At 45.1% G+C, this 71,822-nt stretch overlaps 1 protein-coding gene and 1 long non-coding RNA gene across 5 annotated transcripts in view; both read right to left on the bottom strand.

Moving 5' to 3' along the window:
- Positions 1-466, bottom strand: part of LOC108495123 — a 24,857-nt gene extending 24,391 nt beyond the window's left edge. Inside the window, exon 1 of the long non-coding RNA XR_001874011.1 lies at positions 419-466. This is a non-coding gene — a long non-coding RNA (uncharacterized LOC108495123). The remainder of the gene's footprint in view (positions 1-418) is intronic.
- A 34,645-nt stretch (positions 467-35,111) lies between these two features.
- On the bottom strand, positions 35,112-63,962 carry SENP5 (SUMO1/sentrin specific peptidase 5). Of its 4 annotated transcripts, XM_017810473.1 has the most exons (11): positions 55,747-55,808; positions 49,631-49,885; positions 48,312-49,518; positions 44,814-44,919; positions 44,524-44,671; positions 43,857-43,904; positions 41,930-42,007; positions 38,549-38,686; positions 36,783-36,866; positions 35,355-35,405; positions 35,112-35,265 (listed from the first exon to the last, which is right to left on the bottom strand). In XM_017810473.1, exons 3-11 carry the CDS (start codon positions 49,261-49,263, stop codon positions 35,155-35,157), a joined length of 1,716 nt encoding a protein of 571 aa, XP_017665962.1. In that variant the 5' UTR covers positions 49,264-49,518; positions 49,631-49,885; positions 55,747-55,808; the 3' UTR covers positions 35,112-35,154. The 4 variants fall into 4 exon arrangements, with proteins under 4 accessions (XP_017665962.1, XP_017665959.1, XP_017665958.1 ...); XM_017810470.1 differs by lacking the exon at positions 55,747-55,808 and adding an exon at positions 63,845-63,962 and having other exon boundaries at positions 48,312-49,885; XM_017810469.1 differs by having other exon boundaries at positions 48,312-49,885; positions 55,747-55,816.
- Between the last annotated feature and the right edge of the window lie 7,860 nt (positions 63,963-71,822).

Here is a 71,822-nt window from a genome sequence, read left to right as displayed (position 1 = left end):
ATTTTACTTAATTTATGACTAAATGCCCCCAGAAGAGTTTAGCCCTTATTACTGAGATATAATGGCCTATTAAGGGAGCAGCATTCCCTGGAAAGCAGCCCAGTGTCAGTGACTCCTTATTGCGATAAGAACTTAATAATCACACGTGGGGTGAGGACAGGAGGAAGCCCACAGCCTGCCCATGGCGCAGCACAGGGGCTCCTGCCTGTGTGGGGAAGGGAGGTGATGGGAAGCCCCTCTGGGGGCTCTGCTGATGGAGAAGGAAATCCCCGTTCTTGTAAATCTGTAATTCCTCACTAAATGCTTCGTAATGACAACAAATGTAAAGTAGTGTCAGAAACCCCTCATTTTCTTTTACGGTAAAGTCATGTCCTGAAGCCAAAGAAAGGAACTAAAGAAAAGCTAATTGCTCACTCACTGTTTAAAACGTGCTGGTCTTCAACATCTTTGCAGCTCCTTCGATCTGTTTTCCATGTTGTCCTATGAGCAGGATGGAGAGCTTGAGCCCTGAGTGTCTCCCACCCTTGCAATCAATTAATTTCAAATTTAACTTTCAGAAGGAGGGACCCCCCTCCTCTACCCTCATTTCTCAGCACATCGTTTGCTAAGTGCGATGGTCTCATTTGCTTCTGGGTTTGTTATTGAACAGGGAACATTTTCTCAGCAAAATGTAAGGCTGAGTGATAAGGACTGGGAAGGAACTGATAGAGACTTTGCAGATCGAATATGATGTTGTTTATTTGACTATGATGTATATTTAAAGGTCTCAGTTACAATTGGCCCCAGGCACTCTCTAATGAGCTGCAGCTGCCTGGACTCTCATTAGCTTTAATGACATCTTCTCAGTACATTTTTCTTGGGGTAAGACCTTGTCCTCTCTATGGTTGTGCACACACTAAAACCAAGAGACATCTCACCCTAAAAGGGCAGCCAACTCAAAACAGTGGAGCAGTGATAAATGATGCAAGTGCCCAGAAGAGACAAACCTTTCCTGGAAGAGTCATTGTTTATTTAAGGCAAACTAAATGTAATTTACTTTGGCACGCCTTAGAATTAGACCAGGAGGTATTTGCGCCGAGGCTCAAAAAGTGGGTAACAAAGTCACTGTGTGTGTTCGGCAAAGATCAATTTGCAATTTCCCTGATTTTTGCCATTTGCCTTACTCAATGGGCAACCATCTGCCTTCCCAAGAGCCACTTTCCAAGGTAGAAAAGCGGCGAGAAAAAAGCCTGGATTAGGAAAGGAGGTGAGAGGAGCAAACACAAGCCCCAGTGTTAGGCAGCACCTCCCTGCTCCTGCTCCTTGCCGGCGAGCACTCTGGCAGGCTGCTGCCTATTGATCCTGCCTCTCCATGCGGAGCCCTGTCCTTTTTTTTTTTGCTCTGGGTATGTCTTCTGGTGCTCTGCCCCTACCGCCAGCGGAGGCCTTATCCGACTTCCATCTCTTCTTCGGAGAATTGAGGGAGCAGTCATTAATCATCCGAGCTGTCCCCTCCGTGGGAGCACAATGGCCTTCTTTATCCTGCACTTCAACAGCCCTGACATGTACAATAACAATCAGCCTTGACGTATCTGTATTGCACCAAAGAGACTTACTCAAAGGGTTCTTTTGCAACATTTAGGGTTGTAGTTAAAATATATTGGTGTATTGTAAGGGGAGAGGTACAGATCATATCGGAGATGTATACGGGTTTCTAGGAAGCAGGGCAGCATCGCACAAACATTTTTCTGGCTGTGTTGCTAACCCTGGCAGCAGAGGTAGAGCTGACTGGTGCAGGGAAGGTGATACGTGCTTTCATGGGGTGGTTTTCCATCCTTACTGTTTTCTCAGGGAATCTTTCTAGCGGAGAAATTCGGCTGCTTCTTACTGAGACGTGAAGAGCTTAGGAAATTCCTCTCCCAAAATGAGCTCTGCTCCCATGATGGGCAGTAAGGCACCATCTCAGCAACCCTGGGGAAAATCAGATGAAACCAGGATCTCCTAGCTAATGTCTTCAGACCAGTCCTACATTCATGGATTTCTCCCCTACAGTGTAGCATAGTGGAATTTTGTCCCCAGTACTCCCAGCAGAGACACAGAAGTCTGCAGGAGCTGCTCATAGGATTTATCTGAGGGAGTGTTTGGACCTCACCATCACCACCACACATGTGCACCAAATATCCATAGACACAGGGCAGGAGAAGACAAGCTGAGCATCACAACTCCTGGGCATGAGGGGGACAAGAGAGTGGGGAAGAGAGAAGGGAAGGGAACCACAAAGGACAGCAGAAATGCTGGTTGAAAAAGCAGTGAGCTACCTTCACCCATGTTTAATCAGTTGAAAGTTGTGTTAGGAATTTCTAAGCCCTCCTTAAATTCCTGGGCTCCAAAATGCCACTGAACTAGCAGAGGTATTTCTGGACAAGTTGCAGGAGCTCCCAAATAACCAGGGAACACTAAAAAAATACAGAAAGGTGGGGGTGGGGGAAATAAAAACAGGAAACAGGTGGGATTTACTTTTCCCTTTCCCCCCCTCGTCGTTTCACTGCTTTCTGCAGGGGCAAGCTGCACCTCTGAAGCTCAGATTAAATAGTTTGCTACAAAATAAAAATGCAAGTGAGTTAACAAGCTCTGAGATTTAGGGAGACACCACTCCGGGAGATACGCGCGTAGGTTACCGGGGCATTTCTCAGCTGTCCAGACCCCGTGGGTAACTGCTTTGCCCCTTCCACCGCCGGTGAAATCTAAGCCTGTCGTTTCCTCACAGCCAGGCAAGCTGCTGTCACTCAGCTGTCCCAGCAGCCAGGCCTCCATTTGGGTTTGCCGCTGAGTATCCAACGCCCTGCTCCGCCTGGGAGCAGCCAGGCCTAAAAAAGCAGCAGTAGCAGAGCAAATACGGAGATTATTTCAGTTTGATGGCCTTTCTTGAAATAACAAATTGGTTTCAGTCCCCTGTACTGGATAAATGGTTGGCAAAGCAGAGCTGGGGGAGCTGCAGGGGGGTGAAGTTGTCCTGGGACCCCCATGCTCTCCCTGCAAAACTACAGGGAAGCTTCCTTGGCACCAAGCGAGCCGTGCCAAGCAGAGCTGTGCATGCTGCCCTTTTGCTCTTACCCAGGAACCTATATTTTTTAAACACATATTTTCTGCTAGCTGCCTCCATGGACTTTTTTTTTTTAATATATATATTTATTTATTTCCTTCTTTCTTCCTGAAGAAATGCAGGAATTAAAAAGCACACCTCTCACAGCACACAATGACCTGGCAAGTGCCAGCGCTGGTGCTGGCAGTGCTGCTGGATCTGGTACAGCCAGAGCCATGCTGGGCATGTGCTCTCAGCAGAACCCCCCTTGGCAGCAAAAGTAGCTTTTCCCTCTGACATAAACCACACTCAGATCCAACCTCTCATTCTCTCTCCTCGGTTCTCCCCCAGCCTCTCCACAGAGGATTGCTGGGCGCCCGTGGAACTCTTGCTGCAAAGTGCCATGGGTGGACGTGGGTGATCCACTGGCTGAGATGGAGGCCCAACAGATGCTTCCTATTTTATCATGTTTTGGTGCAGTGGTCTGATGCATAATTAGAATTATAAATTTATCCCATCCTTCCTCCCATAGCCATGAATTACCCTGATCTCCTCACCAGTCTTTCATCATTTGCAAGTGTTGTAGAGGTGGCCGAATTTGGGGTGGGAAGGTCTGTGCACCCCTGACCATGTGGCATCATCCCACCATCCTGACAAGGGAAGGGCATTCCAAACCAAGGATGGCACTCTGTGAGCAGCTGGTGGAGGTGAGGGAGATCGTTTTGGCAAAGCATCCCAGGAGCACTGGGTGAGGTTGAAAGGACTGACGAGCTCTGTCCTTCTCCTGCTGCGAGCTGCAGACCCAAGCACAGACATTTCAGCTGATCGGGACTTGCACATCAACATATCTGTTCCTCCAGGTTTTGTTTTCCAGCCTTTCCCCGAGTAAAGTCTCGTGCTGCTCTGCAGCATGCTCAGGCCCCAGGCTTTTTATTATTTCCAAGGTCATTTGCTCTGCAGTGGGGCTGGAAAGCAGAATTGCCTTCCTTGCGCTGTTTATGTCTACCAGATACACACTACTTGCTTTTTCATTTGGATTCATTTTCTGTGCTGTCCTGAGAGAAAGGAGCAAAGCAATTTTCTATTTACTGCAAAATTCCAACTGAGCAATTTTGTGGATCTGGAGATTGTCAGGAAGAGGTTACTGGACTGTGTACACAGTGGAGGAGGAGAGCAGAAGTGATAGGAGAAGTGCACAGAGCAGGAGAGGCGATAGCTAAAGCTTTTGCAATCCCATCCCTGTCTCAAAAAACCTTTGCCTAAACACCCAAGACTGGTAACTATTACTGGATGTGTGAGTAATTCCTAGATAATTTTTTAAGTATTTCGAAAAAAACAATGCATAATGAAAACATTACGTTATTGTCGTGCTGCTGACACTGTTGGCCAGATTCTCATCTGCTGTGAATCATGCTCTCGCCTTTGACTTGAGCAGAATTATGTCTTATTTATCCCAGCTGAGGATCAAATCCATCAGCCAGCACTTTGCATCGCAGGTCAGAGTGAAGTTCTGCCTAAAAAGCTGGTGAATTCCGTGGTGCCTGCCCGTGGCAGCCAAGGCCACAGACTCCCAGCTACAGCTGGCTGCTGTTGTCTCCAGCCCAAACCGGATGGAAATGAGCTTTGCGCACATCTCCTGGTACTGGTGAGGGCAGGCAGAAGCTTTGCTGGATCCTTGGGATGGGAGTTCAGCAAGGGCAGGGCTGCAGCCAGGGAGCTGAGGAGCGCCTGGCTGGCAGGAGGAAAGGATAAACAAGGACTGGTTAGTAGTTTGCAGATATAGATTAATTCCTATATGTTTTTTAGAACTTAGAATAATTTATTGTAATTACTGTTGACTGAGTTGTGTTTGAAGAAGGCAGCACTGTTTAAAAGGATTTTTGAAAGGTATTGAATTGGGAGGCAATTATTTTTTAAAAAAAAATATGTTTAAGGATTATAAAAGTAATTACTGCCCTCAAGACAGGATGTCTAATTATGTTAAACTGTGGTTTAAGACAGCACAACTTTCAGTCTCTTCCTTGGGTGGCTCATGCAAGAGCAGAGTGCATGTGGCACAGCCAGGGCAGGGCTCAGCACGAGCAGGGATGTCCCCGTGGCACCACAGCAGTGATGCAGCCCTTGCAGGGACACAAGACAGACACACAGGGATGAGCATGGGGCCAAAGGAAGCAGGGAAAAAGTGGGGGAAAAGGGAGAAAGGGGAAAATCGTGAGAGCAGTGGAAGTGAGGGACTGTGAGCACCAGCCTTTAGGCACAAGCCAGACTGATGCCTGTGGGGAAGAGCTCACTCTTGCTTTGGGGAACAGGCACACTGACCCCTCTGGGGCCTCTTCCTGCCCTGTTTTTCTCTGTTTTCCTCTGGGAGCCCTTCACAAGCAGCAAGAGAGAAGTATGCGTTTATTTTTCAAGCTTGCCTTTTGACTCCAACTCCCCTCTGTTCTTCTGCCAACGTGTGAGAAACAAGTTCAGGTTTAAAAGGCAACCTGAAATGTGCATGCACGCACAAAACAGTTTTATTTTTATAATGCCGTGATTTATGAGCCAACTTAGGGCAGGGGGGGAATTTTGCTGGTGATTTCTGAGCGTTTGAAGGCTGCCCATAGCAGGAGAGACAGCCAACATCCTACGTGCCAGGGAAGCAGCTGCCACAGGCAGGGGCAAAGGGCAACAGGGGCAGCACTGGGAATGGCACAGAGGGTCTCTTCGATGGCACTGCAGCTGCAGCAGTAGCAGGGCTGGGTGGAAGGTGGGGAGGCAGGAGTGGGGAGGACGATATTTCAGTAACAGGAATGAGAGGTGGAGCTGCAGGAGTGATAGGCAAAGCTATGCTTTTGGGGATGTCTAAAGAACTGAGATCTGGGCTCAGATGAGAGGTGGGGGAATGGAGGGGAGGTGATCTCTCTTGTTGTTTGAGCGGGATGGAGGCTGGAGTGCAGAAATTGGGAGTCCTCCTTCACCATCCCGCCCAGCATTCGGTGTTGGAGGTAGGCTCACATGGTTGATCACACACATCAATTCTGAGTATGTATCACCTGGCTGATCCCTCTGAACCCACACCCCTCTTCTCCTCCAGGCAGCAGCAAGCCAGGAGGCCATGGGCTGGTGGGGGGACACACACCCTCCTCTTCCAGCATCTCTCAAAACAAATTCACCCCATTTAACCCAAACTGTCAAGTGGCATTGACCCAGAAAAGGCCGTTCCCGGGGGGCAGCAGCACAGCAGGCTGGAGCAGGAGGGAGGGCTGTGTCCCACACAGAGCGGGAAGGTGCTCAGCCCCAGGCTTGGGTGCAGGAGGTGAGTGGTGGCAGCATCCTTGGCTGCTGTTTCACAGTCACTGGGGAGATACTGCAGGAGCGGGAGATGCAGCAAGAGGCGACGGATAATATCTGCTTTCTGGGAAGAGGAAGTGCTGTGCTGCCACCGAGAGCAGCAGCTAGAAAGCAAACCAGGAGCTGCCAGCACTGGGAGAAAAACAGCAGGGCAGCTTCCAGCATCCCACGAGTCTGTCAAGTGTCAGGGCTGAGTTTATCTCTGGCTCAGCTGCACTAGATAGACTGGAGAAAATGCAGTCCCTACACAAGTTTTTTTTTCAAATATAGAAAATTGTTTAGCATTATTATTGTTGTTGCTGTTGTTATTATTAGTAACACTATTATTATTTTCCAGTCTGGCTCCCCAGTGTCTTTGGGTGATTTTCACCCTTGGAGGCTGCCAGCAGAAATACTCAGTGTGTTTTTTTTTCCAGAGCCACACGTGGAAGCAGTTCTTGGTGGTTTGGGTCCTTTGTATTCTATGGATTATAAAAGGTCTCTCCTGAAGTAGCCTGGAAAAAGAGAAGTACTAATTACTATTAACTCTGCCAAAGCCAATAATATCCTTGGGTAATTATCAGTTTACCCAATTTTCCTGTGAGCCTACTGTGTAAATACACCATTGTAAGAGGCAATTATTTCCTCTGTACTCCACCTCGCCATAGCATTGATGGTTTTGGGCTTAGTCACGTGCCCGTTGTGTTCAGACTGTTAATTTTGGTGGACGATCACCACCAATAATCAAATATAAGATAGGGAATGGCACGAGTTTATGCGCTCCCAGCACTGTCCCAGTCCAGCCCCTTCTCTCTGCTGCAGCCTCACCAAATGCTTCTGAGCCCTCTTGCCCCAGCTGGGGCCATTTGACTCCTATTCAAAATCCAGCAGGATGTTCCCCAGTGAGCACAGCCACCCCTCCAACCCCTGGGCAAGTGGCATGGCACGGCAGGGACCGGCTGCCACCATGCCCGATCCCGAGCATGACTTTCCCTGCCACGCTGAGGTGAAGCGGCGGCAGGGAGCGGCGGGGAGGAAGCGTGTCTCACGGCAGGAGACCCGAGCCGCTTTCGTTTCATCGCCGCTCATTTATTTGGATTAGAGTCAGGTCTCTCCTGAATCCTTTGTTCGCTGTTTGTTATTCCACATGCGCCCAGTGCTGCGTGTTCATTTTTATTAGCTTTAATTGCTTCCCCATTCTAATGGGATCTCGCTATTCGCATACAATTGAAAGGAAATGTATTCATTAAAATAATTCTCCTCCTAACTGTTGTTTAGAGCTGGTGCTGTCAGTGCCGCTCACCGTGATTTTCTCCCTGCCCACTGCCGAGCATCGGGTGGAACCAGGACAGAAGCAAAGCTTCGTTAGTAATCTTCTGTTAATGTGAACTGTAGGCTTCAGGCTCAGGTCAGTTTGGGTGATGTTTGCTGACACAAGAGAGGTCACAAAGCCACCTGGCTGCTCTTCCTGCAAAGCCTGAGGCACATGTGAAGGGGCAGCACATGTGTGCTCCCATCCCCGGGCACCAGACGGCTCTCCCAGCTGCATCAGTGCTGCGCTCGACCCCACTCACAGTCCCACACACCAGAACTCCCAGACTTCACCTCCAAGGGGAAAGAATTAAATGGGAAAGTGGCAGAGAGAGAATAAAGCCAGAGATGCTTGAGAGCTGGAGACACTGTGCTATGGAAAAGTCTCCAGCTGAAATTAGTGACAACAGGTGGCTTCAAACAGCAGACAAGGCATCTTCCCAACAGCTTGGCTTCTTCTCTGGCACTCAGACCAACCTTTCCTCCTTATTTACTTCCTCCCACCACCACTAGTTAAGCATCTTCAGGGAACAGTTTAATGACCCTTCTTCCTCCTGGCTGTTTATGCTGGGCTCTCCTGTCCCTGCCTGGGGCTGCTGAGGTACCATTGCCACTGCAGCTAAGCAACCTGGCCATTAGCACACGGGTAGCTCAGACCAAGGCACCTCCTCACCAGCTTTATACAATTAGCCCTTCGGTTTTTGTCTGTGGTGCCCCTCTGCTCTCCTCCCAACACCTCTGAACGTTTTGTTTCTGCAGCAGTGTCCGTTCAAATGAGTAGATCTCCCTTTCAATGAAAAAAACATCCCCTGCTTTATGACATTCCCAATCCTCTGTGAAAGCTGCCTTCCCTCGCCTGGCATATTTATGCCATAGTTCGTTAAGACCATCATGTAAAGCCAGGGAGGGGAAACTGGCAGTTTCAGGGCTTGCAGAGCTGTTTCAGCTGAGATGGGCAACATGTTCTGCTTGTAAGTGATGCAGATGTGTAGGAGTTGTCCCTGCAAATGGGGCTGCATGGTCCTTCCCTGCTAGGCCACCCCATGGGCTACATTTAAATCACTGACTGGCCATGAGGGAACATCAACCTGGACCAACACCACCATCCTGGGAAAGACCCTGACAGAGATGAGCCCTGCCAGCATCTCCCATGCTCTTGTTCACCTCTGTGGGGTGGCTTTGCAATTGGCAAAAAAGCTGAGCCCACGCAATGTTTGTTTTCACTAGCAAGGTATTCCTGAACACCCCAAGGCTCTCCTAGTACAGACACAGCCTTGCAGTTTTCCTGGAGCTAATCCTGGACTGGAGCTGCTCTGGAAGCTTCATTTAAAATGCAAATGACTCGGTGTTTCCTAACAGCAGTGGCATTAATGGGATGCAAGTTTGCGCCCGCTAACAGCATCCTGCAGGACTTCTGAAGTCAGCATCTGCTTTGTCTCTGCATTTGTCTGTCACAGAAGAACATTGCCCAGGCCCTGGCTCATATTCTATTAATATATTTGCTTAATTATGCTGTACAGAGTGAGTGCCAGGCTGGTAGACAGACTGCAGAAGCTCTGCTATCACTGGAAGTGCTCCTCTGAAGAAGACAGTGGTGACATCATGGGTGGGTGACATCAACCCTGTGTCACGCTTCTGCTCTTTCCTCCTGCTTTGCAAACCCTTCTGACCTTGCCCTGCCAACCTTGGGCTTGCACATGGATGGGGGCTACTGAGTTGCCCCCCAATAGACAACACATGCTGTGCTCCCCAACAGCTCACCTTGCACATCCTAATGCTGGCATTCAGCTGCCCAGTGCTGCCTCCTTCTCCCAGCGAGGGCTCACCATCTATCTGCATTTTAGAAGTGCCTATCAAGCCCCCAAAGACAGTGTTAGACAGACAGTAACCATCTGCCTGCAGGTCAAGTGGCTGTGACAGGCGTCCTCTGGCCACTAAGACAGCGAGACAGTTTTGAGACCGTCTTCGCAGATACTCCAGCTGACTGCAGAAATCGCTACCTGTTCTGTCACTTTTTATTCATCCTTGGGATGTACTTGAGAGCTGTCAGCTCCCTGAGTCGCAGTGAGGCTGAATGTCTTGCCAAAATGTGCGCTCAGGTAGCAAGAGCATGATGAACTCTTTCAGCAGCACCAGGAGCCCTGCCCTGAGCTGGGGCATTCTCCCTGGCATAGGTAGCTCAGTTGTGCACGTGGCAAGGGGGGACCCCAGCCACAATGGCCAGAGTCCCCAGGCAGCAGTGAACTGCTGTGGCCACCAGATCCTTGCAGGTAATGGGGTACTTGCCAGGGTACTTGCTCCTGCACAGTGTCACTGTGAGCTGCGTGAGAAGGTTGGTGAAGCACTGAGATGTGAACAAGGTGGGTGGTGCTGACAGCACCTGGTCCCAGGCTGGGCATCCAGCTCTGCTGATGCTTTTTTGGAAGCATTGCTGTTTATCTGGCCAAGTGGAAGGACAGAATGTGTCCAGCGTCCGAGCTTTCATCTCTAACAGGCTTACTGAGCTGAAGCCCAGGTCTCCATTCCTTCCCTCCCTGCCTTCTTCCTCCCCACTGAGGTATTTTCCTGATGCCTTCTCTGCCTTCCTGCTTCACTTTGGAACCCTATCCTCCTCCTTCTTCTCCTCCATCCCTTCTTCAGTAGAACCCACCTTCCCAACAGGTGCTGGTGGTTGACACAGAACACCCTGATGGGTGGGAATTAGTAACAGGTCAAAAAAATAAAGTAATCACCCCTTCCCCAAAAAACCCATAAAGGAACAATTATGGTATCACAGAGCAGCAAAGACAGTGGCTTATAGGAGGGACCTCCTGGTAAAGCCACCTGAACAGCCAAAGAGGTTGAGCCAGGGTTACTAGGGGAGGTGTGAGGGGTCCTCAGGCACAACCCACTGATGAGGGAAGCCAAGCAGGGGTCAGGACAGCCCCACTGTGGGGTGAGAACCTCTCCTGGGCACTAGTAGATCTTCCAGTGACTCATTAGAACCAGTTCCTGAAAGATCCTGGGGCATCTGCAGGTCTGGGGATGTGCCACACTTACAGGGAATAACACCCTCAGGCTCTGGAAATGCATAGTGGGAGCAACAGGAGCTTTTTCTCTCTTGCCTGCCATGAGGAAGGAGGGGAGCCAAGGGGAGAGAGGACAATTCTTGCTCCAAAGAAAGTAAAATGAGATTATTATTTTTTGCCTCATTCTGCACATAAACCTAACACTTCCTTTGAGGCTGTCCTCCAGGACTTCCCAGACCCTGACTTCATCAAAAAGGAGAATATTTAAAAAAACTAAGCTGTTCCACCAGAGTTGGTCTCCTGAAGCTTATAAACATGAGTGAGATTAGAGAGGCACAGGAGAGATGGGGAAACACGTGCCTGATCCTGCAAAGGGCAGCGGGTAGAGAAAGCAAGGAGTGCTGCTGGGGGGGAGATGGGGCTTAGCAGGGAAAAAGCTGGGAGAAGAGGGGCCATCCTTTGGGGAGGGAGACCTTGGCCCTGCATGCAGGGGGGGCATATCTCTGCAGGCATCGTGCAAACCCCTCCCTGCCTCTGGTGCCTTTGAAATATCTCCTGAGGAAGGCACCAGTGCCACAGCAGGAGAGGCGGCAGCTGTGCCTTATCCTGCACAGCACTGGAAACCTTGGCTGCCCCAAAGCCTTGGGGTTTTGGTGTTTTTGGCTCCTAATGAATCTTCTTTCTAAGCTTTACTCCAGTTACAAACATGCGTGGGTTGTCGCTTGTGTTGCTTTACTATTTTTTTAGTTTGCCTGTTTTTGTTTCCCTTCCTTGTCTGACAGCCCTGTTCCCTTGCTGGGGTGTACCCCAGTCTCTGCTGCTGCTCCCTGTGAGCCCATGTCCCTGCCTGTGCTCCTCACCCCTGGCACAGGCACTGGCTGCTGCCTTGGACAGACATCTCCCACCAACCCGATGGTTCCGTGGCATCTCACTGCATTCCCAAGCTGAAATAAACCCCCCACACCTTGTCAGGTTTCCGCACCAGCAGCCCCACTGCAGTTTAATTAAGGCAAAATCCCTCCTTGTTGTAGAGATTTTTGCTCACCAGCAGATTTCCCTAAGGCCTCATCAACCGAAACACTTCTCTCTGCCCGCACGTCCTCTACCAGCAGCGCAGCAATCCCTGGCTGCCCAGGGGAAATGGGCGAAGTCTGGATTTAAGATTCCACTGAGGGTACCTGTGTGGAATGCCCTGACACCTGGGGATGCACTTGGGTGCATCTACTCATTGAACTGAGACTGGTCTTGTCCTGGGAAATGATGCTTTTAGTCCTAAGCATGGCTTTGCTTTAGGCTCAGTGCATTGTGATTTAGCTCTTGTATCTGCAAACGGCTTTATGGCCACATAGCCACTGCACAGGCTGGAGTCTGTGTTTGTTCTCCAAAAATATGTAGAGCTGGTGATGGCTCTGCAGCTGGAACAGCAGCCAGGAATACCCAATTACCAGGGTTTTTTCTCCCTTGAGCTTGACGAAAACATTTGTGAAAAATTAAGAGAGGGCAATGCTCTTCCCTGCTTAGAAAAATGAGATCCTATCAGCCATAGGCTTCCAGATGCCATTTGATATTTTATATAAAATTTATAGGGAACCCAGCTGGCCCTAGAGACACAGTGTGAGGCACAAACAGCGAACTGCCACTTGGCAGAGGCGACCATGCAGCACGTGCCAGCAGTGCTGCTGCCTTCCCCAGCCGGGGGTTTATGGCTAAAGTGATGCTGGTACCAGCTGAAGCCTCTGTCCTGTGCCAGGCTGATGGGACTCAGCCCGCTCTCGAGAGGGCAGTGGGAGGGCAGTGTGTCAGGAGCAAGGTGGGCTCCTCCTGTGATTGGTGGGAAGGTGGATGAGGCCCCCAGGCTGCTCCTGCTCACCAGCTTTCTGCACTCCTCGCTGCTGCTGGACCTGGTGTTTCTCTGGCAATCCCCAGCATTGCAAACTGTGTTGGAGCAGAGAGGGGAGCAGGATTGGCCCCTTCTCTGACTTTGTTTCACATTTTCGGGAACATGAATTGCCATGGTTACCGAAGCCTGGGCTCCTCATTAGCAACATTTGCTCTCGATGTCAGATTAACGAAGTTGTTCCCTCACAGCACTGGCGGGTGCTGCAGCTGTTCCAGCGCCTTTCGCCAGCGGGGGCCATCGCTTCACCTACAGCCTGATGCCCAGCTGTGGGAAGGGAAACCAGTCATGGGAACCTGGCACCCCTGTGGGAAGGCAGCACCGTGACCAGGGCACAGGGTGCTTTCCAGAACCCGTTCTGTTGCATTTCCACAGATCCAAATTATTTCCCCTGTGGCATGTAGATGCCTTGCACCACCTTACGAGTTGCAGGAACAGATCAGCTTTAATTTTCCCTAACACATGCCGCTGGCAGAACTGTCTTTGAAAGCCGTTCGTATCATCACTCGGTGATGGCTACGCAGCCTCAATGCCACGGCCACCGTGCCTTCCTGACCCGCTCTCTCTCTCCGAAGAGGAGCTATTTAAAGCATCATATTGAACCATATCATGTGTCCATAGAGAAATTTCGAGTGCTCACACTATTCTACAGCTCTTGCTGGTGCCAGCTATGAAAACGCCGTGCAGGTGCTATTGCCAGCAAGGAGGGAGCAACTGCTGGGATCACCCAGCCCCTGCCAGGGAGAGGAGAGAATCAGTGGACACAATGGAGTGCTGGGGATGTGCCGCTCGGCTGCGCAGCCCTGGGATGTTAATGGGGGGAAGAAACTTGATGCCAGGAACTCTGGACCTGACCAAATGCCTTCAATGACATCAGCACCTACATAGTTACCCTGGCGATGTCATGCCATCAGGCTAATCCCCAGCGGCGCGTAATCCCCTGTCACTAGGACAACACCGACAGAAAGCAAACCTGGACCAATACCTCTCATTTACCCAGACCTACCTAATCTCAGAGAAGCAAGTTAATAACATGCGTCAGCTCAGTATCTGCTGGTTTTTTATTAAACTTCTCGCATAAGTTCTATATTATTTTGATCCTTGCTAACTCAAGCTGCCCGGCTTCAGAGCCAGCAAGGACGTGCTCGCAGGAGATGTTTCATGGGCAGACTTCAGGCTAAAACTTATTTCCTCTCACTGTCTGATGAATTCTTATTAATAATGAAAACATTTGTTTAAAAAATTTAAAAAAAGTAGGTCAGATCCCAAGCATTTCATGCACAGACCAGGCTGAGAACAATTGACCAATCGATGTCACAACAGGTCATTGGAGCAGCTCCTTTGGCAAGGATGTCCTCCTGGCATCCAGTGACTTCCTGGTGCTCACAGGGCCCTTCCCATCAGCGCCTGGTGTGGCATCCACGTGAGCCCTTACCCATAGCTTTATCGTCCCAGTGTGGATAAACAGGCTTTTCCTTACCCAACTGTGGCTTAATAAGCTTCTCCAGCGAGCACAGATCTGTAAACAGCAGTATCAGTTATTCTGTCTGACCTGCAGTACAAAATTGTTTTTCTGCTTGTGAAGGAAATCTTCAGAGCAGAGCTGGGGATACACAAAGGCAGTCCCATGTAGACCATAAATAAATATATTTCAGTGCACGTGCTTTTTTACTTTGCACGCCTGAAAGCTAGAAATAATGTCTGATGCTTAGAAGAAAGGAAATATTTAGTTAAGAGAAAAAGAGAGAGCTGTAAGAAAGCAAGAAAAACACTATATATTTATTTTTATGGTGTAAGTGAAAAGCCCGCGCTTTCAGCTTTGCTGAATTATTTTACAGCATATTTCTGGCAGAAATCGAAAAAAGACCTGCTCGCATCCAGCCCCTCAATTATTGCATCTCGCTTTTCAGTGTGCCAAAATGACATCTGAAGAACTGGCAGGAAGATTTGCCTCCGCACTCTCCCTTGCATGCAGGTAAGCAGCTCCGCCGCGCTCAAAGGTGTCGGGAGATTTTGCAGCTTAGGTCAAAGGATGTTAATAAAGCACTTGAGCCTCCATATGGTATTTTGGCACTAAAATGTCAGCTGCTTTTCAGACACTGTACTTTAATCATTTCAGACAGGCCCCTTTTAAATGGTTTGTTTAGTTTGGTTAGAGAATAATATTTGTTATTTGGTTTTCAGAATGACTAATAAATGAACTGTCTTTGCTCGGGGAGAATAATGCCACTTAAGCAAAACCTAGTACTGCAGTTCAGAGCTATTTAATAAGAAATACCTGTCAGTGTCAGAATATATTTACTGTGCATTAGCTTTGAAGAATTGCAGAATAGGTTTTCCCCTCGCTAAGTTTACTTTATGTAAAATGTAACACATGAACTGTGAATATGTGGACAGCAAACAGACTGTATCAATGAATTCAGCCTCCCCCGGAAAACGCTGACAGTGGCAAGAGAAACACCTCCTCACAGACACAACTGACACCATCAAAAGCGGAACGTGTGACAGCTGCCAAAGAGCCGCAGCCTCCCGCCTCCCTCCCCTTGTTTAAAAAACAAAATCAAATCCAAAATAACACGCTGTAGTCTATTTATCCACTTGTTTAATCTGCTGGGAAAGCATCAGCATAATTAAACGCTTTTAACCTTTCGGTTTTAACTCGCGATCAGACAGCGGTGTAAAGAGAAACGTGCTGTAGGGAGCTCCAGGAGCTCGGCACCGCTGCCGAGCCCGGCACTGCAGCACCCCCGCTCTGCCCCCGCCACAGGGCACCCCCACCCTTAGTGCCACCAAAGCACCAGTCCTCTGTGGTCGACCCCCACACAGGAAGAGGTACTGCCACTTTCCAGCAGTTCCCTACTCCAGATCCGGGGCTGCAAGCAGAGAATTTGCTGTACCACGCCACAGCCACACCGTATCTATTATTCATGCGACTCAGCACTTCCTTTCACAGCCCAGGTACCGTCTTAGATGCTCCAGCCATCTGGGGCAGCTAGCTGGGAGGCTGGCAGTAGGTTGCGTGAAGAAGCAAGTTATTTACTTAGAAACTGTCTCTGTGGCATCTTGACCATCTGGAAAGAATATGGAAATGAGACTTCTAGCGAGATGGAGCTTCTCAGTTGATAAATTAACCAGGCATCTCCAGAAGCGGGCAGAGCTGATAAAAGTGAGCATTTCTGAGCACATCCCAGCTCGCACACGTGTATATATATATAGGTGTGAGCATTTGCAATTTCCCATCTCACCCACACATCTGGGGACCTAAGTCACACTCCTGCAAACTGCCCGGGTTTCTGGGTAAACAAAGCCCAACTTTCAGCTGTAAAACTCACGTGCAGAGAAAGGAGGGGCCAGGCAGGGCTGGGTTACACAGCTTTGCCACCAAAGCCCTACTTGCATCACCAAATCTGCCCCAAGGGGACCAAGCCCCGTCCTGCAGGGAGAGCAGGTCTGTGAGTGTCCTGCTGCGGTGGCTGGTCAGCAGGAGCTCCTCACCCTATGGCATGGAAAGTGAGGTGCAAGTGTGCACCCCAACACGGTACTTGCCCACTTCCCAAAGCTACAGCAGCCAGCAGGAGCCTGGTGCAGAGGGGGAATAACGTGCACAGCCTGGCATACACACAGGAACCTCTCAGCTCTTATGCCAGCTTCTTACTAATCAAAATATCATGCTAGGCTGGAGTGGATCTGGCTTCTTTGAGCCTGAGTCACATCATTTACTGATTGCCAGGAGAGTTCCCAGGAACTAGGGACAGCAGGACAGAAATTGCAGCCGTCCTCCAAGCACTGTAATTTGTGCCGGAGCTGGATGGCTCTCCCAACCACCCTTCGACAGGACAATTAAGGCTGGCTTCAAGCCAGATGCAGGTCGCTGGGATCAGAGCATGGAGCCCCAAATTAAGCGCTGTGAGAACGGAGCCAGGAGACTGTATAGAAGAAGTTAGTGAAGTAGTGAAGTCCCTGGAACAGCCATCCTGCTTTTCAAATGCAAATGCCATCTCAAGGAAAGTGTTTTGTTCTGCAGCCTCAGAGTGCTGACTTCTAATCACTGTGCAGAGAAAGTACACCCAGGAATGCCAACACGGAGAAAAGCCTCTGGGAGTGGCTCAGAGCAGGTCAGTGGTACAGGGAAACACGCTCCCACCACCCGAGTCAATCCAAGGGCACACACGCTCGAGTAAAGCCCTGCTCTGTGTGCACAGAGGGTTTGGTGTTCATTTGTGTGCCCTGTCATGCTGCATAAAATTACTACCTCCTGGTAATGCAGTCCTAACAAACCATACAACTCCCCAAAAGCAGTTGAGGTATTTGGTACATCTTCTCCTTTTAGCATCATGTACAAAAAGCAATGTACAACAGCAGGCAGCTCCTCCATTGTCCACTTTCCAAGTGTCCCAACTGGACAAAGTTGAATGGATACCCAGCAATCAAATTATAAACTGAAGTTAATAGATGTGCAACACCAACAAGATCTCTAGAAAAAGCAACAGCCTGGCTTGCCAGCCCTGTGATAACTTCCACTTGGGGTCAGAGTGTTGCTAAACTCCCAAATAATTTTTTAGTTTCACAAAGTCTCCATCTCATCAGCTCAGCATCAGCCAGGGGTCCTTCTGCCCTAGGATGGCACCTTTGTCCCATCACCTGCAGGTTTTTAAATGGGAGTTATGGGTACAGTGGAGTTAGAGGTTGTATCTGGCTGCACCTGTGAGAGCCTGTTCTCCCTATGTGGGCATCAGGCAGGTGGATGCCACCAGTCTCTGGAGCCCAGGGAGATGAGACCCACCACAAGCTTCGGGAGCACCTGGAAGGGGCTGGAGCTGCCTCGGCAGAGCACCAAGCAGGGAGCAATGTTCCAGGGTGACAAACTCAGACTTACCTGTACAGGGCAGGGGACACTTTAGGAGAAGTCCTGCTGTGCCCAAGCTCTGATGTTGGTCAGCAGACAAGCAGGTTCCTCATTTAAGGCTCAGTGTGGTCTCAAGATCTCCTTCAGACTAGCATTAGTGACTCTTGTGTGCCAAGGGACAAGGTGAGAGCAGCAGCTGAGCATCTGTCCCCTGAGGCTGTGCTGCAGCTACAGCCATCCATTGACACTTTTAACACTTTTTTTTTCTTCTACACATAGGAATGCATCAAGCTCACATGTGCCCAGATGGCTCCAGGAAACCCATGGGACCTCAGAGTGGGATTTACTGGCCATAATACTATGTAAACACGTATGTATTTTGCAGTCTGTGATTCTGTTTTGCTAATTGACTGAAAAAAGCAATGTGTTAAAGCAAAACTAAGATCTGAGCAATGTCAGATGACCTTGGATACTCACAGTGCCAGCAGGGCTTGAAGCTGGAACTAGCAGAGGCTCAGCCCTCTGGCTACTGAGCCAAAGGCTCTCCAAGTGGACTCATCCTTAAACTGCCCACTGCAGCAGCTAAGCAATATGGGGGAACAAAAGCCTCTTCAGCAGGAAATATCCCAAGAGGCTCCATCCTGGGTCCTGTGCTGTGTCTCTTTACTGAGCAATGACTCTGGGAGTGTGAGATTTTGCCCTTGCTGGAGTTTCCTGAAGTCATGAGGCCCTCGGCCAGTGACAGGCTCCAGCTCCCTCTGTACCAGCCAGTGCCCTGAATGTTTTCTGGAGCAGGAAAGCTCTAAGAGGAGACCCTCTCCTCTTTCATCCCAGGATCACAGGCAGCAGTGCTCACTTTTAGAGGAACAAGGGTCCTTTTTTAACACACTCCTTAGGTTTAACTCCCAAGGCATTCATAAACTCTATAACGGCAGGAATTAACCTGGGTTTTTAGAAAGACAGCAGAGTCTGTAACGCTTTTAAGCAGTGTTTCAGGCAGAAATGATCTTCAAAATCTTTAAACTTCCAGTTTTGAAACAGTTTTTTCTTTGAAATTAGTCTAATTAAAGGATCACAAAATTAATTAAAAGGCAAAATGAAATGCAATGCTTCGCATCAGGTCAAATTAAACATTTTCGCAAGCTTTTAAAATGAAATCAGAGCTGGTTTTCATTTTGATTAAAGAAACCTCCCTCTCCCTCCCCAAGCTCCGGAAAACATCGATCCAAAGAAAATCCTCCTCTCCCAAACCTGCTCATTCCAGCTGGTAGAGGGCTACTGCTCTCCCTGCCCTGAAATGTCAGGCACCGGACACTCCACTTCACACTCGACCCTCAGCTCTCACCAAAGGCACTTCGGCTGGATGATATTTTAAGTGCTCCTACTTGGTGGCGGCAGCTCGTTTAAAATTAGCAGCACCCCTAATTGGGCAGGGGGGAGCTCTGCCCGGCAGAAATGCCACCGCTGGCCCCCAGCACAGCGGGGGCAGCCCGGTGCCACTCTCAATAGCCATCACTGTCAGAGGTGCATCCCTGGCCATGGATAAACTATCTGCCTGTTTAAATATAGCAAATCCCCAAATGTCAGGAGTTTTGGAGGCAGCTGCAGATGGTGGCAGGGGGGAGGCAGGGCTGGGTGCTGGGTGCTGGGTGCTGGCTCAGAACCAGTCCCTGCAGTGGGCTGGGTCACTCCAACGTGCTGGTGTAACACCTGAGCTTTAATTGCCTCCAATGTGGCCCTGTCCTGGTCCCGATGGAGCTGCTGACACAGCCCACTGTAGCTCTTGGCACCAGAAAATACATTTTCCTCTGAGACCAAAAATTTCAGTTCACTCTAAACATCAAGAGAGCGGCTTGTGATTAAGCAGTCGGGGTTTTACAGCATCCCGAGGATGTAAAGTGCTATTTAAGTGATAACTATTTTTACTGTTGCTATTTATTATGTGGGCCTGGTCAGTGCTGGGGTCCAGCCCCCTCCACTTGGCAGGTGTTCCCGGCACAAAAGGCTGGTGTAATGGGGGTGAGCCTCAGGCAAACACCACAACAGCAGGTAGCCATGGTCCTCCTGCTCCTTTGGCGGGTTTGTGAAAGCAGGAATCACAGGGGGAAGACATTTTGGCCCTAGGGAGGGTGGTTAAGTCCACCTTAGAGGCATTCATGCTGCTAAACCCATGGGGGAACCAAAGGGCTGCTTCCCCACAGCAAAGCTGCTGCAAGGGATGCATCCCTGGGTTCGGTTGGGCTCGATGATCTTTGAAGTCTTTTCCAATCTAAATTCTATGAATCTGTGATTCTATCCCTACGGAGTGGGGTGAGGCACAAGCAGGCACTTCCTTCGAGAGAAATGCTCCTTTTTTCTCCCCCCACCCTGTGATCTGGCCAAGATCAGCTAGCTCCTCTTGTCCCACAGGGATGACAGCAGGACTGCAGTCTCCAACTCCCAGTACCCATGTCGGGGCTCAGGCTCACAGCAGCTGCAGCAGTTTGGGTTTTACAGTTCCCTGCCAGCTACCCCATTTTGCTGCCAGACATGACCTCCTCGGGCAGGCTGGCGGCAGCATCCCAGCGGGGCGGCTGCCAAAGGGGATCTGCATGGAGGGACCGAGGAGCCGGGGAATGCATCACCCTCCCTGCGGCCACGGCTCTTGTGAAGCCTTATTTGTACACAGAATAACATTTCACAGTATCACTCATGCGTTGCTGCAGCGCTCGGGGTCATTAAACCTGGAGGAGCCAAGACTCCTCTCCACCAGGCAGTGTGCCACTGCAAATCCCACGTGGACGTGGATACTCCAGCATCATGGTAGAGCCCTGTCCCTCACCATAGCCATGCATCCTCCTCCCCAAATGGGATGATGTGCTGCAAAGGCCCAAGGATGAGCTAAGCCAAAGCAAACCCCTAGACAGCTTCCAAGGGGTTAAGAGGCTGCACACGCCCACTCTCCCCTCTGCCTTTCCAATCTCCTCCTGCAAAAGGCAAACAAAGAGGCTCTCCTAAGAGTACCTCTGCCTGCCATAATGGCATTAGGGAAGGGCGGAAAGAGATCCTAACTCTCCACTCACATTTAAGCATACAAAAACAAACAACCAAAAAAAAGGGAAAAGTTAAAGCCATCTGAAAGTGCCTCCCTCTCTCCCAGAAGAGTGATAAAGGCTTTTTGGCAGAGCGAGGTGGTGTTTATTTTGGTTTGTGTTGTGTTGCTGCTCTGACCCCCTCAGCTGTTAGCCGGCAAACTTGACAGCCTGATTGTTTTTACTGGACCGCGCCGGAGTTTTTCGCTTTGCAAAAGTGATCTGGGAGCAGTTTGCACTGATTGCTTCAGAGGGCTCTGACCAGGGACCATCGCTGTGTCCTGCGCCGTGCCCCGCGTCTCAGCCGCGACTGCAGCCGGGGCTCGGCCCGCAGCTGGTTTAAATCATCACTTTCTTCCCATTTCACTGCACAAGGCAGTGCTTGAAGATTTTCCTTTCTATTCTGCTGAAATGTGACTCTAATTAGATGATAACAAGGCTCTGACATTTTCTAATCGTAATCCTATCCGTGTGAGGGGACGTTATTAAAACGATTAAAATTATTGATAAAGAGAAGGAGGGATGCTCGGTCAGAGAACTTGGTATTTGGCCCATGGTGCAGGAGGGGGAGGACAGGTCTGGATCCGTCCCCTGGGATAAAGGCACCGCTGTCCCCGAGGACACGCGGCTCTCCAAACACTTAAGTAACACAACACTGCCCACCAAGCTGGAGCCTCTCATCATGGCCAGGACTTAAAGGAAAGCTGGTTTCAGAAACAAAAGGTGGCTTTCATGTAGAGCTAAGGAAGTACAGCTTCACCACAACTGAGGCTACCAAGGAGGTGTCTGCACCCAGTATTTTCCACACCCATATGTGCTCATGTAGGAGACCCAGTGCAAACATCATCACATCTAAAAGCACATGATGTGGCTTTTAGACCCTCTTCTGGGAAGGTTTTTTTCTCCATGGGATTATCATGGGGGATGAGCAACTGTGCTCTCATCTGCTCAGATGAAATCAGAGGGCACCATGCCCCTGTCCACAAGGTGAGCAGTACTTTTTAAAGCTGGGCACCTCTCTGCAGGTAAGAGTCAGAATCAGAGATGGAAAAGTCCCAAGGGCTGAAGTTTCCATGAAGTAATGATGAACAAGGCAAGATTTTACCTTTACTGCCTTTGACACCCCCCTTTGAACTGCTTTTGAACAACTGTCTCTCTGATCCAGGGGACAGGTACGTGATATCCTACACCCCCTGTCCCAAATGAGCCATGGGCTCTGTACTCACAGTGATGTGTGTGTGCCACGTCAGGGGCATGCCAGCTATCCCAGTGGAGCCTGCTGTGCCACACAAGGGATGTCCCAGCCATCTGGCTACAGCCTACTGACCAGTTCACAAGCACCAGGGCCAGACCCACCACCACCTGTCTCGGGGGTCCCTGACTCTGTATTGCTCCTGCAGGATCCCATTGTTTTGTCAAACACCCTTCTCTTTGTGGGGCTCTGTGCCCAGCTCCACATCATTCCTGCCTGGCATGGAGGCAGGCAGTTCTGAGCCAGTTTTCTGCTTTGGAAACCTCGGGAATCTCCCTTGGTGTTTCCCAGAATAGCCCCAAGGCTCCTCTAATTTCCTACAGCTGCTGCACACCAGCGTGGCAGCCAGCCGGCAGCTCCACCCGGAGCATCCCCCTCGGAGGCAGCAGGGATGTCAGTGGCACAGCCCCAGGAGCTGGGAGATTCCTCATCCCTGGGGAACCCCCTACACCTGCAGAGAACAAAGCTCATTTTTCAACACTGAAACAAAGCAACAGCAACCCAAAGGGGACAGGGATACACAGGCAGCTCAGCCTGTGCACCAGGGACAGTTTGCAAGTTCCAGCACCAGCCCTCCTCCTTCCCGAGCACAGAGGAGACACAGCACTACCCATCCCAGCTGGCACACACCCCTGTAGCCCACATGTTCTTGAGGATGAAACAGAGCAGGAACTTTTGCAGCAGTACCCGCCGCTCATCGTGGTGACCTCCAACGGAGGAGTGCAAGCCCCTGGAGAGGAGGAGGCAGAGGCACACTGGGGTGGGTCAGTACAGCCGGCATGTGCCAAAGCTTGGGGTCCTTCAGATGCCCCCCCTCAGTATTAATCTGCATGCAGAGTGAAACCCCCAGTCCACAAAGGACTGAAGACTCCAGCAAGTTGCAGCACTTCTCAAAGAGAAAGTCCTCTGGAGCCAGCAAACCATTTTCAGAGAACAATTTATTAATCCAATTTACATCTTATTTCTCTTTGCAAGCAGATCATAGTCTCCATGAAATTGCCCATTGCTAGAAATTATGCAGCAAATATTACAGGATAGGAATCTCCAGCAAACTGGCTGCTGCCAGTGCTATTTCCCTATCCAGAGTCAGAAATCTGAGCTGTTTTGATAGGACATACAGCTCCCATAGCACGGCGCATTCCCACCACGGAGGCATGATGCTCTGTCAGCCTGGCACCAACAGGCAGCACTTCTTAGCTTATAAATAAAAAGCTACAACAGAAATCAACCTTACAGTGCAAATATTCATGATTCTGAATTTGAGAATCACTTCCTATATGAATAAGCCTGCACAGTTTGCATTAAAATATGCTGCTTCAGCACCATTCCTGACAGTGTACATGTTTGCTAGAACAGCTACAGAGAGCAAACCTGAAAAGGTCAGGAAGGGAAAGGGAACAAATTTACTGAGGAATTAAAACATATGTTTGGTGCTGGTTTAAAAAAAAGAATCTGCTGCAAATACATAGATGGTGTCTTTGTCAGAGAGAGTGCCCTATGCAGAACTTGCTACACAGGGACAGCGGTCTCAGCTAATTGAAATACTGATTAATTTTTACACCTACCAACTTTGATATTTGGAAGGTTTTAATTTATCTTTAAAACGCTGAAGATTCCTTTGAAAAAGATTTAGAATTCATACTGGAAACCCACAAAGGAGTTTTTAAGACTCTACCTTCTTATTTTAATAAAACGTAGTTTAGATTTTTTTTTCTTGGAAATATCTTCATTAAATAGAAGAAGAACTAAAGGGCATGGTAATATAATTCACAGACGATACTAAATTAGGATATATTGTACACGGCAGTGCGGACTGAGAAATAATACAAAGGGCCCCAGAGAGATTGGAAACCTGGGTAGAAAATAAATGAGATTCAATTTGGAAAAACGCTGTCGATGCCTCTGGGGAAAATAATTTGAAACACGCAGAAACCTGGGAAGCAGGAATGGCTAACATGGAGTTTAAAACAATAACAGAGAGAAAATTGTCTGCAAAGCATTACGGACCCCCTCGAACGCCCGCTGGTGTCAGCAAAGAGGTTCCTGCTCGCTGCTGCGATGCCCTGGGGACGGTCACTGCTGATGGCAGAGGCACAGGCAGGAAGGAGAACGGGGCTCATCACCACAGCCCTGGGCAGTGTTTGTGCCAAAATCACACTGAGGTGACAAAACCACACGGAGATGACCAGGGAGAGGATCAGGGCAGGGTCGGGGGGAATGACCAGAGCTGGGAGCTGTACCTGTACCAGCCCCTGGCAGGCTGGCATGGAGGTGCAGGGCTGGGTGAGGATGCTCTAGGGGACCATGATGAAGGTGAGGGGGAGTGGGGCAAGCTAAATTTTGATCCACCACCTCAGAGGATATCCCATCAGTAAAGCCTGAAGGCACAAAGAGCTTTTGTGAGAGCACACAACTCTGTAGAGATGCATTCCTGCATGCAACCCTCTCCTGACAGGAGACAGACTGGGACCCAGTTGGTCCCTTCCTAACTCAAGTGTTTTCTCTCTGTTTTTTCCTCAAACTGATATATGTTTATCAGAACTGCAGAGAAGAAAACAGCAGCACAGAGCAAGTGTGATCATGGATCACACAGATACATCATGGGATCGATCATAACCTTGCTCAAGTCCCCTTTTTCCCCCTCCCCTTCACAAACATGTGCTTCCCCCATCTCTTGGAACCACAGTTTTGAGAAAATGAAGTGTGGAGGGCGAGGCCTCTCTTGGCCCCCTCTCTTGGGGGGGGTGGGCCCTGCAGGGTGTCCACTGGGGACAGGGGCAACTCCATCACACACTTGGGTACATCCTGGCTGTGCTGTGTCTGAAACCACAGCCCCAGCCCTCTCACGCAGAGTGGCACCAGGTCAGCCCACTGCAGGATAACAACTGATTTTTATTTTTTTTTTAATTTTCTTTTTAAAGGGTTGGGTACTATTTCTCCAGGGCATTCAGAGCTCTGCTCACCTGTCTTCTGTATTTCAAGAAAGCGTCTAAGCCTATATATTCCAGATGATAAACTCCACCTAGCAATTTTCTCCTTTTCATTAAAATTATTTACACCAGAAGAACTTAAAACAAAAATCGATTTCAGGAGAAAGAAGGAGGGACAGACCAAGGACTCCTGCTTTCCGCTGCTATTTTTTAGGTTCTGAAAGGCACGCACTAGTTTATGAACTTGAGCATCACATATATATTTTAAAAGGTAACAGCACAAACACTTGTTACTGTATCCATCACTTTTTCTTGACCTTACAAAAAATAGACCTCATCAGGTAACAGCATTTCTGACATTTTGAAGTTGTTTTCTTTCACCTTTGGGACAGAAATAAAATCTTTAAGTATCCTGTTGAATGAGCTTTCAGAAGTGTGGCTTTGGAGACATCTAACCAAAAATCAATGTTTTTGTTTAGGTAAGTTTGAAAGTATCCAAGATTTTCCAGCAACTTAAAAAAACCCCACCTAATTTTAATTCTAATAAAAGTTATCCTCTCCTAAAGAGCATTTCAAATTAAATGCAATTGTTCTTTTTCCCCAGATGAAAATTCTGGCATGGTAGTGGAGCTGAGGATGGTTTTGATGAACCTCCCCAGAGACATCTGCAGGCTCTTGGAGACTTCGTCTCAAATCAGAAGAACTTGTTTACTCTTTTCCAAGACTATTGATTTTTAAAGGCATCTCAAAACAGTTTATAGCTGGTTCTCACAAGAGGGATCCTTAGGAATGAAAGGTGTGGATATACAACTGGCTCTTGAAGACCCTGGGAAACACCAGAGAGGAGGTTTGAAAGGCATTTTCCTGCACACCAGGAATGCCACAACCCATCCTCTCTCCAGTCAACACCAAGCTTCAGCCAGCAAGTATTTAAACCTTCAGCTAAGGGCACGAGAGAAATGAGGAGGCCTTGGGAACCCTGCCATGCACAGCAAACAGCCACCAACTCACAGCCTTGACTGTCTGCTCTCAGGTCAACAACAACTAGATTTTTAAAAAAAGGCCAGCTTTGGGTGATTTGGGTCAAACATCCACTTGCCATTTAAAAGAAATAACCTGTGTCTAAAGTTGAATGCCACAGCATGCACCAAGGCAAAAATCTGAGTGTAATCTGTTATCCAAATACAGACAAGACATGCTGTCTTCGCTCCTCAGGAGCCTCAGTTTCAGGGATGTGGGATTTTTAGCAGGTTACAAATCCAGAAAGCAGCATCCTCACCTTCAGACAATAGCTTACACTTTGGGTACTCAAGTGCATTGGGTCCCACACTAAAACATCACATCAATCTTTAGACTGGAACAAAGGGTGAATTTATTTACTTCAGTGTAATTATCTGCACATTTTGTCACACAGAAAGCTCATCTCCTCACGCCACCAGTTTCCAATCTGGCTACCAAGTGTAGGGCAAGAGGATCTTCACCCAGCCCAGCTCAGATGGAACTGGGAAACCAGGGAGTCTTCCTGTCCTTGCTCACCTGGCAAATGAGTCCACAATGGAAGAGTAAGAGCTATAAATTTTAGAATTTCAGAGAAAAAAAAGCCACACAAACCATTTTGAAACTCTGTAGGTACTAAACCAGCAAATATAAGCCCTTGGTCTCCCATAAATGGCTTCTGGAAATCCTCTCCATGGCTACAGAGGCCCCTGGACAATGAAAGGCATCATCATCCTGTTGTGACCAGAATCTGGCACATTCATTATCTTTTACTCAATCACTTTGAAATGCAAAACATGGCTTGACAAGTTTAATTTCTGTATATAACCAGTTTTAAAAGTATATTGTTTGTTTTAATTGCATATCATCCTTTATCCAAGTGCAGTCCAACAAAACTCAAGTTAAAAAATATCTCAAGGTTACGTTCACTTTTTTAAAAGTGAAAAAGCTGAGGTTTAGAATACAAAAATTGAACTATGTAATTGTTTAAATGAGCATTCCTTTACCATATCATCCTCCCTAGTAAGAAGTAGTGCCATTTTTAATGCAAGCAGCTATATTTGGTTACAAATCATGTTTTAGCAATTATACTACACAGCAAGAATGAACAACTCTGTAGTTTTTAATAAAATACACATGAGAAGCAGGATCTTCAATTTACATTTATTTTTATCTTGCTTGTTCATTAAAAGTCTTGTTCAAAAAACTACTTTTCCTTGTCCTTTCATGAGAACAAAGTGAGGTTATGCTTGAGCCCAGTGTGGGACTACATTGTCCTGACCAGCTCAGAACAGAGCTGCATCTGGAGGTCTCAGCTCAGACGTGGCACATCCACGGTTTGCAAAGGAAAGGGGCATCAATATTGCAGGCTGAGAGGTACACTTGAAATTTAGGGCTGGGATGTGGCAGGATCCTCTTCTTCGAGGGGCAGCACCCTGCTCTCAGCCAAGCACAGCATCAGCTGCCCCCAGTGGGTTTGACTGTTCTCAGCCTGGCAGGTTCCTGTGATTTCACACACCCGGGACCTCACACCTAACAGAGGTGAGAGCTACCCCTTACAGGGACCTGCCTTCTTGATGTGTCCCATGGACAAACCAAGTATTCCTGGTACTAAAATGAGCCTGTAAAGACAAAATTCCTGTCCTCATTTTAAAACTTACCAAAGGTTCCGATTAATTTCCATCTCCAACAGACACAATGTTTCGGCCCTTAATTAAGAGATGGAGGAAGGAAGAGGAGAAGGAAGGGCATAAGAATGTAAAATAACAGGGCTACCTGGGAAAAAAATGAACAAATCTCCCTCAACACATCCAAGTGATGATTAGTAGCTCACTACCACCTAGAGCACCTTGCTCTGCTGCTACCCCTGTGGCTGGTCTGATGTTGGAAAGGATTCCCACATCAGCACACTTCACTCCCACTCTAGGACAGGCAAGGCTTCACCATCCCTGCTGCAGCTATCCCATGCAGCAAGTATATTCACATTTTTTATTAAAGATGATAATTCAAGTCAGTAACTTGAGGGCAATGACTTTGGTGCACTTGGGACCACAGAGCTGGCTACCAACAGCAAGGGCACTACGCTCAGTGTTTTCCCAACAGGCTCTTTCAAGTTTTCCAAGACAAAGCCTTCCCTACACCCAGAACTTCAACAGCTGAGATGAAGATGCTGCAGGTCTCTCAACCCAAGAAATCCCACCAGCAAAGCAGATGGAATAAAAAAGACCCAAGGGCAAAGCCATCGCAGTGCAGTTCACTGCGGGGATTAGCATAATTAATGAACTATTTTAGAGGCTTTTAGACTAGGAAGCAATGCCACCTAGTGAACAGGACGGCGTGTGACAGACAGGGGACACCTCTGAAGGTTGGTCCCGGGGTGGGGTGTCGATGCAGCAAGGTCCCACTGCTGCTGTGGGGCGAGCAGTGCGTGGATATGGCATCTGTGCAAGGACTATGCAAGTATCCCACCATCTGCCCCCCGACTCACCAGCTACACAAACACAAGTTCAAAGACATTTTAACTGATGAATTATTTAAAGAAAAATGCATTTTCAGTAGGCCATGAATTTAAATTTTCCTTCAACAAGACCTTTTAAAGCTGGAAAATATACAGCTCAAGAATGACAGATGGCTTTAAAATTAGAGATCAGATTATATGGGAATTTATAAAGGTATTGCAGAGAAAAAGGAGCACTGAATGTTACTAAATTTAGGATAAAGCCTGAGCAGACACCAGCAATTAAATAAAAATTCAAAAAAATCCATGGCCCAGAGGCTGTCACAGCATTTGGCAGTGGCTAACAACCACAGAACAGCCCCAGCTCTGTAACACAGGGCAACTGGTTCCCATTCCTGCTCTGAACCATTTTCCATTAAAAGATTCAAATTGTGAGCAAGTCAGACTCTCCACACAAGATATTTGATGCAGCAGTTTTTTGGAGTTTTGGGTTTGTTTTCTTTTTTCCCCCCTAAATGAATTCCTGGTTTTGTTTAGTTATTTGCAAAACCATGTCAAGTCATAAGCATCTGACCACAAATCAGACAGAAGCTGCTACTGATGTGGTTTCTCCCCCCTCCCAGCATTTGCCACGGTAATACAGAGTTATAAAAATAACAGTTGTGATCTATGGTAGGGTAGCAGTTTGATCAGACTAAAGACTTCTGGTATGCAAGACTTCTCTACCAAAAAATGTTTCGGCCAATTTGTAAAATTGATGGGACTCTGGAGTAATCGCGCTGGAGCCAAACACTTACATGTTTGATACAGAGGGATTTTCAGTGGATTTCATGGTGGGTGGAAGGTGTGGGGGAGGGGGTTTGGTTTAACGTACACATTCTTTCTGCAAGTGCAGTGCAGACTTTGCTGAGAAACGTGTGAGAGGACAACCACCAACGTGGCAGGCAACACACAACCAGGACACCAAGGCTTGGTCAACCCATGGGCAGGAGCTGGAGCGTGCGGCAGCACGCGCTGTTCTGGTGGTCCTTGCGTGACATCTGGTGGCCAAAGAGTACCCTGGGAAGATCTATCTGACTCAGGCTGCACCCAGGGAACCCCCCCAGCCACAGGAAAGGCCATGAGCTACAGCCCTGCTAAGAACTGCATCAGAACCCAAATGCTGCGTTCTGATGTTTGTTCTGGTAAAATGATCAAACAGTGAATTTGGGAGCTGAACCTGTATGTTCCCTGTTTTCTAAATAGCGCTGATCCCTCAAAATACATCCCAGTTCCTTCTAAAGACTAGGACATCCTGTCTGAGGACAATCAAGTGCCTATAAGAATCCTAAGTGGCCATTAATTTAAGGCAACACATCTCATTAGTTCTTAAGCATCTTTTAGCTATATTTATGTTCTAAAGGAAAATGAAACATTTACCTGAAGGGTCATCCACCGGAGGACAAAACCCAAAACTCTGCCAAAAATTCTGCCCCGAAGACTCTTTTCTGCCCATTAATCGTGAAACAGAAGCATTTCAGTATGCAAAACTGAGAGCAGATGTCCTAAGCCAAGTTTCCTGATTTACCTTAAAACTACCTGTACTTCAGACTTCTTTAAAAACAACAACCCCTCTCACTTCCCTCCCCGCCCTCTGTCAAACCTAAAACCCCAAAGAAGCCAGGAACTGAAAGGTGAGCTGGAATCGACTGAATCTGTAAGTGCCTTCGGGCAGCCCCGTGTTTGCAGAGGAACAGCAGCCGCCTGTCAGCTTTTCAATGGGCTGGAGCTGTCAGAGAGCCTGAGGAGAAATTGTCAAGCTCCGAGTGCCCTAAACAAACGTGATGTTCAGCTGAACACTGCAGAGGGAGTTTTCTCCTTTGCTGCAGTTGCTGCCTGCATTAAGTTGATCTAAAATGCACGGGCTTGAGGCAAGACATAGCGTTCCTACAGGCAGAGCAATGATCCCTGCAGAAGGTACCTCTTCCCTACATTTCTCTCCTACTCAGACCAAAGGTTTCCTTAAACAAGATGGCTCCTTGTCTGCAACAAGCTCATGTACCATAAACATGACCTGACCCACATTATCCAGCTAAATACATCTTATTTAAAGCTCAGTTACTCCCCTGCCCTTCCTCCCACAACACATTTATCACAAGGTGGTGCAAGCAGATTCCCCAACGGATTTTTGATCCCTCCTCCTCTCAGCCACTTCCCAAAGTTGCCCCAGGTAACCTTAGCATTAGGTAAGGTCTGTAACCTCAAGAAAGTGCCGCATTAGGGGAGGTGAGTTACCAGCAATGCTGAAATCAAACCCAAGAATTAAGAACTCATCAGAATTTCAGGCAGGAGCTGGAGCTGCTTCGCACATGTTCTGCTTACTTGTGTTGAGAGAAAACAAACCAGTTGATTTCTCAAGATATTTCACTCAGTTTGCAACAGTTTTTAGCCCTATAGTTTGTAATATTATACGCTCCAAAATGAAATTCAATCCCCAAATCCTTCTAGTTGGTTACTCATAAAACCCATTAAGTTCAGGCACAAGCAAATCAGACTCATCTCCTTCCCTCCCAGTGCCTATTACATATAAATAGTAATTATTGTTCCTGGCAAGGCTCTAGTGTCTCTTATGATTCTGTACTTTAATGATCTGATTTCTTAGTACTTTCCACTGAAGAATATATTTAACAAGCATCCATGTATCCTCCTCCATGATAGGATTTTTAAATTATGAATGTAATAAAGACAATGATGTTGCCAGTCTCATGATTAATAGCTTAAAGAGACATTTGCTAAGCCTTCATTCTCACCATTATCACAAATTCACAAGCTGTATAGTTTTGAAAAACGTGGCAAAGACAAGATTTAACTCTATAGTTACACAGCTAAATCCACAAGTAATACAAGAAGGGCACTAATAGAGTTTGATCCAGAAAAGCAATTTAAGTCCTATGTGTTCTGTTGACAGATTTGTGTTTTTTAAATGCCACCTTAGTATAAAGTGTCTAATGCAAGATTTCCACCCTTATTTATGCAATGGGTAACATCTCCAAACTTGTATGTTGTCAGAAGTCAAACCCCAGTAAGTTATATCACTGCAAGACAGAGAGCATCATTATCGTGCAGTTCAGAGCTATTGAACTAATCAACTGGAGAGGCTTCTCCTAACAACACAGATCCCAAAACAAGCTGCTACAAACATTCCCTCAACCATCACATCAGTTGCTTTTAAAATTAAACTGAAACCAAACCACTGAAAGAAAATAGGGTTTATGGTAAAACTCAGTTTTATTACTTCACAGGAACATGGACTTCATTCAATGCAAGAGCACACCCACGACGCACAGTTGCTGCTCAGTGGAGTTGACTCCACTTCCTGAGGTTCAAATTTTCACGATGAATTGAGTAAATGCTACAGTAGATAATGCCAATCAAAACTCTCAGAAAGTAAAGGTAGGGTAAGCATTACACTGGAGATACAACACAGGGCAGCAACTGTGCGCAAGACTGTCTGGCTTGGTAATCAGTGCATGTGAAACATTCAAAATATCACCTTCACACTCAAGAGAGCCAGGTAAGAACGGAGCAACTGCAAAGTAGATAGCACAAAGGGCCAGCCTCCATTCTGCAAGTACCCACCAGCTCAGCAATAGGCATCTCTCTACTCACCTTGCAGAATCAAGGCCACATTCTGCATTTATTGATTTGTATCAGGGACACAGTCATTTAAGACTATAGATTAAAGCAAATGAAATGGAAACTGATAATTCATTTTCAATTCTGTTTAAGGTTTATTACAACTCAGGTAGCTTAAATTTGTCACACACGAGACAGAGGCTTCACCAGTTCTGGGGCTATTTGTATAAATCAGCACAGCGAGACAATCTCTTTGGAACAAGTCGTGAAATTTAAGCATCCACCAAACCAGTTCAGAGTGATTTATGAAAATCTGAAGATCACATTAATGGAATTGCTAACAGCCATAACTACATCCACATAAATGTGCCTCTCATAATAAAAACACTCTACATAGTTCTGAATGTTTTAAGAACTAGTAAAATGACTACAGATTATGGAGTCCATCTCCTTTAAGGCATCAAAGACATTCTCAAGGAGGAGTTAATTAGTCCAGTTTCACAGGATACACCATTACAGAGCCTGAGATTCTGACTGTCTGTGATTAATTTCAACCCTGCACCAACATACTTTGCTTACATTAGCTCTGTTTTCAATTTCCCCTCCTTTTTTTTCAGAGGCCCCTCACTGGTGTGTTCACAGCTGGAGATTCAAGTGCAACTCCTCTGTGCTGCCCCATAACCAACTGGAACACTTGTCAGGAAACCTCTAGATGACAAGAAAGCACATAAGAAGTACTTTCCAACATGCATGTTTCCCCACCCTGTTCCCCAGTTCACAAGGCAGCACATTCAAATGCAATCCCCCTCCCCTCAAACGATCTGGGACACATATGCACGTGCTTCAAAGCACCCACGTTAAACACGCAGTTCACAGGGATACTGTGCTTTTGCAGATGCTGCTGATAAAGGATCGGGATTAAAGACTCCTCACTGCCTCTCCTATAAGAGGAAGATGGATACCTACCTACCAACCAGCAGCAGGCACCAAGCTTTAGGGAACAACTGCCTGTAGTCCAGTGCTTCAGCACATTCCCATGCAATGAAAAACATCCATCAACAAGGCAACTTTCACAAAAAACATAAGGGTCTTTCTCAGAGGCACCGTCTCCCAGGCTGATACGGTGTAACGGGACACCTTTCAAGCTTCCTTACCAAATAGCTTAAATTCTGAAAATAAAAGCAACTTGCTTATGCAGTTTTCTTTCTGTATTCCACTCCCTTTCTGCCAGGAGTCTTGCTTGAGAGTAAAGCCTGCCTTGCATGCACCCAAAGTTGGCACCACCTTCATGTCTCTTCCTGGCCACCTGAGTATTCATTCATACTGGTATATACATACAGTGACAAGCTGCATCGAGGTGAGAACTCCTCTGTCCTCTGGGCTAGTTGTAGTCTGGATCAGCTGTCCCACCACGTGGCAGAATAAGCATTGGAGCTGTTCACGTGACACCAGAGCAGAGAGAAGACAAGAATGGCAGCACTGGCTCATATGTGCTATCCCATATGAGAAACTACATCCCAAATCGCAATTTTCATGGAAGTCACCCTCCATTGCTCGCAATCACTTGCCCAAAAAAGGTGCTGCTGTTCTTACCAGTAACATCTCAGGGAAACACAAATAAACCATGTGCTGTGCGGTGCTCTGCACTACTCGATGGGCAAATGTATGTTTAGCCTGTCTGAGTCTTAAGGTTCTTTCTGATTCAATAAATTCCTTGTTTAAATTATCTAACCAAGTGCTTAAAGCTTTCCTTATCTTGCTAAATTAAGCCAGTCCTTGCCAGCTGCCAACAAGGGGAAGTGGGAACACGCAAGGATACTGCAGGAACTCCTCTAGCACAGCACAGCGCACATACGCTTCCACTTCCCAGCCTGACTGTGCTTGGCACTCCCTCACTTCCCCCTGCTCCCTCCAGTCCTTTAGGAGGGATTTGCACCTGGCTTAGCTCAAGTCTGAATTAATTTGCAAGACAAGGAAGTCAAAGTGGTTTTTCTCCAGTGGAAGCCAGGACTATGGACAGACACAAAGTGAAGCTGTGCAACAGATGATGTTTAGCAATGAAAATAGTTTTTCTCTGGGCTCACTCCTTTATCTGGCAGAAAAACACAGCAAAGACATTTGCTGGTGTAGCAGCGCCAGACAAGTCTCTTCAAACAGAAGTAGCTCTCATCAGCAAGGAGCACATGATAGTTTACAGACCAAGGTGAAAAACCAACAGATCCCCTGCTCTCACCCATCCCTGCCCAGTGCAATAACACCACAAAGCTCAGTGCTGGACTCGCAGCCTTCCACCCCTCTGGAGCAGAGTGACACAACCTCGTTGTGTCTGTACAGCACCCACCACAAACGCTGTTATCACCAACCAGACCCGTCGGTGCTACTGAACGCAAACAAATCAGGGACAATCAAACAGCAGATGCAGCAGAAATGAATTAATTTATATTTGAACAAAAGCAAAAGCCAACGGGAGGTTAAAGACAACAAGCTTTGAAGACAGAGCTGAAGGAAGAAATGCCAAAATGGTACGTTTCACTGCATATTGTGGATCTGAGAAATGACTCAAAACCATCTGAGATGTAAACAGTTACAGCCAAGGAGTTTATCTTACTATCTAAGCTGTGACTCTTCAGGGCCAGCTTTGTAATTCTCCTTAATACACACATCGTGGAGACTTCTGCAGCATCTAGGAACTTAAATCAATCTGACCGACTGAACACTTCTGTAGTTCCTATTATACAGATAAGTGCTGAAGCTTTATTTGTGCAAAGGCTGCTTTTTATCTATAGGGACAGGCTGATAATGGCAGCCAGATAAATGTTAACAGAACAAACTTTATTACCAATTTGAACTATTTTAAAAAGGGGTCTTCACAAATTAGAACTGTAGATGAGTTTAGCCACCCTAAAAAGTGGTATTCAGTATTGTACAGCCACAACAGGGACAATGTAACTACCAAATAGGTTCTAGCTGTTCTTTTTATGGCATTGATTTTTTTTTATACATTCAAAGCATTATTGCATCAGAAAACATACCATGCATCTTTATGTTTCCAGACAAATTCACCTGTATTTGTCATTTCTAGCTACATCTCAAAGGTGCACCAAATCTACAGTTTTATGGTTTTAGTTGCATGCTTTGCCTATATGCATGCTGAGATAATAAATATTAAATACAGGAAAGAACATAAGAGAACCAAACTGACATTAGGAATATTCTACGGCAGCTCTGTTATGTTCTGCCAGTTAAAGAACTTGTCAAAAAATTGAGGTAACGACAGTGGCCACACCACTCAGCTGAGAATCACTCAAAATTCTTGGAAGTTTTCAGAAATTCAAGTACACAAACACCAGCTGCAACTTGTCAGAAATGCCAGAGAAATTAGGTTGGCTGCATTTTATTAGTCTATTAGCTGGCGTTCACACAGCTCCTTGTAAATCCTTTTTCTCACTCGGGGCATATCTTCCTGGGAGAACTGAAAAGGCTGGTCTAAGGCGAGGCACTTGCAGTACTGGGGAAAAGGAAAAGGTTTGGTTGAAATAAAGAACATTTACTATATGAACAATACAGGCCACTGATTGTAAAAAGCAGTACTCTTACCTGGAGCACAAAAACCCCACAGTCACTGTCATTTTTCTGTTGTGGAATGCACTAAAAAGAAAAGAAACAAGCAGAGACATGTTAGATCTTTATCCTTTTACTTCTCCTTTTGTTCTCTAATTTCTGTTTAAAGTCCAAAAGGAGATCATCATAGCGATCAGTCGTCTCGTTCTCAGAGCTGTTCTGCAGCACCAGAAACTGGAGTTGCAATTATTTACTCTGATTCCACATTTTGCAAGGTGACACTCAAACACCTTGTTAGAATAACATCTAACATTTAGAAAAATATATAGTGTAGGACAGAAAATAAATTACAAGTCTTTATTTCAAGTTTATTTTCTTTTAGTGACCTACACAGAACAGCTTCTCAATTAGTTTAAATAAATGTTTGTACAGCATTATCTGCTTTACACAGGACAAAACTGTATCAGCAAAGTCACACAGGCCTAGAGGAAGATTACTCTCAGCACCCATGCTACCAGCAGTGGCCTTCTTCCCCCAGCCACAGCAAAGGGTCTCAGAGAACATGATGAATGGTACATTGCCAGACAACAGGACTGAACAAGGCAGTCTCAAATGATAACTTCCAACCTTCATTATTTCCTCAAACATGCTCAATTTTGATATGCAGAGCTAAAAAGTTCCACACATTAGTGCTGTTATGTCTCCAGCACTTGAAGACGAGAAGTAATTGTTTTTCCTCAACTCTCAGATCTTCTGCCTCACAGAATGCAGGAGAACGAACTGACTGCACAGGTTGTGCATGAGTGCAGAGAGGAATCATTTCATCATTGTATCAGCATCTAAAAATAAACCTGTGTGAGGAGGGAGCTGTTGGGAGTATGTCTAGTGTGCAATGACCTGTTTTATATCTTTGGAGCCATTATGGGATGGCTACACAAATTACATATTCCCTCATTTACACTACACACAAGTTATTCCCTTTTATTGTTGCCAGACTTCGTTTACTTGCGATCAAACGCAATGTGCCACAAACAGCCCTGGAGACCAAAGCCCTCTATCCATAGCAAACATAAAATATCGGCAGTAGCAGCATCAGCCTGTTCCCTCCCTCACCAAACCCAGAACAGCCCTTTCAGGAGAAGGGAGGAAGCTGAGTATCCAGCTCATTCAGTCCTTGACCTTGTGTCAACATGGGCACCAGCTGCAGGTTTTGCTGCACGATATATAATTGTCCAGAGAAAGGCTCAGATCACCAAGTCACTTGCAGAAAGTGGTAAAGACCTGGTAGGAGCTGAATGAGCAAGAGAGCTCAAATTCCCATGTGTAACTACCTGCATCGCTCACAGCACCCTCCAAGTGTGCAGCATAAACCCATTTACTACTTGTACAAATATATGGGTTTTGAAGCAGCCTCATGAAATCTCCCACAAAGTCAGATTCCAGGGCTCAAAGTGCTGCTATTACCTTTGTCACAGCAGTCTGCCAACCCTGAAGGAACTCGGGGCGATTCTTCTCTTTTGCTTCAGTCAGCAAATACTTTCGAATGTTCTTTAAAGAGGAAAGGAAAAAAGCAACAATATTATTCACCAGCTAAAGAACAGGAGAGAGACATTGCCATCTTGTCTGCTATCCTTCTGACAAGGAGGACAAATTTCATGTGAGCATTAGGAGCTGAGCTCAGATCTAGAGGTAAAGACATGAACTCTGGTGGGTGCTTGTGCCTTCTACCATCAAGGCTCATTTTGGTCTATTAGGGGGAGCTCTAACACCCCTCAGCCCCACTGCCATACTTCATACCAGACTAGCTGTGGCATTCAGGCACAAGGTCAGAGTGTTCCCAGACATACAGAGAAACACAGTGCAGCCTGGCATGTGTTTTTTCCTGGCTTACTGGCTGACACCAAGGCCCTTGCGTTCAATACGATCACATTTTCCTGCCCGAACCTCAACACAACACGCCTGAGTTCTGTAGCTAATCAACAAAGCTCCAGGGACAGTTTTAGTGACATACAGGAAAAAATAAGCTGACACAAGCGAAGGGAAGGAAGCAAGATAAATGAGACTACAGTCTTGGGTTAAGCAAATCCTTCTACTTCTCTGTAAACAGGCTGGGGGTTTATAGCACAATTTAAACACACGGTAGCACACAAATATTCAGCTTAAGTGTGTGGATCACAGTGGAGTTTGGGATATTGCTCCCCTCCTTCCCCTAGAAAGGGCAGCAATAAAAGTGTCTCATGTTTGTGAGACATTCAGATACAAACGCCTCTCCTGGAGTGGGATGGGAGAGGCCACGTTGCAAGACTGCAGGAGAGACTGCAGGGCTGCTGAGAGGGACCCCTGGTTTATGCTGCACATTCAGAAACTGGAGAGCATGAGATCTCTTGCTCCCAGGACAAACATTAGCTTCATCCTCAGCAAATGCCAGCAGGCATACTATCTTCATTCAGAAGTCCTAGCTGGGAACTCTCCTGGGTACAATAATTACTACTCTTCTGTAAGCCAACAACTACACACAGTTAAAAGTAGAAGGCTGCTGCATCAAGCAAGCAATTAAGTTGACAAAATTAGCTTTTGTAAGAAAGTCATTACAATTTGCTAGGCCCAGCAAAAATTTCCTGGCTGCTCTTTACCAGGAAGACTGATAATTTAACTCCAGTGTTTAGGTCACAGCCTTTAAAGGTTGCTGCGTTATAACCAGAGGCAAACACCCCGTGTGTACCAACGCAGGCCAAGGAAAAAGGCAACACACTGTTAGTAGCACGGTTACACGTAAACCCCACTGCGCAACACTACAGCATCTCAGTCCTGTTCTCTCACCCAGGTAACCTACCCTCAAAAGGACCACAATTCATCATTTCCTAAACACAAGTACCTTGACAGATGAAAGAATGACCCTCACTCTCCTTGGGGCTCGTCTGCTTCCCTACGGAACCGGGCTCTGAGCTCCTGCTTTTCGCAGGAGTAACAAGACAGAGTTACCAAAGCTGTGCTGACTACATGGTCAGCCTAATTAGGCAATAGGCAATCTGACCTCCACTCCCAGCTCTGGTGTGACCCTCGAGATCTGTGCTTCAGACTGCTCAGCAGGACACACTGATTCTCATTTCATACACGGCAGGACAATGACAGACATACTGCATTGAAAGTTTATGGCTGAACAGAAGAAAGGGGGGAGTGTTTGTTTAAGAAAACAGTTCAAACTTCACAGACACAGCTGTCACTCTTACCTCTACACAAAACTTAAAATGAATGCCTTGGGAATCATAAAATGAAATAATTCGACTGGGGATGTTCACAGTAATGAGGGACCAGTGGACTTCCAGGTGAATAGGAATTAACAAGAGAGTCTTTTTGAATAAGTCCACCTGGCAAGAAGAACAACAACATATATTAGATACAATTCCACAGGCAGAACACAGCAAAGCAAAAGATTAATTGTATTCGTCTCCTCTCTGCCACCCCTTAACTGAAATCTTCTTTTATCCCCTCTGCTATTTCACCACATTATTCACATTTATCTCATACACAATTTATTAGTAGGCAAAAAAAATACAGTTACAGCCCAGAGAGCAGCTGAGAAGCCTTGTACAGTACCACAGTTAGTCATCAGTGTATCCGTGGCAAATCCTGCTCATGTTGCACTACAACATTTGAGTTGAAGTGGGATTTCTTAGGTAATGACAGTAATACAATCGAGCCCCAATTTAGGTTAGCTACATATCTTCAGTAATGACACTCCTGCAGTGCGAGCAGATTTTTATCAGAGCTGCCTTATGGACAGGTGACAGACTTTGGGGCATTGGTTGGCGAGAAGCTCAACACAAGTCAGTAATGTGCACTCATAGCCCAGAAGGCCAACGGCATCCTGGGCTGCATCACAAACACTGTGGCCAGCAGGTTAAGGGAGGTGATTCTGCCCCTCTGCTGCACTCTCCTGACACCCCACCTGCAGTACTGCATCCAGCTCTGAGGCCTCCAGCATAAGAAGGATGTGGATCTGTTGGAGCGGGTCCAAAGAAGGCCAAAAAGATGTTCAGAGGGCTGGAGCACCTCTGCTGTGGAGACAGACTGAAAGAGTTGGGGCTGTTCAGTCTGGAGAAGAGAAGGCTCAAAGAAGACCTTTTAGTATGTTCCATTACCTAAAGGGGCTACAAGAAAGCTGGAAAGGGACTTTTGACAGGAGCATGAAGTGACAGGACAAGGGTTTAGATTAGATATAAGGAAGAAATTTACTGTGAGGGTGGTGGGACCGTGGCACAGGTTGCCCAGAGAAGCTGTGGATTTCCCAACCCTTGAAGTTCAAGTCAAGGTTGGACAGGGCTTTGAGCAACTTGGTCTAGTGGAAGGTTTCTTTCCCACAGCAAGGGCGGTTGCAATGAGAGGATCTTTAAGGTCTCTTCCAACCTAAACCATTCCATAATTCTATGAAGCAGCTGTCATTACAAACACCCCAGAGAAGCAGCAAGCTGTGCAGTTTGACTCCCTCTGCTGTAATACAGGCTGTGTGACTTGCCAGAGGAAGGCAGAGGAGTGCATGACGCTTTGGTAAGCAGAGAAAAGGAAGGGGAGATGGTAGAGCGGATTCATCCTTTCTTAATCTAAACTTTGTAGCAGATGTACTGTGGTCACAGGCAAGCAAACAAGGGAGAAGGTCTTGAAGTACAGAATGAGCAGATCACATGCAACACCCCCAGTGTCTGTGTGGCAGATGAGTCCTTATGCTTTTGGAAGCCAGCCAAGCCAGGGCCTTTCATGATCTTCCTTCTTCCAGCTCCTCTAGAAACGGGTGTCTAATTGCTGGGGTTTTGGTGGTACAGTCCAGAAAATAAGTAAAAATAGAAAGCTGAACTAAATGAACTCATCCTGCGGGAAGATGTCTATTTTTTTTAAGCACTGTGCAATTTGACCAGTACATAATTGCAACACTACTGGCAAAGACAGGTCTTTTGTAGGAGAGGAAAGTGTATTTTTTGAGTAACAGTGGGAAGCTGAAGAGACAAAAAGGCCTGGGCATTCATAGCAGTTATCAGCTGAGCCTTGCTCACAACAGTCCTTTGATTGTGACAAGCATCAACCCTGCTCCCACCTGCAGAAACTGCTTCCTGACCAGATTACAGCACACTCACTGCACGGCAATCCATCATTCTTGGAGAGAAGCAGACGGATGTCAGCCAGCAGCAAGCTGAGACCACAAAAGAAAACTGGAAAAAGATAAATGAACTACACCTTCTGTGATGTCCAGCAACAGCAGAGCCATGCTAAACTCAAGGCTCCTCATGTGGCTTTAGCTGTTGGATTACTGCAGGTGTGCAAACCTGTAGCAGAAGAGTGGAAAGAGGCGGCCAAAAGCTGGGAGGGTCTTTAGTTAAGACCTGATGTACAGGAAGAATGGCAGCAACCCAAATTCACTTCAGTAAGACATCACAGAGTCAGATGACATGAGAATGGATCAGGAGTGTCAGTGTGATCCTTGACCAGAAGGGACAGCAGCTCAAACCACTGCAGCAAGACACAGAACAGGATATCCTGTATCCCAGGAGAGCACATATATAAAACCTGGTGCAATACTCTGGTGTGTTTAAAGAGCAGACACAACTTCCCCTTAATTGCATACTGCAGGATGAAGGAGTCTACAGAATCCTTCCCATAGAAACTGCTTAGTCCTCAATCTTGCTTTAGAGATTCTTCAAGAATTTTAAGTGTAAATGTCTAAAGAGCTGTCCTGCTCTCATCTGGTACCCCCTCAGAAGCAACAGCAATACAGGCTCTGCTTCCAGAATCTACCTTCATTTTTGGGGTTTTTGCAAAACTTGAGTTGCTGCAGAAAAAGAACTTTTAAAAAAATAATATCTGGGAATATTAAGCACCAATATTCCATTTCACTTTAAAGAGATATTTAATAAATTATATGAATAGATTTTATATTTAGATAATGAGTTCATCTCTAGCATTTCACAGATGTGTGCTATTTAAGTGCTTCTGTAGAAAGATCATACATTCAAACATGGCCCTTGATTAGTCTTGCCCCATCGCCCATATTAGAAAGGACAAATGTTCATAGAAAAAAAAGAAAGTATTGCTCTTTGTATTAGCTGCCTCTGAAAATATCAGAGCCCATGATCTGGTACGGGTTCTGGAAAGCAAGGTGAATTCTGTTCTTGCCATGAGAACAACAGTTTGGCTTATTAACCATGGGTCTCTTAATTTCTGCTTTCTAGTACCTGTATGTGTTACTCAGGAGTAACAACTTGATTTTGTCACAGAATGCCAGTTTGAGATAAAAGGAAGAAGCAGAATTAAGTCTGGTCTCCCACAGATTAGTGTACCTGGAACTGCCAGGAGCAGTAGGAGACGTTTCTTGCAGTTAAATTAACAACTTGCATGAACATACACAAAGAGATAACCTACCACTGAAGATTTAGCCATTAGAAGCACATTTTCACAGCATCCCCATACTAACTTGAACAGTGCCACACTATTTTTATCAAGCTCTCCCCAATTTGTTCAGCTCCTTTGCCAATCCATCCTTTGCAGATAACACACTGTAACCCAGTTTCAAGTTAGTGATTCAGCCCAGCCCAAGAGAACCCGAGAACTAACAAGGATACCTTTTTAGTCCATCGTTTTACCCCATTATATCCTTTGGTTACGAGCTGTCTATGAAAAAAGCTGTTAAAGAAATGAACCTAAAAAAGAGAAAGAGGAGGAATGAGCACAGAAATCTTCATGCACAGTCATTCCCCTTCCCCCAGGATAATTTATACAAAACAACTTGTAATGAGGCAATATTTAATGCAGGTTTAGAAACACAACCCCAGTAGGGACAAACAGAGGCTTTGCCAAGCCTAAACTATTGCTGCTCTTCAGCAAGCTAATAAAATAAGCCTTATTTCCCTATAATATATGATGTGAGCCACTGCAGCATTTATATTTACATTTTTGTATCTCCAGGCATATCATATTTAATTTTTTTGTTGGGGACAGACTTGGGAGAAAAACACCATGATAAGGAGTTATAGTTTTTGTTGTTCTTTACAGGGATCAAGGAAGAGAACATTGGACTGGAAAAGCGGGGGTGGTGAAGAAGGGAGTAACTTCTGGCTTTAGTTGCTGGAAGCTGAGACACAAAAAGAGAAGAATTCATCAAAACAGTTACGAGATTTAGTCCAACAACATGGTCTTCTGTATTCAACTACTATGACCAGCTCCCGACAAAAACAATATTCTACTATTGAAAAGCATTTTTAAGGAATGACAGATCCATTTTGTAAGTAAAAATCTACATTTATGACAAAAAAATGTAGGCTTATGTTAAAAAAAAAATTTAGCTCCAGGTTAACACTATTACTCTCTGTGCTTAGCTCCTTGCAATTACAGGAACAGATTAATACAAATAGAAATCTGCAACATCTGCTTTTAATAATTCTGCTAGTGTAGAGGTGGTAGAAGGCTTGAGTTATTACTTGAAAAAAAAAGTTAGAAAATTCAGCATCTGAGAACAGTCTAACACCCATTAGCTATGCCAACAGACTTCAAAACCACATTCTGAGGTACCAGCACAAAACCTCCCATGAGGATTTCAATTATGCACTATGAAGAAAAAGCAGACACAAGCAAACAGATACAATCTCCAATACCCCAACCCCAGGACACACTCGGGAAGTACAGAGAATACTAATGAAGAACCGCCATCGCCTCCCAATCAAAGCAACAATGCTCTTTCTTCTGGGCTTGAAGATTTTAAGAGTTACATTCTGCAGAGCTAATCTAAGAATGGTTTTGTTTGGTTCTTCCTTTGTGGTCTCACCTGAAAATTGTACAGCCCTCCTAATAAACAGATGGGGTTTTATAATTGTCACTGCTGCAAATTTAGTCACAGAATGGGGGGGGAGGAACTTGTTTTCTTGATTATTTTTTCTTTGCTTTCTTTTTCTCAAGTGCCACCAACAGGCACTGCAGTTTTGCAAAGCAGTAAGCATTCTGTTGAGGATGCACAAAACAGAGTCCTGCAGAGTCAATACTGCCAAGGAACCAAGCAGCTCCACATCAATTCACATTCACCAGGCAGGCAGCTGACACAGCTTGAGCTGTTACAGCCCCCACAGCTACGAGGTGGGCGGGAGGGTGAGTGCAAGCAGCTCATGTGCATGGTTCAGATGCTAACACTCATGGTTTGTCATCTCAGCAGAAATTCATCAGAAATTTCAGCTGAAACACCAGACTGGTGAGCAAGGGCATGGACACAGCACTTTAGAAGTAAATAAGCTGGAGACAGAAACCACCAGGAGAGAGAGAAGAGTGGGATGGGTGAACATTGGCCAAGTGTCTTCTACAGGTACCTCAGTAACATTAAGCTACCACAGAGACCACCTGCAGAGCTAATACAAGTTCCTGAAACAAGAGCAACACCACTGAAAAGGAACACCACTCAAAACATCATTGAGCTGAATCTCGATTCTGTATCTGAAATTCAGTTTCACCCTTCCCCCTCAAGGTCTCAATAAGGTACAGTTGCATGATAGCAAAAGCCCTCACCTTTTCAGGGACTGCATCCATTACGAGTTCACCATACATGTTAATTATCTGTAAGAGTCAGTAAATAGTTGAATACATACAGCATAATATTGTAAGACCCAAATTCACAAGTTCCTACAAAACACAGGACCCTTCACATTAAAACAGCAATATGGAGAGAAGCCTTTACAGTAACATGGTCTGAAGGACAAGCACTCTGGAACTAATAGTGGCCAGCCTGCAGAGAGATCATAACTGGCTGCTTCAAGTCTCTCTCAATCTTAAATGTAGTTTAATTCAATTTAAATCTATTGGTGCATGCCCTGGGCTCTGCAGCCTTCTCAGTTTTTTGGCTGTGGGCCACAGTCTGCTATTTCACTTCGTTGTTCTTATAATCTGCTTGAGCTTGGGGATGGGGGTAGTTTCTAAAACCTGTATGGGTAGCCACTGTTTTATGAAAATAGTGCAACATCATTTTTTCAAAAGGAACCAGTCTAGCTGTGACACCTCACAGCTTCCAGACTAACTGCACTTGTCACTGTAAAAGCTGCCCACCACTCCTTCTATTTCTCAAACATAAAGTAAGGATAGTCCACCTGTAATGTTAGCAGAAGATGCACAACTGATATTCTAATACAAATGGGCTAAAAAGGGCTAGAGAAGCACATGAACACCAAGCATTTCTGACCTGGTCATTCAGCCAGTTCTGGCCTTCCAGTGTAGCCAAATCATCCATATCTAGCATGTGCTTATTATAGAAGACCCGGAAATTGCAAGTGGAGGGTTTTGGATGTTTTTCCCGATACTTCATGATTTCCCTGGTGATAAAAGGCTTTCTAAAACAGGATTGAAAACGTAGAGAAAAATTAAGTCAAAGTCATGTTAAACAGAGTTCTGTTCTGCCAGTTGTTAGACATGGAGCATGCAGTAGCAATGCAAGCAATTTGTCCTTTACCAACTGTAGAATGTGCTACACACCTATGGGAGAAATCTTCATTAAAGACTTCTTTTAATCTTCCCATGACATCTTTTTCACAGAGTGGTACTAAACTGCCATATTTCTTCATAACTTCATCTAGGAATCCTTTAAATATACCAGAAAAAATGAAAGTGCAAACATATAAAAACCTTCTGAGTCCACCACTACAACAAAGCAGCCAGTTCTTACAAGTATGAGTAGCAATCACTGCACCCAACCAACACACAGCACCACACATGGCAAGCATATATTTAAGAAAACTAAGCTCAAATTGGCAGCGTTATATAAAAGTAGGGGTAGGGGAAGAAGCACAAAAACAGAGACGTGTGAATCTGATCACTCAGCTTTACAGGAAAAGATCAGACCTCGTTCTTGCCATATATACACAAATCTACACATACACATATCTACATCAAACTTAAATCATTTTACTGCAACATGAAAAGCCATCAGTTCCTGCAATGGGTTTCACTGAAACCACAGTATCCTGTCCTTATGGCAGGCAGAATTACTCTCCTCAAACACAGGCAGCCTTAGCTGGCAGAGTGTTTCCAGTCTGCTCAGTTCTGCTGCTGCCACCACGGCAAACGGAAAAGATGCCAGACAGACTCCCAGCAAGTTTAATTCCTTTACCCTTGTATCGCAGGGATGGTATTTAAGGTGACATGGACAGCCATGTCAGCCTGCCATTGCCCAGGAAAGCACTGGGCAACCACAACAGAGGAAACAAAAGATATTAACTTGTAAGTAATGAAGAGATGAATGCTGGAGGAATTAAAAACCTTAGAAAATAAGATTTTTTTTTTCTTCCTCAAACATAAGACTGGAAGACCAGAGATATAAATTCCACACAAGCATCCAAAACCACTTTGAGAACGAAAGAGAATGGAGGGAGAACAGGATTTCAACACTTGCTAGTGAACAAATGAAAAAAGACCAAGGTGTCCAGCTTTTTGAAAACGAATTTTCAAATGCAGCAGAAAACACATGTTCTGTGTAAAGAAAGCTCGATCTGAGATCAGAGTCCAGGGAAACTGCACTAATGCGAAGCCCAGGACTCTTCTCAGGCCGGGATGTGATGGCAGAAAACATCACTACACAGTGCAATGTATGTTCAGTTCTCTGCTTACCAAGGCTTTAACAATATTTCCTGGAAACTTCCAAGGTCAAGATAGGAAGAAGCAAGATGAGAGAAACATTCAACAGAAAAAAAGTGGCAGAAAAACAGCACTAAGAATAAAGAAAGAAAGGAGAGAGACCAAGGAAAAAAACCAAAACACAATGAGTCGAGAAAAGCAGTGCAGATATAACAAGTGTGACAGAAGGATGGCAGGGAGGATTGAGGAGCGAGATCAGACCACAAGGAAACATTCTTCATGGGAAGATAACCTTTCCTGCAACTCTGCCTCACATTTGCCTAACAACTTTTATCCCTTACATCTCAGTACACTGTGACAGGGAGGACATTTCTCACTCTGGGTAGCAGTCTAGATAGACAACGCATGGTGCTTATGAGTGCACCTTATTCTCTTTCAGTATATAAAAATTTAAAAAGCTTTTCATTCATACACTGAGGAAGAATTGTTCTTGTCATTACAATTAACAGCAGCAGAGTTCCAGGAGACTTCTAGCTAGACCCTGACCTCGCTTGGGCTGGTGTAACTCAAGGAAGAAACACAAAGTTCAGCCCTGGTGCAAACTCAGATACCCATAATGAACGGGATTTACCACGGGGCTCTGTTTGATACCTAATAGCACATCAGAATGCACTAAGCAGTGCAGCCCATTAATATCCGAGTTCAGCTGCTGCAGAGAAATTTGAAACTTGAGAGCAGCCCTAACACTTACATCTCCTTCAAGCTTCTACCCCAGGAACTCATGCCAGGTTAGCACTATCTTTTAGGGTACAGTTAATATTAACACTCCTAAACACACAAGAACTCCTATACATAGTTATACCACAACTAAAATTCTTTTTTTTACAGTTTGTCAGCTAGGAAAACTCAGAAGTGCTATACTAACAGTATATGTGTATGTACAGTACAAATATGTATGTAGCATGGACTTGGCTTCAATCCTCTGAGAGGAAACCTCAGCTCTGAAGAAAACAGAAAACAGCTCTGAAGAAATTGGTCTCACCTACTTTCATACAGAGGTTAGGTAAGAATTCTCTTAAAATTGTCAAGTGTGAGAAAGTTTAGTGCATCTGCTGTTTGCCTTTTTATTTTTTTAAACTATTCAGGCCTCTCATGAACAAGAACATGACTGCCTACCAGACTACAAAAACTTAACCTTTGCCACCCCCATACAACCTTGGTTCTTGACTGTTACAGAAAGACTACACCCATTTTTCTGATGGACAAACTTCAAAACTCCATTGCAGAAGTGGTCTGTTCACTGGGGTACCACAGTTTCTCAGTTTCTCACAGTGTCTGGTCCTTGCTGGATCACATAAAGCCAGTCACAGAGAAACACCTCCCACACATCTCCCATGCAGATACAGATGTGGAAAGCTAAATCCTTTTTTGAGGTTCACTGTCTCCTTTTTTGTATTTTGCTTTAGAGAAACAATTGCAAAACTGAAGGACAAAAAGGTGGGCAGAATAATCAGAGCATGTCAAACTTCAAACAATCCCTTTAACACTAGTTAACAACAGCTTCAGGTGTATGGGGCTCTATAAAGGCAATTTCTCCAAAGGAAGACTTCAGTTGTCAGAACATCACTGAACTTACATTAATGGTATCAGATGGCACAACGTGTTAGCTTACTGCTCCTTACTATGTGTGTAGTATGCTGCTATACATAAATGAGACACCATTACTATTTTTATCATGTTCCTCTTTGGAGAGACTATCATATACTGCATGCTCAGCATTGAGTAAAAAAATCCCAAAGCCTTTTTGCTGAACCTTTGCTAAGTCTAGTTTTGCCTTTTTAAAAAGTATTGTCTAATAAGATTCATTAAGCCTACTTTATGAACAATCAGAGAGAAAGCTAAGGGACAATGAACAGTATTTGGCTATCAAAACCTGAGTTTAAGCGATTTAGTTTCAGTCTAAGAGAGATCAAGAGAAGAGAGGATAAGGGTGGAAGTATTAGAACACCTAGGATTTTCAAAAACCTAATTAAGAGTAATAATTTAAAACATTTAAAAAACTGAATCATCTTCTGAAACCACATCAGACATTTAAAATTTCCATCAACAATTTTCCACAAAGATTCCAATTAAATTACATTGTATTCTCTAAAACAAAATAAGCAGAGGCACCCCTCAACTATTCCTCAGAATAGCTTGTCAGATAACCATTGGTTTGTCCTTCCTCCATGCAGCTCTCCTCTTTGCAGCCTCACTTCAGCAAGTGTTATGCTAAGCAGCCTTTACAATTCACGACAAGAAACCATTTTTATAAAGGAATTAATGCAACATGTAAACTCCACAATACATCCAGCAGTTTTCAGGAACTCCTGGATGCCCTAAGATATGTAAGAGGTGTACCACAAAGCCACGTTGCCAACTGCTCATCAGCCACCCGGGAAGCTTTCTGACTGTTCCTTTTGCCTCCCTTCCGAGTTCCTGATTTCAGTCCTGTGCTTTCTGGTGAAGGCTCCTCGAGAGGACTTTTACAGTAAGGGTGATCTAGTAATTTTGAACTAAAAATGTCCAAGGAGCCCTCTACTTCCATTTGGCTAGAGCTGTCCTCATTTTGTGTCAGCTCCATGGATAAAGGTCCATTTGCAAAATTATCATCAACAACAGAATCTTGCACGGAGGACTGCGACAGTGTCATTCCATCTACACCCATAACCTCCTTGGATTCTGCACCATCTCGATCTGAAACAGCAATTTGTTTTTCTGTCGTGGGGGCAAAAATGTCAGAACAATGATTCTCTGACAGAGCCCCATTGGTCTCCACCTGGTGCAAGGCCTCTGCCTCTGGAGAAGCTGTAACATGCAGTTCTGGTGGGACAGCATCCACACTGCCATCCTGCCCTCCGGATCCCGGACCCTCAGAACACGGCTCAGCAGACGGTAACGCCTCCTGTGTACAGCAGATCTCAGGTGCACAGATTTCATTCTCCTCACCTAAAGATTTGGGTGTATTATTGTTCATATCTGATAAGCTGTACCGGTTCCAAAGACGGCTACTTTTAGATTTCCAGTAGGAAAACCAATTACACAATCCACTTTCAAAATCCCACTGAAGCGTCTCTTGATGGTCCCTTGTAGCTTTCTTCACCCACCTTGGCTTGATTTTTCTCAGTTTGCAAGTTTTGCCTCTTGCTCGAAGTTTCGGGGATTTTATGATTCTATACCGAAACCTAACCATAGAAAGTTTCTTATGCATCATAAATAAAAATCTCTTTTTTACAGTATGATGGTTAAATTTGGACCTCTTCAGAGCTGTCAAGAGGCCACAAGTTCCATTCCACTCCCTTTGCAACAGCATTTCCTTTTATAGTTGTTTAAAACTACCAGGACTGTGTTGCCTTCACCATTATTGCTCTCCTCCCCACTATACACAAAACCACCTTCCTTTACAGGTAAGGCAGAACCTTCCAGCGAACCACATGAGACATAATGGATATTGCCAGAGATGCTATTAAGAATAGCAACAGTTTCAAATTCTTCATTCAAGGGATCTTCACTCTCAAAGGGTTCATTGTTGAGTTTCCTTACTGCTTCTCCAGATGGGCTTTCGGTTCTGCAATAGGGACGGGATCCTTTTGCTCTCAATAGTTTTGTAAGGAAAGCTGTATGATTCAAAAGTAGGTTTTGGACAGGATTCTGCATTTAGAAGCCCATGAGGAGCCCACCTGCTTTGGAGCTCAAGTGTCTTCCTTATGCACTGCAGTCTTCTGTACAGTTTGTTGGGATTTAAACTCACAAATAGCTGAGCACTCTGTATTTTCTTCTAAGTTACGAAAAATTGCTTTTGGAAGCAGTATTTCCCAAGCTTCCCAAAAACAGTGGTCCATCTTCCAGACTGGGCCAGCAACTGACTTCTTTTCCAAACCAAATGTCTTCTATGGTTTTTCATTTTTCTGCTGCATTATGATCTTGAAAAACAGCTGAAAGAATAAGGGAAATTAATTCAGAGTTATCTGGAGTGTAACATAATAACAAAACACTAAGGCACATTCCTCAGGCCACATGCCTATCTAAAATTCCACCCCTCCTCCAATCACAATCCCACATTCCCTTGGACATTTTCACTTGCACCAAAAGGAAAAATAAGCAATAGCTGCTACGGTTCTGTGTGTAAACAAGCTCTTCTCACCTTCCCTAAAGGTAAAGCAATAAACAGGTAATTCTCACCCATCCCATGCTCCCACTATATATTCCTGTCTAGCCTGAGGTTAAATCTCACACTGCCCAGGCTGTAGGGCAAGCACAGTTAACTACCATGCCTCAAAAGGCTTTTGAAAAACAAAACTCTGAAGTCCAAGTTATCAACAAGTGTGTGCAGGCATCCGACTCCATCAGCACTGTACAAAGCCAACCCTTGCTCTTGTGCAATATAGAGCAGCCTCTGAAAACACTTCACATGCTCACACAAAATCTTCCTTTAAAGGAACCACAATGCACAAACTGCCACAGAAATTTTGATTCTCTCACTAGATAAATGACGTTTACTCCATGAAGTAGTTCCTCTGTATTACCAGCAACAACTCCTTCCATACCATTCTATATTCTCACACCATCAACTTCTATACTCAGTGTTTATCTTTGCATTAATAAAGCAATACCAATGCAGCACACCAGTTAATAATCTTAAAGATCCCTTTTCCCACTAAAAACCTGCATCTCAAAGTGTTCAATAATGATATATCTGAGACTACACAAGAGTGCAAAGCTTGCATAGTAATATCTGTTTATCTTCACTACATAACTAAAAATATCAATTCCAAGTTAGACGAATCCGGAAACACAAGGGGAAGGCATCAGCTGCACACACAACATGGCATGCTTCATGCAAATTGCCCCAGCCTAACCATGTATTTTACAACAGTTTGAATTTTTCTCAGATTCAGAAATGGAATTTGTCCTGCCCCTCTGACTTATTCTGACTTACAATTACAACAGATTTTGCCTTAGCCATGTCTGTCCTAATCATTACACATAGGCATGACCTAGCTCAAAATAAAGGAGCCTACAAATGAAAATAAAACATTAACAACTGGATTTTAAAGGTAAATATGAATGCTAAACATCTGCAAAACCAGGTATTCAGAGTCTGACTTAAGAACTCTTCTGCATTTTTCACTCTACTCATCTTAGACACAAACAGCAGTTGGAATTTTTTAAATTTATTTTTTTTGTGGAGGAGTGAGAGGGGAGTGGAAATGCAGAGAAGATGAAAAATGTAACTTATCACTTGGATAACATATTCCCATCATAAAGAAAATTGTCCAGAATCCACTAGACCTACAAACTAGAAAGAAACCTGGCCACCTCCACTGACAGAGATGTGCAAGCTTAACAGTATAAAAGCACTGCAACAGGGTCTGGCTCTTTTGTAAGCCACTACTAGTCACCACACAATCCAGTTATCATAAAAATCAGGACATAACATCTCACCGTGCCAATTTTCTCACACTTGCTCTTGAGCATTTACATATTTCTCTACACTAGATGCAGTTTATGCCTGCTTTTCCACTACAAACTCTACATGTCTGTCTATTGTGTGTAGTATCTACAAAACATTCCTTGAGTGCCCCAGTAAACATCAGCCAAACCACAGTCTTGCTAGGACAGCTTATTCCAGCCACACTTCATCCAGGTAAAACAAACAAATGCAGCAAAATTGCAGGTTCTCAACAGAGCCACACACACGAGGGGCTTCTGCCAACACAGGGAGTGTTCAGTACTCCAAGGAGAGCACAGCAGATGAAGGCAACAGTTTCACTGCTTCTGAGGCTCTGCAGTACATGGAGTCATTACTTTTCTCCCTGGACTCTCACAGCCAAGTCCAACGGCCTCCATGGGCACGGCCTCAGACATGGAAGAAGGCTGAGCAACCACTGGCTTTCTGAACAGCCTGGAGTACACAGGAGCTGAAAGGCCCAGAGCTGCCACCGCTTCACCCACTGGAGACTGAACTACTGATCACAGTGAGAAAAACACTGAACTAGATTCTAGCAAAGATAAGTCCTGACAACAAAAAGGACCTGAGGCAAACCTGAACGGAGACAAGAGTGGTGCCACAGTTTCGACTCAATTGCAACAGCAATCAAATCATTTGCTCATCAAGTGTTATGAAACTCAGCTTCTGAAACTGCAACAAAGGTAGATGCTAGGAAAGCTACTCAACCCACCTGTCCTTCTGCTTCATTTTTACCTTAGATCATTAAAGAAAACGTCATATAATAACTTATAAGATGAAAAAATACCTCATGTTTGTCTGTGATGCATACCCCAATTTTTCCACATTGTAAATATTCTCTGTATAAAAAAGTTTCTCCTTAAAGTGGGAAAAAAGTCTGACTAAGCCATTTAATTCCTGCTCTTCCCTTTCCCTATTCAAACATAATCAGTTTTGAGTCTGGATTCCTTTAAAGCAAAGGCCTTCGACTCCTTAATCCCAGTCCTAGGAGCTGAAACAGTTCACTTTTCTAACAGCAGTGTTACTTAAGAATGACAAAAGATAATCCATACACAAATATTTAACTAACCATGCTGCTCGAAGAACTTACTTTCCACCAGTGCTACAGGAGTATCAACAGGTTTACCTGGCACTGTAAATCAGCAAGGCAACAGGAGAGCTTAAAAATGCACTGCCAGAAAAGGAACTGAAGCAAGTAATGCAAGACCAAAAATAAAGCAAGCACCACCCAAAGTTTATGAACCTGAAGAGAAAGTGACATATTGGCCCCATACATCGACAGAGACGAGAAACCTCCCAAGCTGAGGAACTTGCACCATTAAGAGAGTCATTTGGGTGGTGTAAACCACACCTCCACTGCACAGGGATGCTGCCAATACTACACCAGCAAACCCTAAACCCAAGATGTACACCTTCCAAAGACCACACGTGAGAGGAATTTACCATCATTAGTCCTCACCCCTTCAGCTGTCTGACATACCATCTGCAAATGGTTGAATATTAAAAAGCACAAACTCTTTTCCACTGGACAAACACAATCCCAAACTGTTACAGCTCTGTATTAATGGCAGATTCTGATTATAAATTTGCTTTGTACTCAAATTTTTTAAAGACATATTTGGGAGCCATTCTGTTTTCACAATAGATACTTATCCCAAGAGCTCTGGTAAGCTACAAGAAAGCATGACTGCATCAACTGGACATAAAGCTCGCCTAAAATTCACTGAACACTTGCACAGGAATGGAGGAACATGAGGATGTTGATCCTTTGAGTAACAAATTCAGTGCAGATAATGCTGTATTTTCATTAGAGCAATTAGCAGCTCACTCCATTTTCAACCTGCACACTGCAACTTAAATCACCTTCAGTGAAACGGAGTACTGGAAAAGACACTACACATTCACATCTTTCACCCATTTCAACCATGTTAACCCTGTTAACATTTAACCACTCATTAGTCCCCAGCACTCCTGTTTATTTTTGGCAGGTTTAGAAAGCCCAGGTCTTAACTGAAAAGCACAGAAATGGGAAAGGCAGTCCCATCAAATGCTGCTGACAGGACCCTAACAAAGGTTTCTAGATGACACCTGAAGTGTCAGACCACAGAAACGTTTTGTCCACGCCAGTGCAGAACAAACCCAGAGCACTGCAGCAGAGCTACTTGATGCTTAGATCACCACAAGCCGTCTAGGGCTGCATCTGGGTGCCCGGAGGATCATGAGACACACAGAAATGGTAACAAATACTGCTCACTTGCCAACTCTTAGGTTCTTATTTTTTAACCCCAGGGTGTCCAGATTTTAATATAGATATGTAAATTATAAAAGAGGCTTGTTTTGAAGAGCATCAGTAACCTAAATAAAGCAAACAGCCTTGAGAGCGTGGCCTTGTGCAGGCAGGAGTAACTCATGCATCACCTGCTCCCATGGGAGGCAGCAGTTCTTGCAACATCAAGTCCAGCCTTTACTGGTGGAGATCAGGGCAGTTCTCAAGGACAGGGATTAAGTAGGAAAGAGAAAGCCAGCCTGAAACTGAGGAGCTGGGATATGCTGTGCAAGGAGATGCCTTCCCTCCCGCAAGCGGAATCCAAAATTGGAAAGGGAGAGAGGAAGCTGGGGAAGGGTGTCTCTCTTCAAACCACCACGTGGCCAGACATAAGCTGGTAATGTCAGGAAGTCTGAAATGACTCAATTAGCACATGCAGAAGTGACACAGACTCAGGGCACTGGGAACTAACTCCTCTTCGCATCCTTTTCTGAGCAGCACAGTTCTGTGAACTGTTAACCAAACAGTTTGTTCCAGAGGTGAAACAAGCCCTAGGGAAAGGCACTTTGACAAAAAACATAACTCACTAGCACAAGACCACACAGAAATGGCCAAAGTCCGAAGGTACTGACTCACAGGAACATGGCAGGGCATGCAGCTGATGACCTCACGGTCACACTGCAAGGCTTCAACTCCTGCACTTACCATGGTCTCTTTCCTTCTCTCAACCACCACTTCTGGGAACTAAACCAGTGTCTCACCCAGCTGTCTACACATCTACTAGATTTATTTTTGGCAAGATGACTATAATTTACTTATGGAAACATCCTCCTTTGGACTAAACCACATTAGTGGAAATAACGGAACATTTAAGAGAAATACTGTCACAAATCAGAGTGATGAAAATTTTAGATTAAAGAACCCAAAGTTCCTTTTCTACAAGTGAGGCATAAGGACATAAATAATTTTTAATCTTTGGATTTTAGACTGACTTTAATGGAAAAGCTTTCATTAACTCAAGCTTTGTCCCTTCCTCCCTGAATACCTCTGCAAGGCAGAAGCATGGAAGTAGCTGAAACAAAGTCTACCAAACTTTGCTGTCCAAGTTCTGTGAAAGGAACAGAAGCCGAAATTTCATTTGAGGTCCTTCCATATGTCTGAGGTCAAGGGTCTTGTTGATACTGTCCAAAAGCTTTCCTTAAGAAAGAGTGTATTTTCACAAGTATTAAACGCATTTTTCTGCAGCTTTGAAAGATGACTTATCTTCTTGTGTTAGCAACACACACAGATAAAGAAGAGGTGAGGGTATTACCAAAGGGAATCCACTTCTGAGCTAGAAGTCTAGGCTAGAACAAGTCTAGGCTAGAACAAGTGGAGTTCAGAAATGGCTGTAGGGAGAGCACATTAGTTAAACCCAGTGCTGAGCTGAGCAGCCCAGCTCCGCTGTGCCTGTCCCCTGGCTCAGCACCCACCTGTGTCAGCTGCCACGGCTGAGCTCCTGTCCCTGCCCGGCCAGCACATCCCAGCCTGGGAGGGCTCCGGGAGGGGAGGGCAAACAGCACTGGAGCAGATCGGTGCTCTGCTTACACTGCAGAGAGACTGGGGGCCTCTGCGAGCAAAAGACAACCTGGGGGGAGAACAGTGGGGTCGAGAGCCCCATGATGGAAAAACAAAGCTCTTGCAACAACTGAAAATCCCCTTCTACAGCTTCCCAGCCCCAGCAGCGCCCTGACTCTCCCAGTCTGTAGTCAGGGAAAGCCTACCCGTGCTGCGTCCCTGGATTCTCCCCTGAATCCCTGCTCTCGCTGGCCCAGCCAAACCCCCGCGGCAGCGCCAGGCAGCCGGACACCCCGGGGGGGGCACGGCGGGGCGGGAGGCCGGGGCGCAGGCAGGGCCAGCAGGCAGGGCCGGCAGGCAACGCCGCCACACCGGCGCCCCGCGGCCTCCGCCCGCCCGCGGCCCCCCGCCGGCAGCGCCCGGGCCCCGCTGCTCCGCCGCGCGGGGCCGAGCTCCGGGCGGGCCGGGACCGGGGCCGCTGCTGCCCACCGCCCCCCGCTCACCTCTGCCCGCGGCGCCGCCCGGCTCGGCCCGGCTCGGCTGCCCCAGGGCCGCGCTCCGCCCCCGCCGCTCGCCGGGCCGGAGCTGCGCCGGCGCCGCCGCGTCAGCGCTGCGACGGGCGGGGGCTGCGGCCGGGGCTGGGCCCGCCCGGGGAGTCGAGCCCAGCAGGGCCGGGCTTTGCCGCGGCCCCGCCCGAGCCGCCCCAGCGAGGCGCCGGCAGGAGGTGTCCGCTCCCGGTGCTCTGGTGCTCCCGGGACCCCGCAGGCAACGGCCGCGGAGATGAGGCGCTTAAAATAAACCGCAGCCTGACTTTTTAAAATAAACCGTTACTTAATATCCCGGTCTGTGGATGTGCTTCTGAAAAGCCCCCAAATTAAAAATAAGAAACTTTAAAATTAGCAACCCGACCTTTTTAAAAAAAAAAAAGCCGTTAATTAATATCCCGATATGTGGATGTGCTGCTGAAAAGCCGTAATTAAAAAGTTCTGCTGGTACTCCAGCCCCAATAGTCTGGCAAAACTGTTTCTCCCACGACACAGGGCTTGTTTCTCCATGTGCTTGCCCTGTGTGGGCCATCCAACATCTCCATATACCAGCTCCCCTGCCTGAAGCCCAAGGAAGAAGGCACTGGCCAGTTTAACTGCTGTGCTGTGTTGTACAGGGACATCATGGAAGTGGGAAGTGCTCCAAAACCATTGCATTTTTGTTGCTGGGTGGAGAAAGGTTACACTTCCTCTCACTGGGTAGCCCCTGTGAGGAGAAGCGAAAAGAATTTCTCCAAATAAAAGAAACCAGTGAAGCAGGGAAGATTGGGAAACAGCCATGATGCATCATTTTTTGCTACAGCTTTAAACGAGGTGAACTATTTTGTGATCATGCAGTATTCATTATGCTCTGCATTCCTTCAGGAATTACAGCATGCAGGCTGTGGGTTGTGAAATGCTATAACAAAGAAATTTTAAAAAAGAAGGGATAAAGAAGACAATGGGGTGATGCAACAAACAAAACGGCAAAGTCCATGCCAAGCTGAGAGTTGCTGGCTTTTATTTGTTTGTTTGAAAAAAGTCCAGCCCGGCTCTCTCGTTAAATACAGCACTTTCCTAAGCAACCGTTTGTTCTTCCTGAACAGTAAATCCAGCCAAAGTTGGGATAAGCAGTTTCAGAGCAACGGGATGAGTCCTCTGGCCTTTATGAAACACACAGTAAACAGGGTGCACAGGGCAATGCTCAGGCCATGAAGTTAAAACAGGAATATAATAAATGGAAAGAGGATTCCTCCCCCCAATCCATCTGAGTGCTGCAGAGCTCTCTGGCTCTCTGCATCCAACAGCACCTCTGCACTCGAATCATGGCCTGACCCAGGCGATCATTAGTGGAGTTCTACGCCAGGCACTTGAGACACATAAATGGGAGCCCAAGTTCATGAGATCCTCTTAAAAAAACATGATTTGATTTTTTAAATGTGGGGTTTTATGAACCTTCTGGTTTTGCCTGTGAGGATCAGCCTTATGACACGTTCCTGTTTCCTCCCTGTCCACGAGGGCTAATAGCAGATCTTTAAAAACTGGAAGCTGAGATTCTCAGATGAGTAAGATGGCTGTAAACACCGAGGCTTTATGGAATGCCTGAAAAACATGAGACTCGTGAAAATGAATAAATAAATAAAAGCCAGACTTGGGAACGCTGACAGAAAGGACTGAATACCAACTGCATTACGGTAACATTTTTGTGGCCAAACTTGCAGCCTCAATGTTTTAATGATGGCAGCCTTTACTGCATTTAACAGAAGCCTGGATTTGATTCTTTCGGAATAAAAGGGCTTTTGAATGCTCTGTAAAGGCAGTTTCCTGACTTCATTGATCGCTGACACAAACACCAGAATTAAATCTCCTACATCTTGAGCTAAAGCAACAATCCCATTAATTTGGAGAGCAGTGAGCTTGTACAGGAAGCAGTTGCTGGAAGAGGATGTGTAGCATGAGCTGAACCAGTTGGCTGCTCTGTGTCTCATGTCGCCAAGCAAGAACAGGGCCAAGGTAAATCTCCTTATAACCATGTTTTATTTGGAGGCTGCTAAAGCCAGTTGAATTCATGAAAGAATGCGAATAGCCACATCAGGAAACTCAGCAAAAGATTATCTGAACTGGCAGGGTTTAAGAAGGAAAATTAAATTTGTTCTTTGTTGCCCTGCCTGTTTTTCCACTTCTGAATAGGGATAAAATGAAGTACCACTCCGAAGAGCTTGCACATTCCTTCACATGCTTCAAGTTGTGATGTAAAGACTATACTGGAAGAAATATCTGTAGATCTCAGCATATACTTGTAATTAAACACATTGAAAGAATTGTTGCTAAATTACAATAAAGTAAAAAAGTTTTTAAAAAGGTACATTCATGGCAGATGAACCCTAACCTGAACATAACTACATGCATGACGATGGAGCATGGCTACTCTTTGGCCCATGCTTTGGAAGTCTGAAGTTTCTCCAGGCCATAAGAAACTTCATGAGGTTAATCCTTCTATAGTACAGGAATACAAGAGGTAGGAAGGAAGCAATAATGCAACAAAGATAGCCCAAGCTCCTCTGTGAGGAAATAGTCCCAGTACGTAATTTTGCCTCTGTGCTTTCAGCTGCTGCCCAGTTACTGAAGAGAATCTTGATCAGTTGGGTCAGCTCTGCCCCTGCTGACCTCCCATGTACTCACACACTGCCCACAGGTCTGGTGCCTCCACCCCTACTTGCTTACTTATTCCTTACAGGAGAAGAAGCTGTACAGCAGCTTCTGAAAAGAAGATCACTTCAGCATATCCCAGAGGTGAATCTTCTAGAATTTAAACATCTCACTACGTGCGAGTTATTCCAAAGCAAGGGCTGGCAATATAATGTATGCAGCAAATTCCACATTGGATTTGCAAAGTAATCTGATTTAAAAAAAGCCAAACTCCCAACATTTTAAAAGCAGACTTCTCATACCTAGTTCAGGGGTACTCCATGGCCTGCACAGTTCACCCACAGCCACTTCTGGCAGAGGTGGGGGTGAGGATACCTCTGACATTTCCATCACTGCAGGGTGAGGCTTTTAGTTCCTTCTCTATGATTATAACCCAATTATATAAATACATGCAGAGCTTTTAAAGCACAAAACCACCACTACTTTCACATTTACTCAACTGCATTTAAAATATCTGTACTTTCGTAATTACAACATTGACAAGGATTTCAGAGGGAAGGCTTAATTTTCTTGAGGGAGAGAGGATGCTTAGTGATTGAAGATGATGCACATTAACATTCTGCTCCACCCCAAACTCCTAGAGTGAACCACCCTGTATCTGGCATTTCAGGACTGTGCTTCCCCCACAGTGGCCACCAGCACAGCTGGTTGGAGGCTGTCACCTCCTATCCCGCCTTGCGGGGCAGAAGAGCTCCTGTTCCCTGTACACTTTGTGTGCAAGTCAGAGTAGCTTTGTCTGCCCTCACCGGTGGTTGAGCTGCAGATACCCAGGGTTGTGCTGAGGGATGAAGAGCCACAGAGCCCATCAGCTCTGCTGTGGCAGATGGCTGCCCTCACAAAGGTGGGAGCAGTAAAGTCCAAGTGATTCTTGCTGCTTTCGAGGGCTTCTCAGATCTCCCTCTACAGGACACAGACAGGGCTGCCTCCCTGCCTCGCAGGTGTGTTTTGAAAACAAGCAGATTGAAGTCAAGAGGCCCCAGATATGACTGTAAAAGGGACTGTGGAAGTGAAAGAAAGGCACCCCTAAAATAGTGTTTAGCTTTGGATTTGGATAATCCATAATTATACCTTGCTGTATGTTTGTACAGACCAGGGCTCACTGAGACCACGTACAGGCTATATTTAAACGAGCTATTCCAGGTACCACAGGCACTGTCGTCATGGTACCAACACAGTGCAGGCTGTAGAGCCCACTTGTGAAACCCAGAAAATATGCAGGTAACCACTGCTGCACTCTGTAGCTCACCAGCTCTCTGCTCAGCTGTAATGAAAAGCTAGTTCTAGGTACAATTCCACATGTTTATTTAGGAAGTCATACCAATGGGGGAAGTTCTTGCCTCCAGTCACTTTTTTTTTCACTCCTGCATCTCCATTCTCTTCCACTGTCTCTGCAGTTGTGCCATTACTACTATCCACGAGACTCACTGGAAACGGAATGCTTGAATTTATCCACATGGGAGGGGAAAAAAAAAGAAGAAAAAAAAAGAGAGAAAAAAATATCCAGCAGTTTTTCTCTGGAGTTGCATAGGGATCACTGAAGGCGGGGGGTGAAGCAGTCAAGGCTAGTAGGGTAGGTGGGAATCCCCCTTAAATATATATAAATGTTTCGAGTCCAAATAGTGTTGCAGAAAGAATAAATACAGTTTCTTATTTTCCAGCCAACTGCCAATATTCTTCATTAAAGCATGTTGGTTGTGTTCTTCTAGCAGTGACACACCAGGGACGAGATCTGGAAGAAGGCTGCCTCCTGGAAGCACTGCTGCTGCACAGCATCCTACTGGTACATTTTGTCCTTTGCTTTGCAGCCAGACGTGGGACTTGCTTTTGACACTGTGCTGCCTTTCACTCAGATTGTGAGGGGTTGTTTCATCAGAAACAAAAGAGCGAAATGGAATAAGGAATAAATTAGAAGCAGGAACAAGATGTTGTTGCAATTCTTACAACTTGAGAGAAAAAGATGTAAAACACAGCAGAGATTTGATTATTAGCTTCCCCAAATTATACTATTATTGTAATTATCAAACTCCTTCTAAAGCAAGATATAGCTACAGTCACTGCACCACCAGAACTGTACATGGAGAAGGATGCAGAACATGCACTGTAGGACAGAAATGAGGATGTTACAGTCAGTGAAAATCTTCATTATTGGGAGAGGCTGGAGAAGCTGAGACCATCTCCAGAGAGAAACAAGAGTTCTGGAGGGGCCTTCCCACATATTTTCAGAGCAATGAAAGGCAGTTGTGTTTATGCATTTTTCTTAGCCTGGGAGAATCAGCCACAAGAAAGTAAGGTCAAATGGGGAGTTCAAAATGACGTAGGCAAGGATGTCAGCCTTTCCCAGTGTCCTATCAAGACATTCATGCAATATCATCTGAAGCTGCTCTGCCATACCTAAGGCTTTTGAAACATAATGAACTTTGCTTTTCAAATTAGAACTGACAAATAAAATAGATTATTCATGTCTACTCAAAAACAGGAAAGAAAATCTAGGCAGGTTAGTTGGAGCACCAGAATTTACAGAAAATACTTGTGATGACAAGTTTGTTATTCAGACCTGTGCCCATTTTCCAAGTTGAAGTTACAAGTGAAAAGGGAAGGCCCTAACCCAAGCTAGGGGCCACTCCAGCTGAGGAACTATCATCATATAGAGATAGGCATGGTCTGATTTAGATATTACAAGAGATGCAGCAGAAGGCCAGCTCTTAGTGTCAGCCTCTGTTTCAGAGACATCAGTTCATTCTGTGTCCTTGAAATTTTTAAAAGCTAAGCAGATAGCATCCTGACATCCTGACCACATAGAGGAATCTGAAAGTATTCAGACACAACTTTTGATTCCTTGCAGTCCCTAGAAAACCTACAGAAAAAGCCACATGCCACTGCAAAAAGAGCTAAATCTCTTTAACCTCTTTTGTATGAGTGTCTTTAAAACAAATGTAAACTCTCAGATTAGCAGTCAAATGAAAGATTCCAGTGCAGGGCTGAGCCCAGGTGAATAAACAACCTTAACAGCTTGAAGCATCAGTTGCTTGTGTTTGAGTGTGGCTCACCCATGACTGGTGACTGTAAGCACTTGAACTTCAAACTGATAAATGCTGAAGGTTTAAGCACATAGATTATTGCTAATGTTTGAGACTAAAAAGGGAAAACAGTGTTCATTAATGGATTCCATGTGATCTTTCAGTATACAGAAAAACCCCAAACAACAAAAACTTAACCAAGCAAATCCTGTACAATGTTACTGGAGCTGTGCTAGCACAAGAAACACCATGGATCCTACTGTGCTGAAATTCATTGTGGTATTAACCAAAATTGACTATGTAAAAAGGAGACATCCAGTCTGACCTTGCTGCCAGGACTTCTGAAAATGAACAGCAAAGTACATGCTCCTCCAATGGCAAGTCATCCCATCTAGATTAGAAGAGGAATCTCCAGGTGAAGAAGTCATTCCTTCTCCATTCATTATGGACAGACTGAGACAGTTCCTACAAGTTAAAGCTGAGGGAGATGGATCCTACCTTTAGTGAAGAACAGTTTCTTCCCTAACCTATCATCAAAGACAATGGAGAGACATCCCAATCCAGACTCAGCAGCTCCCAGAACAGGGATATGATAGGAGACTGCAGGTGGTAACCTCTGGATCCAGAAGATGCCACCTGAGGCAGGTGTTTACCCTCATGTACAGCGCAGTCACTAGCAAAGCCCAGCTAAATTCTGTAGCCAGACAATCCCTTTTTTAAAACAGAAGTCATGTCTCTCCTATACAATGAATGTTTTCTTGAATTATGAAAACATAATGGCTATTGTTTTGAACAAAATCCTGACTCATCCTTGTTTGACCTAGTTGAGATTTTTAGTAGTTTCTCACTTTTCTGCATTACAGTGGTGTCAATACATACCTGCAATAATGTTATAAAGATCAGGGCTCAACTTGCTTCAAGAAGGGTGCCTGTAAATATTCTAGAGCCTTTTATGGGTAGTGATCCAAATTCTGCACTCACTACTTTTCTCTGGATAGGAGGGAAAGATGTTCATATAGAGTATGTTAGATTATTATTTTAATTTACATTTCTTGAACACTTGTTTGTGATCCAGAAGATAATATGACCTAGAATCTTACAAAATGTGTTAAATTGGTTTAAGAAGAGCCATGTACAGATCCCATCTAACTAACATGTTAAATTGGAATAAAGCCTGATTAACTCACAGGAAGACAAACCACAAACTACTCTAGATTCACATCAGTGACCTGAAGGCCGAATATCTGTTCATGAAAGATTTTTAAAGTTACTAAAGTTCTGGCTGTTGAGCAATTATTCATCTGCAGTTCTAGAGGACATTCTTCACATTCCCCAACTTCTACTAAAACCTGGCAAGGATAAATAAATGTAAGAAATCAGCAAATTAAAGACTTGACTTGAGTGTCTTAGCAAAACACACTAATGGCTAATCATTGTGCAGTCCAAGAAGGTGCACTGCCATAACGTATTCAAAAATACATGAGAGAAAAATCCCAGGGCAGTCAAACAAAATTTATTGTAAGAGGTTTCTAGATAGACTCCAATTAATATCATTTACAGGAGGTCTGACTTGTCTCCATGGGTCCAGACCAGCTGGGGCAGCCTGTTGCCTGCAGGGATTTTCATCCAGCTCACAGTCAATGAGTAGCTGCTGCTTTTGTTTACTGTCTAAGCCTTACCAGTGGGGTTTTCCTTGGATGGAGGCCTTGGCCACCAGAACGTGGCAGGCAGTTTCTTGGGCTTCTCTGCTACTTTCTTGGCCAGATGTTGGCAGTCAGATTTAGAAGAACAGGTCAAATGGTGCAGACAACAGTGGGAACTGTGCTATGTTTTTGCACAGGAAAATCACAGAATAAAGTAATGCCACCACTACAAATTGTAACTCCAACCTTTTCTAATTCATCTGGCATTTAAGCATAGGTTGAAACACTTTGTAGCATTAATAATATGAACAACCCACATCTGAATGCTTTTTTCACAATACAGTGTCAGACTTCTCAGGAAGAGGAAGGAATCTCAGAGTTTAGAACTGGGATAGCCTCATTTGGCAACATACTGTGATTGAGTTTCCAGTTGGTAACATAGGAGTAACAATTCCCTAGCCAAGGGAGGATCCTGTAAAGATGAGCATGTTCTGGGCATTCAGCTAAGACAGACATCATGACTGAATGCACAGCTATCAGAAGAGCTGGAGAGGATCTTGCAATGTTATGTTGTTCATCCCCTTGTCCCAGGGTAGTGTCATGGTAGATGAAGTCTAACCCTGTCCTAAAATATATTTTCATGTGCCCTATTTACATAGCCTGATGGCATCTCTAGATTTAATATGGATACCCCTTCTCAGGACTCACCTGCACAAACAACTCTCTGTTTTCACACCTTCCATGTAGTTGCTTGAGATTCTTAAAGAGCAGGTTCCTCTTCCTTTTATCATTTTCCTGAAGTTTTCAAACAATTTACTCCCATCTATCTGTCAAGACAAACACACTCAAATGAGATATTTCAAGCAATGCCTTCTTCCTTTTCCTCCTGTCTATCTTCTCTGAGCAGTCTGTACATATAGACAAGCTTTATCTAGATGATGCCTTCAAAATGCCTGTCCAAGTCTCTGTTACAACTTGTCCCCTCCACTCTGAAGCTGAATGAGTTGCAGAGCCTCTGGAAGGATAAGACCTTGACTGCTGGAGTTCTTATAACTATGCATCCCTTTGATCCCTTTCCCAATATGCACAAAATACTAAAATTCTCTCCTGGATTTCATTACACATAAAAAGACATGAAAGTGCAATTTACTCCTTACTCATCAACAACTACCCATCAGCCCTAGCTCCAAGCTAGACCGTTCTGGCTCCTTCAAGAAATGGTTTTGAAATTTCTATTTCCAGATTGCCCTGGCAGGTATAACTGTGACTTTGCAAACAGCTACAGCTGTGTGTGCTAATTGCTTTCCTCTAAATTATTTATGAGACATTTTTGACTGATGGGATTTTTCACAACAGCATGTGCTAACCATTGGCAGTGGACTCCTGAACTGGTGGGAACTCCATCACCTGCCGAGCTGCAGAGGAGCCAGCTGTTAGTCCTGGCAGCCTGTGCACTGAGCTGCCGGGTCAAGCTCTACCTGCTTTCATCTCCTTTTCCAATCACTGCTCGATAGAAATTTATGTATAAGCATCATATCTGCACATAACACAGCCCCTTTACTTTTGGGATTAGATCAGAGAATGCTGGAGACTGCCTAATTTAGATAAGGCAGAATATAGGGTGTCAGTGACCTGTGGAAGACAATCCATTTCACTAAACAGGACGTTTTCAAGCTCTGGTCCCAGAGGCAGCAGGGGTTCTGTAAAATGCAATTAGGAAAGCTAGAAATCAATAGGCTTAAATTCATCACATACAAGGTAGCAGATTTACCAGAAAATTTTTACAAGATACATAAACTGGAAAAGAATGGAAAACACGACTACAGGCAGTACAAAATATTTCTCATGACCCACCATTTTACCACTGCTTTTTACTGGAGGGCTTATCTCTGCCATGCAGCTAAAAACTACTTTAAAATCTGTCTGAAGGTAACCACAAGCCCTGTCAGTTAAATAAAAAACCCCTAGTGTCCAGGGACCAGCAAATTATGTCAGTATTTTCCTTTTCCCTTTTAGATATGAATAACTGATAAGGAGAAGCAGTTGGAACCACGTTGGGTAAAAGAAAAGCTTCATGTCTTGAGTTGCAGGAGCTCGACAAGAAGCAGGCAGAGGAATGAAGCAAAGCAGCCTGTTAGAATTACTGCTCACTATTGGTGTTTTGATTACCTTCCCAGGAGACTCTAAAGGTTGCTGGGTGAGCAACCAGTGTGACATCTTCATGAGTTTCACAGCTGTGTTTAAGAACTAAGTTTCAACAGGATTCCCAGCCAAACTGTAGATGAAATTGTGCATTGGACATTTTCCTAAGCAGTATTTTTACCCTGTCCATCCCACAAGTTTTAAAGAATTTGAATTAACCTTGTGCTGCTCATTTATTCTACACATGCCAGAAGATTCAGTGTTTTCTGTACAAAAGTGTACTGACCCCAGATATGGGGGTTCAGATGGGAAAGAGAGGGCGACAAAGAGGGCCATGTTCCTCCTCAGAGGTGAACTGGTATTTCAGAGCCAGGTCAGATATTCCTGAGCCACTCTGCTCAGTGCAGCAGAGATATAATCTGAATTGCTGTGGGAGGTGTGCAGGGGACAGCACACCATAATCCATCAGTGCATAGCATCAGGAGGAAGAAGGCAGGGCAGACAGTGCTCAAAGAGCACCCAGAAGTTTCATTTCCTTACTCCCTTTCTCACTTCCAGTGGAGTTGTCTCTCCAGCTGTGTCCTGTTCAGTGGGTGGCACTTGGAAATTGAAACAAATGTCCCAGTTTCCAAGCCTGCTCCCTCAAAGAGATGGACCACATGGACTCCTTGTACTTCCACGAAACAGCAGCCTAGGGATGGGTTCCCTACAGAAGAAAGGAGGAAGTGGGAAGGGGGGAAGTTGATGTTCCCATCACAGATGCAAAAGGAGACAGGACAGAAGGTATCTGTCTGGATCTGACACAGACTAACAGCATGCCACAGGTAAGGCTAGGAAGTCATTCATGCCTCATTTCTCCCACCTGTAAATTATTCCTCCCCCTTCATCCCCACAGGCGCATCATTATGATTGCTCAATTAATTAACAGCTTAAAAGAGCTCTGAGACATTCAGATGGAAGAGAAGGATTGTTTTGTATTTCTGCTTCTCCAAAGTTGTGTGGATAAACACTGAACTTTTTAAGTCCTTCACTGATGATGACAATTTACTTCCTGTTTATGGATGGGGAACTTAAACCATGGAAATGTTAAAGCACACTTTTTGAGAAACAGCCTCAGATTCCAAGATCCCACCTTTTGCATGTCCAGATACATACAACCACAGCTTGACTTTCATTCCCCATTCTCCATGTGAGCAGTCACAGGTGAAGATATTCATCAGCTGAAGATCATGTGTGCAGGATCCCAAATCAAGTATCTCAAAGTTTGACTCTCTCTAGGAAACCTAAATGAAAACTTACCAAAGAAAACCTGGCTGGAAGCAGCTCACTCTGCCTACACTTGTGTTCAGCCAGAGCTTCAGAACAGCTTCATGCCATTCGGGCATCAGAAACAAGAATAAGTCTTTGGGAATTGTCTATCACATGTCTCTCCAGCACAACAATTGTAAATCAATGAATTACAGGAGTGAGAGTTTCCCCAACCAAAACAATTAAAACTCCCACATGAAATAGAATGCTGAAAGGAAATCTGTCCATTCTGCACTATTATTATGTTTAACAGAAAACCCAAGTTCCTGTCAAAAACAAGAGAATAGGCAATCTCCAGCCAGCTTTAATAGCAAGATCTTTTGAAATATTCAGCCATCTGTCACAGCAGGAGGGCTTGTTGTTCAGCCCTTCTGAAAAAATTTGGCCTTTATTTGGGAACATGGTGCTTTTGAAACTCTGCTCTCAGGCCCCTCCTAGTAACCACTTCTTCTGTGGAAGGTCCTGCTCTTTTTGTGTCTACCAGAGCTGTCCTCAGAGCAGTGCAACCTGCCAGGAAAGCAGGTAGAGATGGGCTGGAAGCACAAAAGCGAAAATTATCCTGAGCTAGCCCTAAATCCAAGGACAAATAGGTAGATTAGGTCCAGAACTAACCGTACTTTCATTTTATGTTGCTTATAAAAAACATTACAAACATATTTTAGCAGAAGTCAAAATGTGTGTATCTCATGAAAAATGACCACAGAATACTCCTTTTCTCTTAGAATTATTTATTTCCCCCCTTCTCTGATTCTTCCAGTTCTTTCTCTTCTTTCTCTCACTATTGTTGACATCTTTCCCAAGGTTAAAAAGAGGTAACAAAGGACTTCAGTCACCCAGCAATGGAATGAACTGCTCCATGCTCATAAAAGATTAAGAGTGGGACCTCAATTTGGGATGGAAAAACAGCTTCCAAATTAGCCTGTCTGTGGGTTAATAAAATCTGCTATACAGAAGGGAAAATCCAGGAGCAGGTGAATCATCTCATGTGCTGAGAGCAGGCAAACAGAGATGGCATGATGCACAGAACTACATTAAAACAGGAGTATAATCCCACTGTAAACACCTACATCTGGAAGCTGCAATGATTCTCCTCCACAGAACAAACATTTTCAAGCAATGCTCTGAAGACAGCCCAGTGAAGCAGAGCACTAACCTGGACATTTGCCCGTTCTCCTGCTGGTGGTGTGTTAGAAGAACATGTTACTGTTCCATTTTAACAAACATAGATTGAGTTCCTTGTGGTTCTCTGGGACAGAGACAAAAATCATGTTATCTTCAATGAAGCAAGACCTCCAGCAAATGGATGGGATATATAAGAACATTTTTTTATTTCTGAAGTGGGACCAGAAGCTTTGAAGTTACATTAATACCTCCAGATAAAGAGCCACACAATCCCTCCTGCTGCAAAGGAAACCTCAGTAAAATGGCTACATGAAAGTCAACTGCAAAATTCCCACCAGTTTCACTGTGAACAAGACTTCAGGCCATAAATCTGTTCTGTAAAGGGTTTCCTACCAAATGTTTGAAAAATATTTTTTTCCAAAGGGGAAAAAAAAAGTTAATTGTTGCATTGTATTTTCTATAAAAAGCCATAACCAAACATTTCATTTTAGGTTGGGGTCAAATTTCCAGTTCCCACACATGTCTTCATGAAGCAGTGGAACTCAATTGGCTGACATGTTCTGTTGCTAAATTGAACTGACACACAAGAGCGTGATAATGCCAGGCAAAATGCTTTGAACTCTCCATCCCCAGAAAATAAAAAAAATATAGTATATCAAGCTTCTTATCCAACCCTCCCTCACAAGTTTGCATAGAAATACATATGGTAATACTGCAATTTTTCAAAGATTTTTTAAAACTGCAATTCACATCAGCAATGGCTACCACCTGGCACAGTCCTACCAAAGTTAAGAAGTTACCCTGGAATAATAAAGCAAAATTTGGAACAGAATTTGTTCTGAAGAGCTCCATGTCCCAAAGAGCCCTTGGCTCTGCTCATTCCTTTTCAGGAAGAACCCAGTGGAAGGGAGGCAGTCACTGTGACTGCCAGCTTTGCAGAGTCCATGAAACTCTTTGGACACGTGACCCCAGTTCTGGCTCTTGGATTTCTAACAGAGGACTCTATTAAAAATGATCCTCTCCAGGGCCCCAAAATCTTCACCCTTAACCTTTTTGAGTCATTAAAGAGTATTCAGCCCATAATACAAAAAATACAGTGAACTTCCATTTGCTACAGCACAGCAACCTCAGAAGCCACTGAAACATTATAAAGCAATGGACTAGACCTTGTTCTGCAAGGCTGAAGCCCCAGGAAATGAAAGGAACTTCAGCACTTGCTTAAGCTTAAGCACAAGCTGAAATGCATGGCTGAATAGGAATGGCCTGAGGAATTATGCAAATGCTTAGATGAATCCGGGTCCAAATATGAATTACTTTAGAAGATAGAGAAGCAAGCAGTGCAATTTAATCATTTTTATCTCCTTACCAAGAATGCACAAGTTCTTACAGCTAATATTACAGCATCTTCTGCTGCTGCCAGAAGCCAAATGACCTATTCTTTAACAGTCAAGCTCTCCTCATTTTCAAACTGAAGATTAGTCCATTTATGCTGAACAGTGGCATAGAATGACAATTTCGTAATACACAGACTGAGTGCTATTCCACTCACATGTTACATTACCTTGCCCTTTCATCCACTGCACTTCCACTTGCAATTCACTGTCATGGTAATAAGGTGGAGCTGCTTCTAATCTCAAATTGTGTACGTTCTGGGATGCTGGCAATTCATTAGATACTGCCACAGAGTGACCAACTGGATCTGACCTTGAATCTGAACACATGAAAGAAAAAGTGGAGATATAACTTATTCATATTAACAGACTGCAGTAAAGTTACAATGTGAGCTGGGCACTTCCTTAAAATGCTGAATAAAATGAACCTCCAGCAATGGCACTGCCAAGGGCAGGCAGTACCTCCCAGCAGACTGTCAGCACTGTCCACAAGGGATCCCAAAAACGTGAAGGCTGATTGTGAAAATGCTTCTATACATGCCTAGTCTGCCTAGTCCTTACTTCTGCAAATATTCTTGCAGATGTGAGCATTTTCAGGGTCAGATCCCACAGCTGTATTGCTAACAGGCAGTGTCCAACACAGATTCCAGTTTGCCCTCCTTGCAGGAATATCAGTGAATCCAGCTGAGTACGTCATCATAGAAAACTAATGGTTTACAGTGGGTTATCATAACCCTTCCACACACTAAAGAAAGTCTTTATTCCACTGTGATCTGAGCAGAAATACATAGGAGAAAGTGGAAAGCGATTAAAAAATTCTGCTACCCAAAAAGAGGATTGTGGTAATTACAGCACAATTTCCACAGAAGATATACAAAAGAGCTCACTGAGAAAACATCCCAATTTAGACTGCACAACTCCAGGGACCGCTTGCTAATAAAATACAGAATATTTTACTTCTAGGTCACTGATTTCAATCTGGCCTCAAAGGAAAAAATGACTGGAAGTTAATGCCAGCTGACAGTGGTGTGAAAGCTGCAGGGTGGATCTCAGCCCACTTCCGAGCAGATTGGAGGACAAAACCCAAGTATTTGTGAAAGTAATACAGCTAAAAATTCAGGCTGTGATTCAGTGATACTGTAAATCCAGCTGTAGGACTCTTAGGACAAGGAGCTGATATGACATACACAATTCTGCTGATTCCAGCTTGTCTGAAACCTTTTGACAAGTTAACTGTGCACAAACAGGTGCTGGGGCAGATCAGATATCATTATGCTTTTTACAGCTGGAAGAAAAATCCAGGTTGTGTGTGCCAACCAGTTCAGCAGAAATGTAGGTAAGTGCCCACAGCTCATTGAGATCCAGACTGCCTGGTATCAAGGGTCACCAATCCATGACCTCCAAGCTTCATCCTTCAGTGACAGCAGGTGCAGGCTGTGTAGGAGCAGGCACATCAGAACTGTACTGTTTTATTGCTGCTGGTCACTCTCTGAACTGGAGACAAATGAAGGTGTTGTCTACACCTCTGTCTGTCCTGTGAAAGGGTGGAGGGTGCCAGATGGTTAGCAAGTCACCCAGGACACATAAAGCCACACAGGCATTAAATAGCATAAATAGCGAGGCATTAAATGACACCATCCCTGCTGGCACCACATCCCTGCTCATCAGTGCTCCATTCATTTAAACACTTTAAAGAGAGCAGGGAAATAGGAGATTAGAGAGATGTGCTGCTGCCTTTGATAAGCCTGAAAATAGAAGCAATGTTTGTGTTAATCCTGTAGCAGTAATATAGAAAAGGCACGATTAACTGCAGTTGCAGGAACAGTCTAGTGCAATCTATTTTCCCAGTGAATTTCTCCACAGAAAGATGGGTCACAGGGCACACCTGCAAAATCCATCCAGACATTTGTATCTGCATTGTGTCCATGGCCTGTGTTCCAACAGATGGTTGGCCAAAGGATTTCTTCTCCTTTTATTTTATTTTGTTTTTTTTTTTTTCCTTAACACACAGGAGCAGAGCAAGCCCTCCTGCCAACAGCATAGGGAGTGCAGAGCATTCAGCAATGAAGAGGTGACCTTGATTAGTGTCTAATCAAGTGTAGAAACCAGTTGCTTTTCAGCACATAATAAAGGAGAAAAGTTCTGTGATGATCTCCCAGAGTTCTTGAAGCTGCTCTGAGGAATGCTGGCTGGAATACTGTCCATGCAGTCTCTGCTTCGGGCACCAGTGTGCCTTGATCCCTCCACACGTGTGGTATCTCCTGCTTCACTGCAAGATCACTCCTAGAGAAGACTATGTATTGCTTTTTACATAACATGCTATTTCGTAATCAGCAGCAAAAATGTCAGGGCAGCTCTACCTGATTTATACCCACAGATAGAGAATGTAGACAGCTATGGTCTAGGTTCCTTATTTTCTTTCTTATTTCCCTTAAAAAATATTATATCCTGGAAGTAGTATCTATCTCTCATTGCTGCTAGCAATAGAGAGGAATGAATAGCCCTGTAAATAAGAAAAGAAGAAATTCTGGATCCACTGATACAGCGTGAAAATATCCATGCTAAGTGTTCCCCTTAGAACTATACACTTTTGGGAAAGAAGCCAAAAGAGGTTGGATTAGCTGGTGTGAAGGCTTGCAAGATCAGATGTGGCTTGGAAAGGCAATACCATCATAAAGGTCCTACTGAGAATAGAGAGGGATTAACACGGTGTCTGAATGGAT

The sequence above is a fragment of the Lepidothrix coronata genome, unplaced genomic scaffold (genome assembly GCF_001604755.1).
Source record: "Lepidothrix coronata isolate B3197 unplaced genomic scaffold, Lepidothrix_coronata-1.0 Scaffold29, whole genome shotgun sequence".
NCBI lineage: Eukaryota > Metazoa > Chordata > Aves > Passeriformes > Pipridae > Lepidothrix > Lepidothrix coronata.
This window is presented reverse-complemented; position numbering and strand designations above follow the sequence as displayed.

Coding starts and splice junctions, on each gene's coding strand:
- SENP5 (XM_017810470.1), bottom strand. CDS start 49,263: ATGCTGTTGCAAAGGGAGTGGAATGGAACTTGTGGCCTCTTGACAGCT. Junction 44,920..48,311: donor GTTGGCAACGTGGCTTTGTG/GTACACCTCTTA, acceptor GTATATTTAAAG/GATTCCTAGATGAAGTTATG. Junction 44,672..44,813: donor AATGAAGATTTCTCCCATAG/GTGTGTAGCACA, acceptor ATCCTGTTTTAG/AAAGCCTTTTATCACCAGGG.